The 71,382-nt window shown below is 44.0% G+C and overlaps 3 protein-coding genes across 6 annotated transcripts; all 3 read left to right on the top strand.

The window, feature by feature from the left end:
• The first annotated feature begins 10,724 nt into the window (after nucleotides 1-10,724).
• On the top strand, nucleotides 10,725-20,615 carry LOC147105096 (pepsin A-like). Of its 2 annotated transcripts, none has more exons than XM_086011175.1 (8): nucleotides 10,725-10,879; nucleotides 12,097-12,214; nucleotides 13,837-13,955; nucleotides 15,598-15,797; nucleotides 16,307-16,426; nucleotides 17,277-17,421; nucleotides 18,498-18,596; nucleotides 19,537-20,615. In XM_086011175.1, the coding sequence occupies exons 2-8, from the start codon at nucleotides 12,097-12,099 to the stop codon at nucleotides 19,684-19,686; spliced, it is 951 nt and encodes a 316-aa protein (XP_085867301.1). In that variant the 5' UTR covers nucleotides 10,725-10,879; the 3' UTR covers nucleotides 19,687-20,615. The 2 variants fall into 2 exon arrangements, with proteins under 2 accessions (XP_085867301.1, XP_085867300.1); XM_086011174.1 differs by having other exon boundaries at nucleotides 10,725-10,875.
• Nucleotides 20,616-33,424: 12,809 nt separating this feature from the next.
• LOC147105097 (pepsin A-like) lies at nucleotides 33,425-43,033 on the top strand. Of its 2 annotated transcripts, none has more exons than XM_086011180.1 (8): nucleotides 33,425-33,577; nucleotides 34,795-34,912; nucleotides 36,535-36,653; nucleotides 38,296-38,495; nucleotides 39,005-39,124; nucleotides 39,977-40,121; nucleotides 41,181-41,279; nucleotides 42,220-43,033. In XM_086011180.1, exons 2-8 carry the CDS (start codon nucleotides 34,795-34,797, stop codon nucleotides 42,367-42,369), a joined length of 951 nt encoding a protein of 316 aa, XP_085867306.1. In that variant the 5' UTR covers nucleotides 33,425-33,577; the 3' UTR covers nucleotides 42,370-43,033. The 2 variants fall into 2 exon arrangements, with proteins under 2 accessions (XP_085867306.1, XP_085867304.1); XM_086011178.1 differs by having other exon boundaries at nucleotides 33,425-33,573.
• Nucleotides 43,034-56,007: 12,974 nt separating this feature from the next.
• LOC147105098 (pepsin A-like) lies at nucleotides 56,008-65,970 on the top strand. Of its 2 annotated transcripts, none has more exons than XM_086011182.1 (8): nucleotides 56,008-56,240; nucleotides 57,458-57,575; nucleotides 59,198-59,316; nucleotides 60,957-61,156; nucleotides 61,666-61,785; nucleotides 62,633-62,777; nucleotides 63,854-63,952; nucleotides 64,893-65,970. In XM_086011182.1, the coding sequence occupies exons 2-8, from the start codon at nucleotides 57,458-57,460 to the stop codon at nucleotides 65,040-65,042; spliced, it is 951 nt and encodes a 316-aa protein (XP_085867308.1). In that variant the 5' UTR covers nucleotides 56,008-56,240; the 3' UTR covers nucleotides 65,043-65,970. The 2 variants fall into 2 exon arrangements, with proteins under 2 accessions (XP_085867308.1, XP_085867307.1); XM_086011181.1 differs by having other exon boundaries at nucleotides 56,009-56,236.
• Nucleotides 65,971-71,382: the final 5,412 nt, after the last annotated feature.

The following is a 71,382-nucleotide window of genomic DNA, read 5'->3' on the forward strand; positions in this document are numbered from 1 at the left end:
GGACAGAGCCCCGTCCCGTGTCCCACACACTGGGCAAGTTGCCCCCTCCACTCCTCCAATCTTACACAAGACCGTCATGGTAAAAATCTGGTTGTGAGCCAATTTGAAATCCAGTTCAATCCACTCTGGACATTTAAAATTTGCCCACACTCCCTTCCAAATCCTGTTGAAGTCCAGCTGTGGGTATATACTCTGCCAAAACTCCTCACCAGCAGGTGTCTTGAATCTCCATTCACTAAATTCCGCATAGTATTACAGTTGTCAGATTGGACCAGCTCTCCCCCTTTTTCCAGCAGAAAGCTTGGAAAAGCCGGATACATTTTATTTCCTTTGGAGATTTCCACATTTATTTCTTCCATCCAATCCTATGGCATTGCACTCACAATCTTCTCATACATGATCCCTATTGCTTTTTCCTCTACCTGCTGATCCTCCTCCCACACCACGTCCCTCACTATCGCTTCCCGCAACCAACCTGGAATTACCTCGTATAATACATCTTTCACATATATAATACCAGCTTTTATAAAAGCTTGATTAAATAATACCTCTCCTTCGATGTTGACCCACCTATTCATAAATAAGGGCTGTTCAAAAAATTCCTCAGCCCCCTTGGGCATAAACTGCACACTTTTTAAAAATTGGGCCCAAATCTCTACAACCCCCTTATAAAACCGAGGGAGAGGTTTAATCGATTTCAAAAACATATTATTGTATTCCACTTTTTCCAGTTCTGATGAAGGGTCCCAGACCTGAAACGTTAACTCTGTTTCTCTCTCCACGGATGCTGCCGGGCCTGCTGAATATTTCCAGCATTTTCTGTTGCTATTACAATATCCCCTGCCCTCCTATCCCACTTCATTTTAAAAAATGCTCGAAACAACTCTTCCAAAAACTTGTATTTGACTTCTGAAGAAATCTCCTCACCCATTTGCTTCTAAAGGATTTTTTCTTCAAATCAATATCTGGGAAATTGAGTCTTCCCTGATTTCTTCATCCAATAATGGTATTGTAAGCAACCAAGGCTGGTTTCCCTTCCCGTAAAAACCTCACACAAGCCTCTCGGATGGACTTTTCCACCCACTCAGGAATATCCTCCACCGTCAATAAGTACCATAGCTTAGATAGCAGGTGAGCGGACACCACTGTCGCTCTTCCTTGCACTTTCAACCACCTTCTTTCCCATCTTCCCAAAATCTTTTAAATTTTCATAACCTTTGGTTCCCAATTTAATCGATCCACTTCATCCCTGTCTTTCTTGCACCTGATATGCACCCCAGAACTTCAAAAAACCTCCACCACCTTAAAGGGACTTTCCTTCAACCATTCCTCCCTACCCCTTCCTGCAACCAGGCATTGGGACTTACTATAATTCACTCTGGCTCCTGAAGCTCTACAATACTCCTCCATTACGTCCATAGCTTTCTTCACTGACTCCCCATTTCTCAATGTTAAGGTTGTGTCATCTGCATTTTGGTGTATCACCAACACCAGCCCGGAACTGGGAACCGCAATCCCAACTACACCTTGTTTCTTTCGCATCATGTGACCTAATAGTTCTGCTACCAATGTGTATAGCAAAGGGGACAGGGGACAACCCTGTCTCACTGATCTCTGTATCGAAAAATACTTGGATAAAAAAACCATTACATTTAACACAGCTAAATATGTTTGAATAAAAAATCCTTATCCACTCAATGAAATTTTCCCAAAACCAAATGCTTTCAAAACCTTCATTGAAAACTCATGAGAAAAGGCCCTATCAAAGACTTTCTCTTGATCTATCTTTAATACATAAGCCTCCCTCTCACTCTCTTCCATGAGCTCTATCTGCCGGGACCTTTGCTGAGTCCAGTGAGTTTTGGAAAATTATTACCAATGCATCCACAATCCCTACCGCTACTTCCCTCAAGACCCTAGGATGCAAGCCATCAGGTCCAGGGGATTTATCCGCCTTGAGTCCCATTATTTTACCAAGTACCACTTCCTTAGTGATTTTAATCATATTTAGTTCCTCCCCCCCTAGAGCCCCCTGTTTGTCCAGTGTTGGGATATTCTTAGTGTCCTCTACTGTAAAGACTGATACAAAATAATTGTTCAGTGTTTTTGCCATCTCCATGCTTCCCACCATTAATTTCCCGGTCTCATCCTCTAAGGGACCAACATTTACTTTAGCCACCCTTTTTCTTTTTATATAACTATAGAAACTTTTACTGTCTGTTTTTATATTTTTTGCTAATTTACTTTTATAATCTATCTTCCCTTTCTTAATCAATCTTTTAGTTATTTTTTGCTGTCTTTTAAAGACTTCCCAATCTTCCATCCTCCCACTAGATTTGGCTACCTTATATGCCCTTGTTTTTAGTCGGATACTATCCTTAATTACTTTACTTAGCCACGGATGGCTATCTTTTCTTTTACACCCTTTTTTCCTCAGTGGAATATATATTTTTTGGAAGTTGTAAAATAACTCCTTAAATGTACACCACTGATCATGTACCGTCTTACCCTTTAATCTATTTTCCCAGTCCACTCTAATCAATTCCGCTCTCATACCTTCATAGTCTCCTTTATTCAATCTCAGCACGCTTGTTTGAGATCCAACCTTCTCACCCTCTAATTGAATATGGAACTCAACCATGTTATGGTCACTCATTCCAAGGGGATCCTTTACTAGGACATTTTTAATTAATCCTGTCTCATTACACAGGACCAAATCTAAGGTTGCTTGCCCCCTGGTCGGTTCAGTTACATACTGCTCAAGAAACCCATCCCTAATACACTCAATGAACTCATCCTCAAGGCTGCTCTGCCCAATTTGATTTGTCCAGTTAATATGATAATTAAAATCCCCCATAATTATAGCTGTTCCCTTATTACAAGCCTCAACTATTTCCTGATTAATACTCCGTCCAACAGAGTTGCAACTGTTCGGAGGCCTATAGACTACACCCACTAGTGTTTTTTTCCCCTTATTATTCCTTATCTCCACCCAAACTGTTTCACTATCCTGCTCCTTTGACCCAATATCATTTCTCTGTATTATAGTGATTCCTTCCTTTATTAACATAGCCACCCCACCTCCTCTCCCTTCCTGCCTGTCCTTCCTGATTGTTAAATAACCTGGTATGTTTAATTCCCAGTCATGGTCACCCTGCAGCCATGTTTCTGTAATGGCCACAAGATCATACCCATATGTCGTTATTTGTGCCGTTAACTCATTCATTTTGTTACGAATGCTACGTGCATTCAGATAAAGAACTTTCAAATATGTTTTGTAACACTTAGTTCCTGTTTTTTCCCTTTTTAGTACTTTACTTTTTACTCCATACCTTCTGTCCCTTCCTGACACATTCTGTTTTTTAATTCCCCCACTGCTACCTAAGTCTATGACCTTCTCTGTTGTCATTTCTATTATTTGCTCTCTAGAAACCTCCCCCCCACTAATTAGTTTAAAGCCCTCTCTACAGCCCTAGTTATATGATTCGCCAGGACTCTAGTCCCAGCACTGGCCAAGTGGAGTCTGTCCCAACAGAATAGCTCCCTCCTGTCCCAGTACTGGTGCCAGTGTCCCAAGAAGCAAAACCCATTTCTCCCACACCAGTCTTTGAGCCACGCATTTAACTCTTTAATTTTATTTATCCTAGCCAAATTCGCTCGTGGCTCAGGTAATAACCCAGAGATTATTACCCTTGAGGTTCTGTTTTTTAATTTGACCCCTAGCTGCTCATACTCCTTTAACAGAACCGTCTTCCTTGTCCTGTCTACGTCGTTTGTCCCAACATGGACCATGACAAATGGATCCTCCCCCTCCCACTCCAAGTTTCTTTCCAGCCCAGAAGAGATGTCCTTAACCCTGGCACCGGGCAGGCAACACAGCCTTCGGGACTCCCGCTCTTGACTGCAGAGAACCCTATCTATCCCCCTAATGATACTATCCCCTACCACTACAACATTTCTTTTTACTCCCTCCACTTGAATGGCCCCCTGTACCACGGTGCTGTGGCCAGGTTGCTCATCCTCCCTGCAGTCCCCGCTCCCGCCCTCACAGGGAGTAAGAACCTCGATCCTGCTGGACAAGAACAAGGGCTGCGTCTCCTTCAACACTACATCCTGGATCCCTGTACCTTCCTCACTCGTAGTCACACTGTCCTGTCCCTGACCACGGACTACATCTGCAGTAATTTACTTCATAGGTGTGACCATCTCCTGAAACATAGAGTCCAGGAACTTCTCCCCCTCCCTGATGTGTCGCACAAATAACACTGAGATAAGTGACCAGATAATCTATTTCAGTGATGTTGGTCGAGGAATAAATGCTGACCAGAACACTGGGAGAACTCCCAAGTTCTTCTTCTGAATCATGCCATGGGATCTTTTATGTCTACCCAATGCCCGTATCAGTGCAAGGCTCCCTTGATATTTCACTGATGTGTCAGCCTAGATTATATGTTCAAGTTTCTCTTGAACCCAAGAACTTCTGACGGTGAGGCGAGAGTGCTACCACTGAGCAAAGTCTAACACTTATAGCATGGAAAGAGAATGTACTGCCTCATTGTTAAAGCAATACAAAGTAATCCCATTTCCCCTGCTCTCTCCCCATAGCCCTGTATCTTCCTCTGCTTTCCTTAAGAGATGCAATGGTGTCTGTTGCAACTACTCCCTGATTTATGCTGGAGGGAAGGTCATTGAAGAAGCAACTGAAGATGGTTGGGCCTAGGACACTAGCCTGAGGAATTCCTACAGCGATGTCCTGGGACTATTGGCATCCAACAACCACAACCATCTTCCTTTGTGCTAGCTACGGCTCTAGCCAGTGGAGAGTATGCCCCCTGATTCCCATTGACTTCAGTTTTACTAGGGCTCGATGCCACACTCGGCCAAATGCTGCCTTGATGTCAAGGGCAGTCACTCTCACCTCACCTCTGGAATTCAGCTCTTTTGTCCATGTTTGGACCAAGGCTGTAATGGGTTCTGGAGCCAAGTGGTCCTGGCGGAACCCAAACTCAGCATCAATGAGCAGGTTATTGGTGAGTAAGTGCCGCTTGATAGCACTGTCGACGACACCTTCCATCACTTTGCTGATGATTGAGAGTAGACTGATGGGGCGGTAATTGATCGGATTGGATTTGTCCTGCTTTTGGCAGAATACAATCGATATTTCCTTTCTGGGCTCCATTTACTTTAATTCACACAAATTAGTGAATAGAAAGTGAAGTTAAAATGAACAGAATCGATTAGAATGGCACATGTAAAAGAGAATTGCAAATTACTCTTAAAGATAAGTCATACATATATCGAGGTGCAGGCATAATATTAGTGAATAACTGGCAGAATAACTTTGTTAAAGGACAATTTTGGTAGTGAGCAATCTGCCCACATCGCCATGAAAAGTCATTTTTTGCAGTTGTTCCTCTAGGGGAACTCTAGAATTGGAAATAACTTCTGCCAGATGTCTCGAGACTGCCCCTCCCTGCATCACCTCACCAAGAAAGGTTCCACAATTGCAAAATCCTCCATCAAAACTGGGAATAAATTTGCTTTCAATTGTTTAACATTGTAATCAATAACCATTTATTAGGCAACTCCCTCTTCAAGCAGTTGACTCTGACCAGTTGTTTCAGAATTAAACTAAATCAATACGAAAAGAACAAAAATATTATTAGAGGTAATCCTCAGGCAGATAGTAAATTGACAATGGTGAGAGAACCCCACTTCACAGTAAGTGGGTATCTGTGTAGGAATTGCATTATCTAAAGTACTTATAAAGGACGTGCTAATTACATCCTGGGTTCTACTCTGTGTGGGATGCCTCTCCGCACTTTCTGAGACCATTATACACCTGCCGCACAGCTGATCTCACCTGAACCTGTGAAGTTCTGCATGTGATTTGCTATTGATTCAATAGAGTAGATTAGTGCAAGTAACAGGCAACAAGTAGGTGCAACTGATCAGAAAAAAGGCTGGAGACATTTAGATCAGATTTATCACCATTTTCCAGTCAGATTTTCTACAGGCATCTGTCAGTTCTCAGTGAATCATATTAAAATTAACTCAAAGAGGATTATTGAAATGTCCTCAGAATTTCTCAGCGCTTACGCTGGTATAACACTCAGTCATATATCTGCTCATGTAAAATGGGTGGCCAGGACTGCTAAGGTGTCCTGCTTGCAGATGTGCATTTAATAAGCTGCATTTTGAGGCTATTGCTGAACCCTTCTCTCACTTTCTTTAACTTGTTTTATCGTTTCCACTTAGTTAGTCAGGAAATTTTGTGCCAAGACTTCCGGCACTGCCATTGCTTTGGTGCATCCCCCAATATTGGGGCAGTGGGTTTCCCAATGGGAATTCTCCTTTATTAATGGTTTTGGAGGAAGAAGAGATGGAGCAATGGGGAGATGCCGGGCAGAATGTGCCCGCCTGCTGATATCCTCCGACCAACATTTGGAGACAGAGGAGTGCTGACCTTACCTTGCTGAATCAGCTCCACAGACTCTGGGTCAGCAGAGAGCCTGGTGCAGAACTAAAATGCAGCAGTGTTCATGGCAGTAATGGTCAGCTGGACCCTTCTTCCATGGATGCTGCAATGCTGTCCTATCGGGGTGGTGACCTAGACAGAAAATCGGGCACCAACCTCACTAACACTTCATTTTGCACCATCCCACTTCGCCAGCCATCAAATGAGGGGTTGGAGTGTTGTGCTGTTCCATCACTTGAACATAGACTTGGATTCTTGCCTTCAAATATATTTTGCTGCCACTGGGATTTTCCAGGCACTTTTGTTACCAAAAGACTGAAATAGGCATTGAAAATTTTACCAGGCCCTGTAGAGTTTACCAACATTTTTACCACAATATGTGGCCAGTTACCTTTAAGTAGCCACATCCCTTTAAATTTACCCCTCCTACACAGCTTTTTTGCGAGCTCCCAATGCCAGGCCCAATATGGGCTGTAATCCTGCCCCACATTAAGCAAATGTGACTGACTCCACAAACTCAAATGGGGTCAGTGCATGTGTTAATAATGCATTACTCAAGTAGCATGCAATCAGAGACCTGATCGGAAAATCCACCAGATTACGTTAACCACGAATGGAAGTAAACCCAAACTGAAACTGAACCCCCTTCCCCAACATACAGAAGACACAGGACAGCTAGCTGTATGCTGTTTATGATGTATGTTGTTTGAGCAATTTAGGAACTATTGTAAAGGATCGAGAGCCTAAAGGATAGAAAAACCTGTTGCGTGATGTTAATCGCATTTACGTTAACGTGGCTCAGGTCAGGAAATCCTGGTGCTCCTGGGACTGGACAGGAGCAGCAAACTTCAAGAGATCCAAGTCCAACTGCTTATCTAAATGGGCATTCCTGGAAGAAGACAGTGACGAACGGTCATTGACCTGAAACGTTAACCCTGTTTCTCTCTCCAAAAGATGTTGCTGAGTATTTCCAGCATTTTCTGTGTTTAGTGCTTATCTAGGTCCTCGTGTAAAGGGTTCTGGCCAAAAGGCATGCTCTCCATGAGGTGGCTTCCCTCTCCAAGGTGCTTAATAACAGATTGGTGTAGGGAAGAGTCCCTTCCTTCTTTTATACCAGAAGTTCATCCCACAACTTGGTCTTGGATCTCAAATATGGGCCAAAGTAAGCAGTCTAAACAGTAAAGGGGAACTGTTTGGATATACATCTTCTCTAGCACTGAGGAACAGCAAGAGCGCCCTTCACCTCTATTCACTATGGTCCCAAAGTGCTGTGTCCAAGCTAATCTCGCCATCCACCAGAATCCCCAGCTAGTAATATGAATCGATAAGTGGGACAGAGTCTCCTTATATCTTTCAATTAGTATCTCCGCAGATTCCCTTTGGAATGGTGCGGACCATAATCACGCACTTGAGCTCGCCACCATACTGCGCTGGTTAGTGAATTGTTCAAGATGGTGCGTGGAGTGCGCTGTCCAGCAACAACACACCAGCTGTGAAAATAAACGCCAACATTCTTTGGCACAGACATTTCCATAACAATGTCATCTAACGCGTCATTGGTTAAGACACTGAACAGAATGTGCGACCGTGGACAACTTTGCCTCGCTCCACTTTTGAGATGGGCTCACTGAGTCTCCCATCTATCCTTAAGTAGATCCTAAGGCTGCTACACAGCCCAGATAAAATCTAGGATATGACCACGTAATCCCTCAGCTTCCAGGTTCCTCATGTGACCTTTGTTTGAAACTTTTAGGTAATTCAGTGAAAACAAAATAAATGAGTTTCCCCTGAGCTTGAGATCTCATATAAAGCAACAATGTGCCACATGCGTTCCTTACCCTTGAAAAATGCTCTAGGTTTCTATAATCATACTGGCTTCAAAGAGCTAAACACTTACATTTGCAAGAACCATATGTTATCTTCTTTAACAAATATGCATGTGGTTCTCTTATCAGCTCTAAGTTCTAAAACTTGACATTTAAAATGTTTGATTGTCAAAAATATCAGCTGATAATTATTAAATAACACCTAGAGTCCGAGTGTGTCCTTCCACAAGGACGATACAACCGCAAATTTTTTTGATGACCTACATCATTTGACTTTATGGACAATAGAACTGGTTGGTACAGACCTGTATAAAAGTAGCCAGACATTTCACAAACCTCGCCAACGTCCTGAGAAGTGCCGGACAAGATGAAGTGGCTACTCATTGCACTCGCTTGCATTCAGCTCTCTGAGTGTTTAATCAGGTAGGAAATTATTATTTTATCTGTATCTATGTATCTAAATTTCCATTCTTGTGCAGTGTTTCTTTGTACTGCAGTTTCTATCTAACAGGATCAGTAGGAGATAGTTTTAAGTTCTCTTTCCTTTTAAACATTTGCACATGAAATATTTCTTCCATCGTAGTCATGTTCTATGAGATAATTCAATGTACATTTATTAACATACCTCTATCTACTAATTATTTACCTGCTTCTGATGATCTCCTTCCAAGCATATTACAGAGAACAATATAGCATCTGCGCTAAAGTATCAGTGATTCTTGCCGGGTTTGAGTGGCAGTCCGAGTCTGAATATGGAAATGAGCCCAAGAGTTAAAATCTCTCCAGGCCTCGGCATGCGGGTTTGTCGTGCTCCCCGGATTCCCCCAGCCCAATTCACCGATCCCTCCCCAAGTTAAAATCGAGGCCCCAAGTTCCTTTTCTTTTTTCTTTCTACACCTATTTCAATTAACGCTCAAGCAACTGCTGTTTTGAAGTAGGTTTTTGTATCTCTGATTGACCTAATTTTGAACCATTGTTACAATGCTAGTCCCGCAATCTGCAGAGTTTAATTAAAAGACTAGGGCATGTTGCTCACAACTTTGATTCACCCCCTACTGTGTGTCATGTTTATCTTCACAGAGTTCCCTTGATAAAAGGTAAATCTACCCGTAAGGCTCTTGAAGAACGTGGGTTACTTGGGGAATTTCTGAAGAATCACCCACACAATCCATACTCCAAATATGCAGGACTCTTCAACAGCCAGTCCCTGGCTTCAGGCGAGCCACTTAGAAACTATTTGGACGTAAGTAATCGCTGTCATTTTTGCTGAGGAAATTTAAGGGCAACTTCACTGATCCCGGTGGAGAGTTGAGATTGAAGGAAACTTAGAGATCCAATGCTGCAAAGTAGCAGCCCTATCTTCCGAGCATAGTTCTCCACTGGGAGTGCAGCATTGGTGAATTTGCCCTCAAGTTCCATGTCAGTTGTATTTATTGCAGTAGACCTCCATAGCTTTGCACCGGTTATTGGGCGCATGGGGTTAATTTCGACATTTGGAGGTAGTGTAAAACAGGCGTTATCAGACTGGCCACCCATTATACACCTCTCCCGATTTTGGCTTCCACTGAAGTCAATGGAAATTAAAATCAGGGCAGCTGCACAATGGGCGGCTGATCCGATTTCGCCCATTTTACATTATTGCCCAATGTTATCATTAGCCCCCCACCCCCCGCCCTTGTGTTATTCAAGGAATGTGTTAGTAAAGAGTAGATCTCCAGGATCACAGAGTTTAGGTTATGTGACTTGATGGAGAATATACTGCATTAATATAATTAGAAATTATATTTAGCATTGAAAAATTCCTAAAGAAAATAAGAGTAGGTAAACTGTTTTTAATTTTAGCAGCAAGGCATTCTGGCCTAGAAATTCGGTGGGCTTTGCGCCCAGTTACAGCCCAAAGAGGGCTTCTGCGCCAGTAGGGGTGGTAGTGCTGATTTTGAGGGCCGCGGTAATGGCGGCGGTAGCCGGTAGCGCTGCGCCGGCACCGATGACGTCATCGGTGTGCGCAGTGCCCCGGTTCCGCCCCGCTACCGCCCCGACCCCCATCTTCAGTAGCGGCCGCCTCTTCCGTGGTGACCGCTAACAACATCGGGAGACCGGGTCCTTACTGCAGCCTTAGCGGGGCGCTTTAAGGTGGAGGTGCGGCCGGCCGCTTTTTCGGCGGCCGCCTGCCCGCACCTCCTTCCCTGGCCTCCTCCACTGCCCCCCCGCGGCATTGCCGGCTGGTTTCCGTGGAGCCCGGCACTTCTCCGTTGTGCCGGGCTCTTTTGCCGGCACTCGCGATCGCGGCTCCGGCCGTTGCAGGCACCTCCTCCTTAAGAGAAGGAGGAGGCCTGCAGTACAGCAGCCTGCCGCACCGCATCGGGTGGCGCAGCGGCACCGGGAGCGCTGAAATTCACTTTCAGCGCCCCAAGCGGGGCCGGGCACACTCTGGAACAGCGCCCGGTTCCGCCTTGGGGCGCTAAAAGTGAATATGGGACGGGCGCAACTGGCTCCGTGGCCAGCGCAAAATTTTCGGCACAAACGAGCTGGCGGGGCTATACCCAATTTCTAGGCCTCTGTTTCTACGAGGTAGGTGAGCATTAATCTAGATCTGTAAAATTTTCTTGAGGAATGGAAAATCAATGCAATTACAACAATTTGCATTTACATAGCACCCCTGATGTAGAAGAACATCTATGAATAATTTAGGGAGGGGGAGAAACAGCAAAGATTAAGCAGGGGTTCAAAAAACACAATGGAAGAGCTAGGCTTTTAGGTAGTCTTTGAATGGGGGGAGAGGGGTAGTGAGGTGAAGTAGTTTGTGGAGAGAACGTCAGAAAACAGGAGCAAAGTGAGTGAAAGAAGAGTTTTCAAGGCTGATTGTAACTCTTGGCAAGAAGCCGGTGGGAACAGGCGGTGTTCCCGCCTGGGTGGTTTGAGTCGGAGGCCGGATGGATTTGAACTCTAAAGTAGAGCTGGTTCTTCACTCTCTCCAGGAGTGGAGTTTGTGGGCTGGTATCTACGACTGGAGAAGATCACTCGGATAAAGTGCAGTGTGACTGAAGGGATTTGAAAATGAGGATGAGGGAGCCAACAAGCTGGGAGGCAGGGTAACTGTGACAAGGACAGGAGTGATGAGCACTCAGGAACTTGGGAGAAAAAACTCGACCACAGAGCGGGGAAATAACTGAAGCTTGTGAAGATTGGGGGAGGGGATGCATTTGAGAAATCGATACTTGAGGTGATGAAGGCATGGATTATGGATTTTGTACTGATGAGAGAGAGGTAGGGTGAAGTGAGCAACATGAGCAGTCTTGGTGATAACCATTCTGGATAAGAAAGTCAGGTCAAAGCCGACCACAACCCAAATCCAAGACTTGATGGTGCTGCGAGCAGTCACACAAGACAGCAACAGCCTGAAGATGAGAGTGGTGCCAGAGAGATACGTGTTGTTGGTGTACAAGTGAAAACTGATGCTGTGCTTGTAACAACATCTAGGGTTAGGGTTAGGGTTAGGGTTAGTCCAAAACACCCTTTGTTCTCAATCATACAGGTCTTTCTGTTCCTGTGACGAGGTGCACTGGTTTGCAGGGGTGCAGTGTGGGGAGGAAAATCGGGCAAACTCCTATACAGGCACATGCTCCTTCCAACCTAATTTGCTTCTATGAGCTGTGCCTAGACAGTCCAATACACCTGAGCACAGGAACTTGAACATCTGCCTCAGTGTGTGTCTATATGCACTGAAATTTAATACAGCAACTCTTGGTAAATTATAACATACCTTGTTTCATCTATAAAATATTCTGACAGATGTCTTATTTTGGAGCAATCACCATTGGAACCCCACCACAGAGCTTCACCGTCATCTTTGATACTGGCTCCTCCAACCTTTGGATCACATCAGTTTACTGTAACAGCCAAGTATGCAGTAAGTATACGTAAACAGTTAGACTTCCCAAGATTTCGTTGGCATTTTCCGCTGAGTGATCTGGGCATTGATTGGGAAAGTGTTCCAAGGGCACAATCAATTAATCACCAATTAAAGGACACATAAACTTACAGAAGGTGGCTAAGAGCGTTAAGGGTAAAAGTATTTGGTGGATCCAGACCTTCTGAAAATACAGCCAATTGATTCAACGTGTCAATGTTTATTTAAATACATTTGTTAGAGTTGTGAGGCCTGGTGCTTTGTTTCTTCAAAGATTTGACTTACAGAAGCCCACTTTTGTCGACATGGACGGTGGCAGTCGATGTTCAAGTGCCACCAGCACAAAACATACTCCTAAAAGTTGATCCAATTTAGCGATGTAAAGCCAACTAGGTCAAACTTTTAATTTACATAGTAATCATCAATGCTGTAAATTAAAGCTATATATCCAACTGACTACTTATTCTAATTATAACACACACGTTTATGATTTCTGTTCGATGAGTTTGTGAAATAATTGGATAATGGAATTTAATCACATTACTGCAGTGTCATACCAGTTAGGAAGGATGCTTAATAAAAGAAAATAATGCTAGAAAAATGTGCTCTGGGACTATGTAGTGCACTGGCCTTTCACTCAGAGAACTGGGTTTAAATCCAGCCCATACTGGGTCAGCACTGGCTTAGTTGGTAGCACACTCGCCTTCTGAGTCAGAAGGTTGTCAGTTCAAGTCCCAATCCAGAAACTTGAACACCAAAATCTAGGATGACAGTCCAGTGCTGTACTGAGGGAGTGCTACACTGTCAGAGTGTGCCATCTTTCAGGTGTGATGTTAAATCGAGGGCACATCTGCTCTCTCAGGTAGACGCAAAAGATCCCATGGCACTATTTCAAAGAAGAGCTGGGGAGTTCACCCCGCTGTCCCAGCCAATATTTAACCATTAATCAATAGCACTAAAACAGATTATCTGGTCATTATCACGTTGCTGTTTGTGGGAGCTTGCTGTGCGCAAATTGGCTGCCGTGTCTCCTACATTACAACAGTGACTACACTTCAAAAGTACTTCATTGGCTGTAGAGCACTTTGGGATGTCCTGAGGCTGTGAAAGGTGCTATAGAAATGCAAGTCTTTCTTTTTTTTCTTTCCGCGTTAATGGGCCAAAGGTCTCTTACATAAAATCAACTTGGGCCGTCATAACCTAGTTCCTCATGATCATGGGCCCACAGGACAACACTGTCCTGCTGTGACACGAATTGGCAATCTGACTCAGAGAAGCCATACGATGGTTGTACGGAGAAACGGAAAATATTACATTGGTGAGTTACAGCAGAGGCCCATTGTTTGGACAGCACAAAGGTAGCTTTCCTCTAAATCTAACCCATGCTGTACTTGACCCTGTGAACTCTTGATGCTACTGCTGGTTGGCTGATATGTAAAGTGGTTCAATAGCCAGCACCAACACCCCTCACCTAAATGAGCGCAAAATTCAACAGAAAGAAATGGTGGTACAAATGAAGAATTAGAAAGAATATTTTTGGTAAGATCTATCCTTAACTCAGTAGTGGAATAAAACAACCAAACCATTAAATTGAGTGTAATGAAACGTGTACTATTTTGCAGTGAACCACAACAGATATTCACCAAGCAAGTCCTCAACATTTCAGACAGATGACCAAACGCTCTCCATTCAGTATGGTTCAGGCAGTATGACTGGGATCCTGGGCTATGACACAGTCACTGTAAGTATAATGTAACTTTTACTAACAAAGTTATGACAAAACAATGTCAAAATTCTTAAATTGCCCATTCAAGTCAGAGTTCCCTGAATATTAATATCTCCTACTATCAGATCCAATACATTCTTCAAATGCAGGCATAGAGTATTGGTTAGTTGAATAGATCATGTTGCAACAAGCCAATAGGGAGTTTTGTAATGTTAGAGGCCTCTTCTGCATCACCGATTTCCTTCACCCCACCATTGGTGGCCATGCTTTCTGTTGCCTAGGCCCTAAGCTCAGGAATTCCCTCCCTAAACCTCTCCGCCTCTCTACCTCTCTCTCCCCCTTTAATATGCTCCTTAAAACCTACCTCTTTGACCAAGCTTTTGGCCATCTGTCCGAATATCTCCTTATATGGCTCGGTGTCAAATTTTGTCTGATAATGTTCCTGTGAAGCCCCTTGGGACGTTTTACTGCAGTAAAGGCGCTATATAAATGCGAGTTGCTGTTGTTGTTGGGTGAAGGGCTTCAGCATGGTAACAGGAGTCAATATGTCAATGGGACTTATACTTTTTAGGCTAATTTATAGGTTCATAACAATGGATAGAATTCAATCAAAGATATTTAGAAATGTAGTGTTCCTATTATCTCATTTTGTAAATTAAAGTCAAGCATTATGACAATTCCTTATCGTTCAGCAGTAGCATGTCCTACAACAAAGAACTAAAAATCATTGGCCGTTCACTTTTAATATTTCTGAAATTGCCAATGATACAAAGCTAACGAAGGTGGTAGACTCCAAAGCTGAACAGGAAAAACTACAAGAGGATTTCAATATACTTGGAAGTTGCTATCAACAGTTAAAAAAAACAATATTTTCAAATCTTCAGGGGTCCTGGTCACAACCTCACCCTGGACCCCAAATGGGGCCCACACGCACTGTTGCTGACCTCTGACCAGGTAAGTGAAACCACAGCCAATGATACGCCAGGTTCCTGTGAGGTCAGGATTGCTCAGGAACAGCTGTGGATTTTCACAACCCTGTATCAATAAAGCTAGATTGATTCCTGGGATGAGAGGATTGTCCTATGAGGAGAGATTGATTAGATTGGGCCTATACTCTCTGGAGTTTAGAAGAATGAGAGGTAATCTCATCGAAACATATAAGATTCTGAGGGGGATTGACAGAGGTTGTTTTCACTGGTGGGAGAGTCTAGAACTAGGGGGCATAGTCTCAAGATAAGGGGTTGGCCATTTAAGACTGAGATGAGGAGGAATTTTTTCACTCAGAGGTTGTGAATCTTTGAAATTCTCTACCTCAAAGGGCTGTGGATGCTGAATTGTTGAGTATATTGAAGGCGCAGTCAGATAGATTTTTGGACTCTAGAGGAATCAAGAGATATGGGGATCTTATTGAATGGTGGAGTGGGCCCGAGGGGCCGTATGGCCTACTCCTGCTCCTAATTCTTATGTTATGTTCTAAACTGTTGCCCAGTCAATACTGAATTTTGTTATTTGGTAAAGTATCAGCCCGAGGAACAACAAGCATTTTGTCGTAACATGTAAGTAATGTGTGACCTGGATAACAATGCGCTAATGTGTTTGTTGATGACTCTCAGTAAAATAATTCTTCAGAACAAGTTAGCTTTTTCCTTTTGTCTAGGTATCGAACATAGCTATCAGTCAGCAGGAATTTGGTTTAAGTGAGACTGAACCTGGGAGTTCATTCTCCTACGCTTCGTTTGATGGGATTCTCGGATTGGCCTATCCAAGCATTGCATCATCAGGGGCCACACCTGTGTTTGATAACATGATGTCTGATGACCTGGTGCAACAGGACCTGTTTGCTTTTTACCTGAGCAGGTTGGTTTTCTTACCTTCTTGTACTTCCATCTCCGATGCTCCCTGCTGATAATAGGGTATTTACTTAAGGTCACCACAGAACCTTCTTTCTATAAAGCTGATGGGCCTTTGCTCGCCCTTCCTTGTGTTTGTTCTCTCACCTGGATGAACTGTTTTCATGTCAGGTGACCTCTTCACCTTCTAGCAAAGGTCGAAGCACATCCAACTGGATCCCAATGGACAAATTCAACTCCTTTAGATGTTTTAATTGACTTATAGATCCAAGATGGGAAATTGGATAATTGCAATCTCTTTCAGGGATTATGGAAAGAACAATGTTTCATTCCAACCAGCACAGTGACGATCAAGTTCTCTTTTCTTATTTATTTCGCAAAATATTGACTTTGGTCTAATTTCCACTGGTTAATGATGCCACATTGGGCCAGCCAATAAAACATATTGTTGATCAGGAATTTTTGTATCTCTGTTTATGCTCATTTTAATAACATTCTGGTTAAATTGTTTTTCAGAGAGGCTGGTCAGTCCGGAAGTGAAGTTGTATTTGGTGGAATTGATCAAAACCACTACACAGGTCAAATTAACTGGGTGCCCGTCACTCACGAAGCTTACTGGCAAATCAGCTTGGACAGGTAAATGACTGACCCATTTCACAATTGGCACGCATTCTGTAACAATCAAGTTGCACTCAACATTGCAAGTGGAAATATTAAGTACAATGGGGTAGCAGTTGAGTTAGTGTGATGATATTGCAACACCTTTCAATGATCAGGAATAAACACAGGGAACGAGCTAACTCAACGATAGCTTCCAGGCCACAATTGGACTATTGTTTAAGTCCAGCCTGAGCAAACAGAGGCTCAATCCATCTAAGGGTAAAGTTATTGCAGGCCATTGCTCGCCGAGAGCACACACTGAGTACTTGGAGCATCATGTGCCAAGAATCCATCCTGCATGATTTGCTGTTCATTAAAACTGATTGATTGATTAAAATTAATGAACGAGAAATAGGGCCGACTGCTCATTAGACGTGCGAGAGTACAAATTGGACCTCGTTGCACCTATTTTAACGGAGGTAAAAGGGGCACAACAGGCTATTCTCAGGGGCCAACGTCCCATGCCCATAGGATGCCTGGAAGATGTCTGACCCAATATTGGAATATTTAAATTTAGATTCACCTCTTTGGTTCAGCTCTGCTTGTGTTTTTCACAAATATCTTAGTTTGAGGGTTGACAGCAACAACTTGCATTTATATAGTGCCTTTAATGTAGTAATGTGTCCCAAGATGCTTCACAGGAGCTTTATTAAACAGAATTTGACATCAAACCACATGAGGAGGTATTCAGGCAGATGACCAAAGGCTTGGTCAAAAAGGTATGTTTTAAGGAGCGTCTTAAAGAAGGAGAGAGAGAGGTAGAGAGGCGGAGAGGTTTAGGGAGGGAATGCATTCAATCAACTGTAACCACTTTTTCCTCTTTCAGGGTGACAATCAATGGGCAGGTTGTGGCCTGCAGTGAGGGCTGTCAGGCCATCGTTGATACTGGTACTTCTCTGCTCACTGGTCCCACTGGACCCATCAGCAAGATCCAGCAATACATTGGTGCGACTCAAGGATACTATGGCGGGGTAAGGCTCTATGTTACAGATCAGACTTTATAATGAACCAAAGGTGGTTCTAGTGATATATTTTTCATTTTGTAGTATTTATAAGATGATGCTTTACTTAAGAGTTTATTCTGTAGCTAACTCTGCAGTCCCTGATCTGGGAGTGCTTGGATGCTGACAGGTACCTGAAACTCTCATTTCCCAGTGCTAACATCCCTGATCTTGATAAGCATGACCATTAACTTCAAAGACTTACAGTGGTGCCCTTGTTTCTGACTTTTGTAGCTAGCTGCAAGATCCAAAAGGATCTCAAGAATCAAGCTTAGCTCCCATCAAAATGACTAAATTTAAGGCCTGTTAAGCCAGGAGTCTATGGGGCTTCCACTGCCCTCCCACTGTAAGTCAGGTGGTAGAGCGCCTGTAGGGCTACAAATTAGGCTGGTCCCGCCTTTGGGTTAGGGTTTCCCAGGGGTCTTGCGAAGGGTGGAGCTTCCACCAGCTCCAAGCAAGACTACTGATGTTGGAGGGCTGGAGATTCTCAATGCTGGGAGTTCCTGTGTGCCCGGTAAGCCCAGCCTCTCAAAGGCCAACGGATCATCAATGCCGGGACACCTGGTGAAACCAGGCTGCTAAATGGTGGATGTGAGTCCCACCGAGGGAACTGGGTTGCAGCCTGCACCCCCAAAGAAAGGGTATAAATAATTTTTTTAAATTTGACCCCCTTACGAAGGGGGCCAGTGGAGGCATTTTAACCCTCATCCTGGGGGGTTCCCCCAACAGTTCCTCCTCCACAAGCCCAGCAATTAACGGCCATTTTTACAGCCTCTGGGGGCAGGTAGATGGCCTCCATACACTCCTAGGTTGCAGGGAACCTCCCCACAAACCTCAGAATATCCACCGGGATCGATGACGCAGGTTCCTCGCGGGACCATCTTGGCACTTGTGCTGGAATGTCGCCACAGCTGCTTTTAAACGTGACCAACTGTACATCCAATGATTACATCATTGATTTTGCTATTTATACAAGTATTTCCTGCAATGCTTCTCTGAGAACATTCTACTGACGACCATTGTTAAATACTTCACCCTTTTTACAGTACTCCATCAACTGTAACAATCTGTCCAACATGCCTGATGTGGTCTTCACAATCAATGGAATTGACTATCCCCTTTCTCCATCTGAATATACAATCAAGGTATGTTTTTGTTTTAATTCGATAAACCTGACTTTGAATGGTTTGACTATGTTCTCTGACTGCAGTATCCAGTAAGATTGCTTCTCAGTTAACTGTAAGATAAGAAAATGAGCAGAAAATTAATGAAAATGTACAAAGTGGTAAGATTGAGTAACTGTACTACATTTAGTTAAAAAATGAACTTCCATATCAATTAATAAAGCAAGAGAAGATGTTAATATTTTATTTATTCATTCTTTTAATATGGGTGTCACTATCAAGGCCAGCATTTATTGCCTATCCCTAGTTGCTCTTGAGAAGGTGGTGGTGAGTCACCTTCTTGAATCTCTGCACTCCATGTGGTGAATGTACACCCACAATTCTGTTAGGGAAGAAGTTCCAGGATTTTGACCCAGCGACGATGAAGGAACAGTGATATATGTCCATGTCAGGATGGTAAGTGACTTGGAAGGGAACTTGGAGGTGATGGTGTTCCATGGACCTGCTGCTCCTGTCCTTCTAGGTGATGGGGATTCGGGATTGGGAGGTGCTGTTGAAGCAATGTTGGTGAGTTGCTGCAGTGCATCCTGTAGATAGTACACACTGCAGCCCGGGTGTGCCAGTGATGGAGGGAGTGGGTGTTTAAGGTGCTGGATGGCCTGTTGATCATGTGGACTGCTTTGTTCTGGATGCTGTCGAACTTCTTGAGTGTTGTCAGTACTGCACCCATGAATGTGCAATGTAGAATAGTGTCTGTGGCACATCGGTGGACCAATTGAGAGACTGATGGACCAAAGATTTTACATTTCTGTGAATTTTTTGATTTAACATAGCATAGTGATCACTAAAGAAGAAACTGTGGATGTTCTTTTCATTTTTTATTAATATACACACAGAAGAATCAGAATTAGCAACAAAGTAGTTCTAGGGAACTGACTCTCACACTTTGCATTTCTTCCAGGAGCAAGGTGACTGCTTAAGTGGATTTGAAAGCATGTATCTTCCATCCTCTTCTGGAGGGCTCTGGATTCTGGGAGATGTCTTCATTGGGCCATACTATTCCATCTTTGACAGAGGAAACAACCGAATGGGCTTTGCCCAAGCTGCCTAATTTATTCATCCAAGTTTTCATTTATTCATTTAAGGCACATTCAGATCCCATTTTGTGGCCTTTGCTCATTCATCCACAATGATTGAAGCACTGGACCATAGGGTAACAAGAATTCAAATAAAACCCTGGCGAGCCTCTGGTTAAAGAGTACTCAAGCTCATCTGATTTTGCATGAGATGTAGCAAAGAAAAACCCCTAGAATAAAGTCAATGAACTGAAATCTTTTAATTAAATCGGACCAAACTGACCTACAAATCCAATGAATGGCTCATCAAAATGTGCTTTAAATTGATAATTTTGCAAAGTCAACCTTGGATGACAAACCACTTTGTAGCTGCACTCCTATATTTTTTGTCCTTTCTCTTGCCTTGAACCCTAATTGAAGACCTGCCTGAACGTTGGACTGAACCTTTCACTGCTATGTGCAATTGATTGTATGAGTGATGGTCCATTCCAGAGTCAAAAGACATCTCCATTTTAGGTGTTTGCCTCTGTGGTGAATCCAGACTTGTGGGTGGAAAGCACACTGTATGGTGTTAGTAAAACACATGAATGTGTTTGTATGAAATTCCTCTGTCCATTATGAGCAGACGTGTTAATCACTCTTAAAGCAGCAGATAAAGGATCTTCACGCGCACACATGGTGGGGAATTTCCACCTGCACGGCTTGGGCGGTAGATTGGCGTACAGCATTGCCCTTCGCTATAGAACCTGCCCGATTTTCAGAAATGGCGGGCGGGAGTTTACCCGCCCAGAGAGTGAAGGTGACAATTATCCCCATTGTGCTTGTTACTAATATCACGCAGCGTGATTTCACCTTGTTGGTGTATGTCAGGTATTTTCTGTCTTTTTTTGGGGGAACTTTCATTTCTTTATTACAGCATCTCAGCAAAAGCAAAAAGATAATAAACTTAGAAGTATTGCAAACATTTTTTCTGTTGTTTCTGTTTTTGTTAGCTCTGATTGTGGGTGGGGATGTGGGCTGCACCGCACTTCAGTTACAAACTCATTAGCCCTCGGGCCTCATCTGAATAATCTGAGCGAGCTGCCAGCGACTGTCTCGCCCTCACTTATATACGTATGGGGCTTATCGCCTGTTTCAGGCGGACACCAGGGACGACCGCGAAATGGCTTGGCCCAAGTTTGGATGGGACATTTTTTCAGGCATCCTTGGGGCCCAGGACATTGGTCCCCAAAATTGGGCCTCATTGCATCCTCTTTATGGGCGCAAAATAGGCGCAACACGGCCCAATTTCTAACCCCAGAAGTCCCAAGTCACCCAAAGCATGCTAGACTTACCATGTCATGTCTCAAATTAAAAGACAGAAAGGGAAGACTTGCATTTATACAGCACCTTTCACGACCACCAGACATAAAAAAGCGCTTCACAGCCAATGAAGTACTTTTTGAAGTGTAGTCACTGTTGTAATGTAGGAAACATGGCAGCCAATTTGCGAACAGCAAGGTCCCGCAAACAGCAATGTGATAATGACCAGATAATCTGCTTTAGTGATGTTGGTTGAGGGATAAATATTGGCCAGGATACCGGGGAGAACTCCCCTGCTCTTCTTCGAAATAGTGCCATGGGATCTTTTACATCCACCTGAGAGAGCAGACGGGGCCTTGGTTTAATGTCTCATTCGAAAGATGGCACCTCCGGCAGTGTAGCAGAAGTACTGCACTGGAGTGTCAGCCTAGATTTATTGTGCTCAAGTCCTGGAGTGGGACTTGAACCCACAACCCTTCTTGTCTCAGAGGCAAGGGTGCTACCAACTTTTTGGGCTAGAAATTCAGTTAGGCCCCGCCAGCTGGCGTGCGCCCAAAAGTTAGCGCTGCGCGCGGAGCCAGTTGCGCCCGTCAGAAATTCAGTTTTTGCGCCCCAAGTCGGAACCGGGCGCTATTCCAGGGTGTGCCCGCCCCCGCTTGGGGCGCTGAAACTGAATTTCGGCGCGCTAGTTGCCGCAGCGCCACCCGCTGCGGAGCGGCAGGCTGCGGTACTGCAGGCCTTCCTCCCTCTCTTAAGGGGGAGGTGCCTGCAACAGCGAGATCGCCGCTCGCTAGTGCCGGCAAATGAGCCCGGCACCACGGAGAAGTGCTGGGCTCCCGGAAAACAGCCGGCAATACCGCGGGGGGCGGGGGGTGGAGGAGGCCGGGGAAGGAGGTGCGGGCAGGCGGCCGCTGAAAAAGCGGCCGGCCGCTGAAAAAGCGGCCGGCCGCACCTCCACCTTAACTCACCCCACTAAGGCTGCAGTACGGCCCCGGTCTCTGAACGTTGTTTGCGGCCGCTACGGAAGAGGCGGTCGCTACTCAATATGGCGGTCGGGCTGGTATCGGGGCGGTAGCGGGGCACTGCGCACACCGATGACGTCATCGGTGGCGGCGCAGCGCTACTGGCTAATGCCGCCATTACCGCAGCGCTGAATATCGGCGCAACCTCATCAAGTGGCGCAAAAGCCCTCTTTGGGTGAAAACTGGGCGCAAAGCCTACTGAATTTCTAGCCCTTTATGTTTTAAATTTTTTATTGAACATTATGAACATTTACAACATCGTGATCATTCCATTGTATCATACAAATCAATTCCGCCACTCTGCACAGCCATTCCTCCACCACACATTAACATCAAAACCTGAAGTTTAATTTGTCTCCCGTAACATATATTAATTGATTGTACTTTAAAAATTGATTGTAAAATACTATCTTTAAATTCCTGTCTGAATAAAGCATCCACAGAGCCTTATAATGATCTTTTAGCTTATATTTAAAATACACTTTTAGATTGATTCTCCTCCCCTTAACAAACAGAGCATTCCTTCTTTGCACAATCACAAATCTAGCCAAACTGAACATTAAATTAAATGCCGCTGCACTAGACTCGGGCAGACTCTCCTGCAATCCCCATCTCAAAATTGAGTCCCACAGGATTCCCATTCTCGCTCTTCGGTCCATACCCAGCAAAAAAACTTCACACAACTGTCGAACATAGTACTTAAAATCATTTAACTGCGGACATAACACCAGTAAATGGGACAGAGCCCCATCCCGTGTCCCACACACTGGGCAAGTTGCCCCCTCCACTCCTCCAATCTTACACAAGACCGTCATGGTAAAAATCTGGTTATGAGCCAATTTGAAATCCAGTTCAATCCACTCTGGACATTTAAAATTTGCCCACACTCCCTTCCAAATCCTGTTGAAGTCCAGCTGTGGGTATATACTCTGCCAAAACTCCTCACCAGCAGGTGTCTTGAATCTCCATTCACTAAATTCCGCATAGTATTACAGTTGTCAGATTGGACCAGCTCTCCCCCTTTTTCCAGCAGAAAGCTTGGAAAAGCCGGATACATTTTATTTCCTTTGGAGATTTCCACATTTATTTCTTCCATCCAATCCTATGGCATTGCACTCACAATCTTCTCATACATGATCCCTATTGCTTTTTCCTCTACCTGCTGATCCTCCTCCCACACCACGTCCCTCACTATCGCTTCCCGCAACCAACCTGGAATTACCTCGTATAATACATCTTTCACATATATAATACCAGCTTTTATAAAAGCTTGATTAAATAATACCTCTCCTTCGATGTTGACCCACCTGTTCATAAATAAGGGCTGTTCAAAAAATTCCTCAGCCCCCTTGGGCATAAACTGCACACTTTTTAAAAATTGGGCCCAAATCTCTACAACCCCCTTATAAAACCGAGGGAGAGGTTTAATCGATTTCAAAAACATATTATTGTATTCCACTTTTTCCAGTTCTGATGAAGGGTCCCAGACCTGAAACGTTAACTCTGTTTCTCTCTCCACGGATGCTGCCGGGCCTGCTGAATATTTCCAGCATTTTCTGTTGCTATTACAATATCCCCTGCCCTCCTATCCCACTTCGTTTTAAAAAATGCTCGAAACAACTCTTCCAAAAACTTGTATTTGACTTCTGAAGAAATCTCCTCACCCATTTGCTTCTAAAGGATTTTTTCTTCAAATCAATATCTGGGAAATTGAGTCTTCCCTGATTTCTTCGTCCAATAATGGTATTGTAAGCAACCAAGGCTGGTTTCCCTTCCCGTAAAAACCTCACACAAGCCTCTCGGATGGACTTTTCCACCCACTCAGGAATATCCTCCACCGTCAATAAGTACCATAGCTTAGATAGCAGGTGAGCGGACACCACTGTCGCTCTTCCTTGCACTTTCAACCACCTTCTTTCCCATCTTCCCAAAATCTTTAAAATTTTCATAACCTTTGGTTCCCAATTTAATCGATCCACTTCATCCCTGTCTTTCTTGCACCTGATATGCACCCCAGAACTTCAAAAAACCTCCACCACCTTAAAGGGACTTTCCTTCAACCATTCCTCCCTACCCCTTCCTGCAACCAGGCATTGGGACTTACTATAATTCACTCTGGCTCCTGAAGCTCTACAATACTCCTCCATTACGTCCATAGCTTTCTTCACTGACTCCCCATTTCTCAATGTTAAGGTTGTGTCATCTGCATTTTGGTGTATCACCAACACCAGCCCGGAACTGGGAACCGCAATCCCAACTACACCTTGTTTCTTTCGCATCATGTGACCTAATAGTTCTGCTACCAATGTGTATAGCAAAGGGGACAGGGGACAACCCTGTCTCACTGATCTCTGTATCGGAAAATACTTGGATAAAAAACCATTACATTTAACACAGCTAAATATGTTTGAATAAAAAATCCTTATCCACTCAATGAAATTTTCCCAAAACCAAATGCTTTCAAAACCTTCATTGAAAACTCATGAGAAAAGGCCCTATCAAAGACTTTCTCTTGATCTATCTTTAATACATAAGCCTCCCTCTCACTCTCTTCCATGAGCTCTATCTGCCGGGACCTTTGCTGAGTCCAGTGAGTTTTGGAAAATTATTACCAATGCATCCACAATGCCTACTGCTACTTCCCTCAAGACCCTAGGATGCAAGCCATCAGGTCCAGGGGATTTATCCGCCTTGAGTCCCATTATTTTACCAAGTACCACTTCCTTAGTGATTTTAATCATATTTAGTTCCTCCCCCCCTAGAGCCCCCTGTTTGTCCAGTGTTGGGATATTCTTAGTGTCCTCTACTGTAAAGACTGATACAAAATAATTGTTCAGTGTTTTTGCCATCTCCATGTTTCTCACCATTAATTTCCCGGTCTCATCCTCTAAGGGACCAACATTTACTTTAGCCACCCTTTTTCTTTTTATATAACTATAGAAACTTTTACTGTCTGTTTTTATATTTTTTGCTAATTTACTTTTATAATCTATCTTCCCTTTCTTAATCAATCTTTTAGTTATTTTTTGCTGTCTTTTAAAGACTTCCCAATCTTCCATCCTCCCACTAGATTTGGCTACCTTATATGCCCTTGTTTTTAGTCGGATACTATCCTTAATTACTTTACTTAGCCACGGATGGCTATCTTTTCTTTTACACCCTTTTTTCCTCAGTGGAATATATATTTTTTGGAAGTTGTAAAATAACTCCTTAAATGTACACCACTGATCATGTACCGTCTTACCCTTTAATCTATTTTCCCAGTCCACTCTAATCAATTCCGCTCTCATACCTTCATAGTCTCCTTTATTCAATCTCAGCACGCTTGTTTGAGATCCAAACTTCTCACCCTCTAATTGAATATGGAACTCAACCATGTTATGGTCACTCATTCCAAGGGGATCCTTTACTAGGACATTTTTAATTAATCCTGTCTCATTACACAGGACCAAATCTAAGGTTGCTTGCCCCCTGGTCGGTTCAGTTACATACTGCTCAAGAAACCCATCCCTAATACACTCAATGAACTCATCCTCAAGGCTGCTCTGCCCAATTTGATTTGTCCAGTTAATATGATAATTAAAATCCCCCATAATTATAGCTGTTCCCTTATTACAAGCCTCAACTATTTCCTGATTAATACTCCGTCCAACAGAGTTGCAACTGTTCGGAGGCCTATAGACTACACCCACTAGTGTTTTTTTCCCCTTATTATTCCTTATCTCCACCCAAACTGTTTCACTATCCTGCTCCTTTGACCCAATATCATTTCTCTGTATTATAGTGATTCCTTCCTTTATTAACATAGCCACCCCACCTCCTCTCCCTTCCTGCCTGTCCTTCCTGATTGTTAAATAACCTGGTATGTTTAATTCCCAGTCATGGTCACCCTGTAGCCATGTTTCTGTAATGGCCACAAGATCATACCCATATGTCGTTATTTGTGCCGTTAACTCATTCATTTTGTTACGAATGCTACGTGCATTCAGATAAAGAACTTTCAAATATGTTTTGTAACACTTAGTTCCTGTTTTTTCCCTTTTTAGTACTTTACTTTTTACTCCATACCTTCTGTCCCTTCCTGACACATTCTGTTTTTTAATTCCCCCACTGCTACCTAAGTCTATGACCTTCTCTGTTGTCATTTCTATTATTTGCTCTCGAGAAACCTCCCCCCCACTAATTAGTTTAAAGCCCTCTCTACAGCCCTAGTTATATGATTCGCCAGGACTCTAGTCCCAGCACTGGCCAAGTGGAGTCCGTCCCAACAGAATAGCTCCCTCCTGTCCCAATACTGGTGCCAGTGTCCCAAGAAGCAAAACCCATTTCTCCCACACCAGTCTTTGAGCCACGCATTTAACTCTTTAATTTTATTTATCCTAGCCAAATTCGCTCGTGGCTCAGGTAATAACCCAGAGATTATTACCCTTGAGGTTCTGTTTTTTAATTTGACCCCTAGCTGCTCATACTCCTTTAACAGAACCGTCTTCCTTGTCCTGTCTACGTCGTTTGTACCAACATGGACCATGACAAATGGATCCTCCCCCTCCCACTCCAAGTTTCTTCCCAGCCCAGAAGAGATGTCCTTAACCCTGGCACCGGGCAGGCAACACAGCCTTCGGGACTCCCGCTCTTGACTGCAGAGAACCCTATCTATCCCCCTAATGATACTATCCCCTACCACTACAACATTTCTTTTTACTCCCTCCACTTGAATGGCCCCCTGTACCACGGTGCTGTGGCCAGGTTGCTCATCCTCCCTGCAGTCCCCGCTCCCGCCCTCACAGGGAGTAAGAACCTCGATCCTGCTGGACAAGAACAAGGGCTGCGTCTCCTTCAACACTACATCCTGGATCCCTGTACCTTCCTCACTCGTAGTCACACTGTCCTGTCCCCGACCACGGACTACATCTGCAGTAATTAACTTCATAGGTCTGACCATCTCCTGAAACATAGAGTCCAGGAACTTCTCCCCCTCCCTGATGTGTCGCACAAATAACACTGAGATAAGTGACCAGATAATCTATTTCAGTGATGTTGGTCGAGGAATAAATGCTGACCAGAACACTGGGAGAACTCCCAAGTTCTTCTTCTGAATCATGCCATGGGATCTTTTATGTCTACCCAATGCCCGTATCAGTGCAAGGCTCCCTTGATATTTCACTGATGTGTCAGCCTAGATTATATGTTCAAGTTTCTCTTGAACCCAAGAACTTCTGACGGTGAGGCGAGAGTGCTACCACTGAGCAAAGTCTAACACTTATAGCATGGAAAGAGAATGTACTGCCTCATTGTTAAAGCAATACAAAGTAATCCCATTTCCCCTGCTCTCTCCCCATAGCCCTGTATCTTCCTCTGCTTTCCTTAAGAGATGCAATGGTGTCTGTTGCAACTACTGGAGGGAAGGTCATTGAAGAAGCAGCTGAAGATGGTTGGGCCTAGGACACTAGCCTGAGGAATTCCTACAGCGATGTCCTGGGACTATTGGCATCCAACAACCACAACCATCTTCCTTTGTGCTAGCTACGGCTCTAGCCAGTGGAGAGTATGCCCCCTGATTCCCATTGACTTCAGTTTTACTAGGGCTCGATGCCACACTCGGCCAAATGCTGCCTTGATGTCAAGGACAGTCACTCTCACCTCACCTCTGGAATTCAGCTCTTTTGTCCATGTTTGGACCAAGGCTGTAATGAGTTCTGGAGCCAAGTGGTCCTGGCGGAACCCAAACTCAGCATCAATGAGCAGGTTATTGGTGAGTAAGTGCCGCTTGATAGCACTGTCGACGACACCTTCCATCACTTTGCTGATGATTGAGAGTAGACTGATGGGGCGGTAATTGATCGGATTGGATTCGTCCTGCTTTTGGCAGAATACAATCGATATTTCCTTTCTGGGCTCCATTTACTTTAATTCACACAAATTAGTGAATAGAAAGTGAAGTTAAAATGAACAGAATCGATTAGAATGGCACATGTAAAAGAGAATTGCAAATTACTCTTAAAGATAAGTCATACATATATCGAGGTGCAGGCATAATATTAGTGAATAACTGGCAGAATAACTTTGTTAAAGGACAATTTTGGTCGTGAGCAATCTGCCCACATCGCCATGAAAAGTCATTTTTTGCAGTTGTTCCTCTAGGGGAACTCTAGAATTGGAAATAACTTCTGCCAGATGTCTCGAGACTGCCCCTCCCTGCATCACCTCACCAAGAAAGGTTCCACAATTGCAAAATCCTTCATCAAAACTGGGAATAAATTTGCTTTCAATTGTTTAACGTTGTAATCAATAACCATTTATTAGGCAACTCCCTCTTCAAGCAGTTGACTCTGACCAGTTGTTTCAGAATTAAACTAAATCAATACGAAAAGAACAAAAATATTATTAGAGGTAATCCTCAGGCAGATAGTAAATTGACAATGGTGAGAGAACCCCACTTCACAGTAAGTGGGTATCTGTGTAGGAATTGCATTATCTAAAGTACTTATAAAGGACGTGCTAATTACATCCTGGGTTCTACTCTGTGTGGGATGCCTCTCCGCACTTTCTGAGACCATTATACACCTGCCGCACAGCTGATCTCACCTGAACCTGTGAAGTTCTGCATGTGATTTGCTATTGATTCAATAGAGTAGATTAGTGCAAGTAACAGGCAACAAGTAGGTGCAACTGATCAGAAAAAAGGCTGGAGACATTTAGATCAGATTTATCACCATTTTCCAGTCAGATTTTCTACAGGCATCTGTCAGTTCTCAGTGAATCATATTAAAATTAACTCAAAGAGGATTATTGAAATGTCCTCAGAATTTCTCAGCGCTTACGCTGGTATAACACTCAGTCATATATCTGCTCATGTAAAATGGGTGGCCAGGACTGCTAAGGTGTCCTGCTTGCAGATGTGCATTTAATAAGCTGCATTTTGAGGCTATTGCTGAACCCTTCTCTCACTTTCTTTAACTTGTTTTATCGTTTCCACTTAGTTAGTCAGGAAATTTTGTGCCAAGACTTCCGGCACTGCCATTGCTTTGGTGCATCCCCCAATATTGGGGCAGTGGGTTTCCCAATGGGAATTCTCCTTTATTAATGGTTTTGGAGGAAGAAGAGATGGAGCAATGGGGAGATGCCGGGCAGAATGTGCCCGCCTGCTGATATCCTCCGACCAACATTTGGAGACAGAGGAGTGCTGACCTTACCTTGCTGAATCAGCTCCACAGACTCTGGGTCAGCAGAGAGCCTGGTGCAGAACTAAAATGCAGCAGTGTTCATGGCAGTAATGGTCAGCTGGACCCTTCTTCCATGGATGCTGCAATGCTGTCCTATCGGGGTGGTGACCTAGACAGAAAATCGGGCACCAACCTCACTAACACTTCATTTTGCACCATCCCACTTCGCCAGCCATCAAATGAGGGGTTGGAGTGTTGTGCTGTTCCATCACTTGAACATAGACTTGGATTCTTGCCTTCAAATATATTTTGCTGCCACTGGGATTTTCCAGGCACTTTTGTTACCAAAAGACTGAAATAGGCATTGAAAATTTTACCAGGCCCTGTAGAGTTTACCAACATTTTTACCACAATATGTGGCCAGTTACCTTTAAGTAGCCACATCCCTTTAAATTTACCCCTCCTACACAGCTTTTTTGCGAGCTCCCAATGCCAGGCCCAATATGGGCTGTAATCCTGCCCCACATTAAGCAAATGTGACTGACTCCACAAACTCAAATGGGGTCAGTGCATGTGTTAATAATGCATTACTCAAGTAGCATGCAATCAGAGACCTGATCGGAAAATCCACCAGATTACGTTAACCACGAATGGAAGTAAACCCAAACTGAAACTGAACCCCCTTCCCCAACATACAGAAGACACAGGACAGCTAGCTGTATGCTGTTTATGATGTATGTTGTTTGAGCAATTTAGGAACTATTGTAAAGGATCGAGAGCCTAAAGGATAGAAAAACCTGTTGCGTGATGTTAATCGCATTTACGTTAACGTGGCTCAGGTCAGGAAATCCTGGTGCTCCTGGGACTGGACAGGAGCAGCAAACTTCAAGAGATCCAAGTCCAACTGCTTATCTAAATGGGCATTCCTGGAAGAAGACAGTGACGAACGGTCATTGACCTGAAACGTTAACCCTGTTTCTCTCTCCAAAAGATGTTGCTGAGTATTTCCAGCATTTTCTGTGTTTAGTGCTTATCTAGGTCCTCGTGTAAAGGGTTCTGGCCAAAAGGCATGCTCTCCATGAGGTGGCTTCCCTCTCCAAGGTGCTTAATAACAGATTGGTGTAGGGAAGAGTCCCTTCCTTCTTTTATACCAGAAGTTCATCCCACAACTTGGTCTTGGATCTCAAATATGGGCCAAAGTAAGCAGTCTAAACAGTAAAGGGGAACTGTTTGGATATACATCTTCTCTAGCACTGAGGAACAGCAAGAGCGCCCTTCACCTCTATTCACTATGGTCCCAAAGTGCTGTGTCCAAGCTAATCTCGCCATCCACCAGAATCCCCAGCTAGTAATATGAATCGATAAGTGGGACAGAGTCTCCTTATATCTTTCAATTAGTATCTCCGCAGATTCCCTTTGGAATGGTGCGGACCATAATCACGCACTTGAGCTCACCACCATACTGCGCTGGTTAGTGAATTGTTCAAGATGGCGCGTGGAGTGCGCTGTCCAGCAACAACACACCAGCTGTGAAAATAAACGCCAACATTCTTTGGCACAGACATTTCCATAACAATGTCATCTAACGCGTCATTGGTTAAGACACTGAACAGAATTTGCGACCGTGGACAACTTTGCCTCGCTCCACTTTTGAGATGGGCTCACTGAGTCTCCCATCTATCCTTAAGTAGATCCTAAGGCTGCTACACAGCCCAGATAAAATCTAGGATATGACCACGTAATCCCTCAGCTTCCAGGTTCCTCATGTGACCTTTGTTTGAAACTTTTAGGTAATTCAGTGAAAACAAAATAAATGAGCTTCCCCTGAGCTTGAGATCTCATATAAAGCAACAATGTGCCACATGCGTTCCTTACCCTTGAAACATGCTCTAGGTTTCTATAATCATACTGGCTTCAAAGAGCTAAACACTTACATTTGCAAGAACCATATGTTATCTTCTTTAACAAATATGCATGTGGTTCTCTTATCAGCTCTACGTTCTAAAGCTTGACATTTAAAATGTTTGATTGTCAAAAATATCAGCTGATAATTATTAAATAACACCTGGAGTCCGAGTGTGTCCTTCCACAAGGACGATACAACCGCAAATTTTTTTGATGACCTACATCATTTGACTTTATGGACAATAGAACTGGTTGGTACAGACCTGTATAAAAGTAGCCAGACATTTCACAAACCTCGCCAACGTCCTGAGAAGTGCCGGACAAGATGAAGTGGCTACTCATTGCACTCGCTTGCATTCAGCTCTCTGAGTGTTTAATCAGGTAGGAAATTATTATTTTATCTGTATCTATGTATCTAAATTTCCATTCTTGTGCAGTGTTTCTTTGTACTGCAGTTTCTATCTAACAGGATCAGTAGGAGATAGTTTTAAGTTCTCTTTCCTTTTAAACATTTGCACATGAAATATTTCTTCCATCGTAGTCATGTTCCATGAGATAATTCAATGTACATTTATTAACATACCTCTATCTACTAATTATTTACCTGCTTCTGATGATCTCCTTCCAAGCATATTACAGAGAACAATATAGCATCTGCGCTAAAGTATCAGTGATTCTTGCCGGGTTTGAGTGGCAGTCCGAGTCTGAATATGGAAATGAGCCCAAGAGTTAAAATCTCTCCAGGCCTCGGCATGCGGGTTTGTCGTGCTCCCCGGATTCCCCCAGCCCAATTCACCGATCCCTCCCCAAGTTAAAATCGAGGCCCCAAGTTCCTTTTCTTTTTTCTTTCTACACCTATTTCAATTAACGTTCAAGCAACTGCTGTTTTGAAGTAGGTTTTTGTATCTCTGATTGACCTAATTTTGAACCATTGTTACAATGCTAGTCCCGCAATCTGCAGAGTTTAATTAAAAGACTAGGGCATGTTGCTCACAACTTTGATTCACCCCCTACTGTGTGTCATGTTTATCTTCACAGAGTTCCCTTGATAAAAGGTAAATCTACCCGTAAGGCTCTTGAAGAACGTGGGTTACTTGGGGAATTTCTGAAGAATCACCCACACAATCCATACTCCAAATATGCAGGACTCTTCAACAGCCAGTCCCTGGCTTCAGGCGAGCCACTTAGAAACTATTTGGACGTAAGTAATCGCTGTCATTTTTGCTGAGGAAATTTAAGGGCAACTTCACTGATCCCGGTGGAGAGTTGAGATTGAAGGAAACTTAGAGATCCAATGCTGCAAAGTAGCAGCCCTATCTTCCGAGCATAGTTCTCCACTGGGAGTGCAGCATTGGTGAATTTGCCCTCAAGTTCCATGTCAGTTGTATTTATTGCAGTAGACCTCCATAGCTTTGCACCGGTTATTGGGCGCATGGGGTTAATTTCGACATTTGGAGGTAGTGTAAAACAGGCGTTATCAGACTGGCCACCCATTATACACCTCTCCCGATTTTGGCTTCCACTGAAGTCAATGGAAATTAAAATCGGGGCAGCTGTACAATGGGCGGCTGATCCGATTTCGCCCATTTTACATTATTGCCCAATGTTATCATTAGCCCCCCACCCCCCGCCCTTGTGTTATTCAAGGAATGTGTTAGTAAAGAGTAGATCTCCAGGATCACAGAGTTTAGGTTATGTGACTTGATGGAGAATATACTGCATTAATATAATTAGAAATTATATTTAGCATTGAAAAATTCCTAAAGAAAATAAGAGTAGGTAAACTGTTTTTAATTTTAGCAGCAAGGCATTCTGGCCTAGAAATTCGGTGGGCTTTGCGCCCAGTTACAGCCCAAAGAGGGCTTCTGCGCCAGTAGGGGTGGTAGTGCTGATTTTGAGGGCCGCGGTAATGGCGGCGGTAGCCGGTAGCGCTGCGCCGGCACCGATGACGTCATCGGTGTGCGCAGTGCCCCGGTTCCGCCCCGCTACCGCCCCGACCCCCATCTTCAGTAGCGGCCGCCTCTTCCGTGGTGACCGCTAACAACATCGGGAGACCGGGTCCTTACTGCAGCCTTAGCGGGGCGCTTTAAGGTGGAGGTGCGGCCGGCTGCTTTTTCGGCGGCCGCCTGCCCGCACCTCCTTCCCTGGCCTCCTCCACCGCCCCCCCCGCGGCATTGCCAGCTGGTTTCCGTGGAGCCCGGCACTTCTCCGTTGTGCCGGGCTCTTTTGCCGGCACTCGCGATCGCGGCTCCGGCCGTTGCAGGCACCTCCTCCTTAAGAGAAGGAGGAGGCCTGCAGTACAGCAGCCTGTCGCACCGCATCGGGTGGCGCAGCGGCACCGGGAGCGCTGAAATTCACTTTCAGCGCCCCAAGCGGGGGCGGGCACACCCTGGAACAGTGCCCGGTTCCGCCTTGGGGCGCTAAAAGTGAATATGGGACGGGCGCAACTGGCTCCGTGGCCAGCGCAAAATTTTCGGCGCAAACGAGCTGGCGGGGCTATACCCAATTTCTAGGCCTCTGTTTCTACGAGGTAGGTGAGCATTAATCTAGATCTGTAAAATTTTCTTGAGGAATGGAAAATCAATGCAATTACAACAATTTGCATTTACATAGCACCCCTGATGTAGAAGAACATCTATGAATAATTTAGGGAGGGGGAGAAACAGCAAAGATTAAGCAGGGGTTCAAAAAACACAATGGAAGAGCTAGGCTTTTAGGTAGTCTTTGAATGGGGGAAGAGGGGTAGTGAGGTGAAGTAGTTTGTGGAGAGAACGTCAGAAAACAGGAGCAAAGTGAGTGAAAGAAGAGTTTTCAAGGCTGATTGTAACTCTTGGCAAGAAGCCGGTGGGAACAGGCGGCGTTCCCGCCTGGGTGGTTTGAGTCGGAGGCCGGATGGATTTGAACTCTAAAGTAGAGCTGGTTCTTCACTCTCTCCAGGAGTGGAGTTTGTGGGCTGGTATCTACGACTGGAGAAGATCACTCGGATAAAGTGCAGTGTGACTGAAGGGATTTGAAAATGAGGATGAGGGAGCCAACAAGCTGGGAGGCAGGGTAACTGTGACAAGGACAGGAGTGATGAGCACTCAGGAACTTGGGAGAAAAAACTCGACCACAGAGCGGGGAAATAACTGAAGCTTGTGAAGATTGGGGGAGGGGATGCATTTGAGAAATCGATACTTGAGGTGATGAAGGCATGGATTATGGATTTTGTACTGATGAGAGAGAGGTAGGGTGAAGTGAGCAACATGAGCAGTCTTGGTGATAACCATTCTGGATAAGAAAGTCAGGTCAAAGCCGACCACAACCCAAATCCAAGACTTGATGGTGCGGCGAGCAGTCACACAAGACAGCAACAGCCTGAAGATGAGAGTGGTGCCAGAGAGATACGTGTTGTTGGTGTACAAGTGAATACTGATGCTGTGCTTGTAACAACATCTAGGGTTAGGGTTAGGGTTAGGGTTAGTCCAAAACACCCTTTGTTCTCAATCATACAGGTCTTTCTGTTCCTGTGACGAGGTGCACTGGTTTGCAGGGGTGCAGTGTGGGGAGGAAAATCGGGCAAACTCCTATACAGGCACATGCTCCTTCCAACCTAATTTGCTTCTATGAGCTGTGCCTAGACAGTCCAATACACCTGAGCACAGGAACTTGAACATCTGCCTCAGTGTGTGTCTATATGCACTGAAATTTAATACAGCAACTCTTGGTAAATTATAACATACCTTGTTTCATCTATAAAATATTCTGACAGATGTCTTATTTTGGAGCAATCACCATTGGAACCCCACCACAGAGCTTCACCGTCATCTTTGATACTGGCTCCTCCAACCTTTGGATCACATCAGTTTACTGTAACAGCCAAGTATGCAGTAAGTATACGTAAACAGTTAGACTTCCCAAGATTTCGTTGGCATTTTCCGCTGAGTGATCTGGGCATTGATTGGGAAAGTGTTCCAAGGGCACAATCAATTGATCACCAATTAAAGGACACATAAACTTACAGAAGGTGGCTAAGAGCGTTAAGGGTAAAAGTATTTGGTGGATCCAGACCTTCTGAAAATACAGCCAATTGATTCAACGTGTCAATGTTTATGAAAATACATTTGTTAGAGTTGTGAGGCCTGGTGCTTTGTTTCTTCAAAGATTTGACTTACAGAAGCCCACTTTTGTCGACATGGACGGTGGCAGTCGATGTTCAAGTGCCACCAGCACAAAACATACTCCTAAAAGTTGATCCAATTTAGCGATGTAAAACCAACTAGGTCAAACTTTTAATTTACATAGTAATCATCAATGCTGTAAATTAAAGCTATATATCCAACTGACTACTTATTCTAATTATAACACACACGTTTATGATTTCTGTTCGATGAGTTTGTGAAATAATTGGATAATGGAATTTAATCACATTACTGCAGTGTCATACCAGTTAGGAAGGATGCTTAATAAAAGAAAATAATGCTAGAAAAATGTGCTCTGGGACTATGTAGTGCACTGGCCTTTCACTCAGAGAACTGGGTTTAAATCCAGCCCATACTGGGTCAGCACTGGCTTAGTTGGTAGCACACTCGCCTTCTGAGTCAGAAGGTTGTCAGTTCAAGTCCCAATCCAGAAATTTGAACACCAAAATCTAGGATGACAGTCCAGTGCTGTACTGAGGGAGTGCTACACTGTCAGAGTGTGCCATCTTTCAGGTGTGATGTTAAATCGAGGCCACATCTGCTCTCTCAGGTAGACGCAAAAGATCCCATGGCACTATTTCAAAGAAGAGCTGGGGAGTTCACCCCGCTGTCCCAGCCAATATTTAACCATTAATCAATAGCACTAAAACAGATTATCTGGTCATTATCACGTTGCTGTTTGTGGGAGCTTGCTGTGCGCAAGTTGGCTGCCGTGTCTCCTACATTACAACAGTGACTACACTTCAAAAGTACTTCATTGGCTGTAGAGCACTTTGGGATGTCCTGAGGCTGTGAAAGGTGCTATAGAAATGCAAGTCTTTCTTTTTTTTCTTTCCGCGTTAATGGGCCAAAGGTCTCTTACATAAAATCAACTTGGGCCGTCATAACCTAGTTCCTCATGATCATGGGCCCACAGGACAACACTGTCCTGCTGTGACACGAATTGGCAATCTGACTCAGAGAAGCCATACGATGGTTGTACGGAGAAACGGAAAATATTACATTGGTGAGTTACAGCAGAGGCCCATTGTTTGGACAGCACAAAGGTAGCTTTCCTCTAAATCTAACCCATGCTGTACTTGACCCTGTGAACTCTTGATGCTACTGCTGGTTGGCTGATATGTAAAGTGGTTCAATAGCCAGCACCAACACCCCTCACCTAAATGAGTGCAAAATTCAACAGAAAGAAATGGTGGTACAAATGAAGAATTAGAAAGAATATTTTTGGTAAGATCTATCCTTAACTCAGTAGTGGAATAAAACAACCAAACCATTAAATTGAGTGTAATGAAACGTGTACTATTTTGCAGTGAACCACAACAGATATTCACCAAGCAAGTCCTCAACATTTCAGACAGATGACCAAACGCTCTCCATTCAGTATGGTTCAGGCAGTATGACTGGGATCCTGGGCTATGACACAGTCACTGTAAGTATAATGTAACTTTTACTAACAAAGTTATGACAAAACAATGTCAAAATTCTTAAATTGCCCATTCAAGTCAGAGTTCCCTGAATATTAATATCTCCTACTATCAGATCCAATACATTCTTCAAATGCAGGCATAGAGTATTGGTTAGTTGAATAGATCATGTTGCAACAAGCCAATAGGGAGCTTTGTAATGTTAGAGGCCTCTTCTGCATCACCGATTTCCTTCACCCCACCATTGGTGGCCATGCTTTCTGTTGCCTAGGCCCTAAGCTCAGGAATTCCCTCCCTAAACCTCTCCGCCTCTCTACCTCTCTCTCCCCCTTTAATATGCTCCTTAAAACCTACCTCTTTGACCAAGCTTTTGGCCATCTGTCCGAATATCTCCTTATATGGCTCGGTGTCAAATTTTGTCTGATAATGTTCCTGTGAAGCCCCTTGGGACGTTTTACTGCAGTAAAGGCGCTATATAAATGCGAGTTGCTGTTGTTGTTGGGTGAAGGGCTTCAGCATGGTAACAGGAGTCAATATGTCAATGGGACTTATACTTTTTAGGCTAATTTATAGGTTCATAACAATGGATAGAATTCAATCAAAGATATTTAGAAATGTAGTGTTCCTATTATCTCATTTAAAAAATTAAAGTCAAGCATTATGACAATTCCTTATCGTTCAGCAGTAACATGTCCTACAACAAAGAACTAAAAATCATTGGCCGTTCACTTTTAATATTTCTGAAATTGCCAATGATACAAAGCTAACGAAGGTGGTAGACTCCAAAGCTGAACAGGAAAAACTACAAGAGGATTTCAATATACTTGGAAGTTGCTATCAACAGTTAAAAAAAACAATATTTTCAAATCTTCAGGGGTCCTGGTCACAACCTCACCCTGGACCCCAAATGGGGCCCACACGCACTGTTGCTGACCTCTGACCAGGTAAGTGAAACCACAGCCAATGATACGCCAGGTTCCTGTGAGGTCAGGATTGCTCAGGAACAGCTGTGGATTTTCACAACCCTGTATCAATAAAGCTAGATTGATTCCTGGGATGAGAGGATTGTCCTATGAGGAGAGATTGATTAGATTGGGCCTATACTCTCTGGAGTTTAGAAGAATGAGAGGTAATCTCATCGAAACATATAAGATTCTGAGGGGGATTGACAGAGGTTGTTTTCACTGGTGGGAGAGTCTAGAACTAGGGGGCATAGTCTCAAGATAAGGGGTTGGCCATTTAAGACTGAGATGAGGAGGAATTTTTTCACTCAGAGGTTGTGGATCTTTGAAATTCTCTACCTCAAAGGGCTGTGGATGCTGAATTGTTGAGTATATTGAAGGCGCAGTCAGATAGATTTTTGGACTCTAGAGGAATCAAGAGATATGGGGATCTTATTGAATGGTGGAGTGGGCCCGAGGGGCTGTATGGCCTACTCCTGCTCCTAATTCTTATGTTATGTTCTAAACTGTTGCCCAGTCAATACTGAATTTTGTTATTTGGTAAAGTATCAGCCCGAGGAACAACAAGCATTTTGTCGTAACATGTAAGTAATGTGTGACCTGGATAACAATGCGCTAATGTGTTTGTTGATGACTCTCAGTAAAATAATTCTTCAGAACAAGTTAGCTTTTTCCTTTTGTCTAGGTATCGAACATAGCTATCAGTCAGCAGGAATTTGGTTTAAGTGAGACTGAACCTGGGAGTTCATTCTCCTACGCTTCGTTTGATGGGATTCTCGGATTGGCCTATCCAAGCATTGCATCATCAGGGGCCACACCTGTGTTTGATAACATGATGTCTGATGACCTGGTGCAACAGGACCTGTTTGCTTTTTACCTGAGCAGGTTGGTTTTCTTACCTTCTTGTACTTCCATCTCCGATGCTCCCTGCTGATAATAGGGTATTTACTTAAGGTCACCACAGAACCTTCTTTCTATAAAGCCGATGGGCCTTTGCTCGCCCTTCCTTGTGTTTGTTCTCTCACCTGGATGAACTGTTTTCATGTCAGGTGACCTCTTCACCTTCTAGCAAAGGTCGAAGCACATCCAACTGGATCCCAATGGACAAATTCAACTCCTTTAGATGTTTTAATTGACTTATAGATCCAAGATGGGAAATTGGATAATTGCAATCTCTTTCAGGGATTATGGAAAGAACAATGTTTCATTCCAACCAGCACAGTGACGATCAAGTTCTCTTTTCTTATTTATTTCGCAAAATATTGACTTTGGTCTAATTTCCACTGGTTAATGATGCCACATTGGGCCAGCCAATAAAACATATTGTTGATCAGGAATTTTTGTATCTCTGTTTATGCTCATTTCAATAACATTCTGGTTAAATTGTTTTTCAGAGAGGCTGGTCAGTCCGGAAGTGAAGTTGTATTTGGTGGAATTGATCCAAACCACTACACAGGTCAAATTAACTGGGTGCCCGTCACTCACCAAACTTACTGGCAAATCAGCTTGGACAGGTAAATGACTGACCCATTTCACAATTGGCACGCATTCTGTAACAATCAAGTTGCACTCAACATTGCAAGTGGAAATATTAAGTACAATGGGGTAGCAGTTGAGTTAGTGTGATGATATTGCAACACCTTTCAATGATCAGGAATAAACACAGGGAACGAGCTAACTCAACGATAGCTTCCAGGCCACAATTGGACTATTGTTTAAGTCCAGCCTGAGCAAACAGAGGCTCAATCCATCTAAGGGTAAAGTTATTGCAGGCCATTGCTCGCCGAGAGCACACACTCGGAGTACTTGGAGAATCATGTGCCAAGAATCCATCCTGCATGATTTGCTGTTCATTAAAACTGATTGATTGATTAAAATTAATGAACGAGAAATAGGGCCGACTGCTCATTAGACGTGCGAGAGTACAAATTGGACCTCGTTGCACCTATTTTAACGGAGGTAAAAGGGGCACAACAGGCTATTCTCAGGGGCCAATGTCCCATGCCCATAGGATGCCTGGAAGATGTCTGACCCAATATTGGAATATTTAAATTTAGATTCACCTCTTTGGTTCAGCTCTGCTTGTGTTTTTCACAAATATCTTAGTTTGAGGGTTGACAGCAACAACTTGCATTTATATAGTGCCTTTAATGTAGTAATGTGTCCCAAGATGCTTCACAGGAGCTTTATTAAACAGAATTTGACATCAAACCACATGAGGAGGTATTCAGGCAGATGACCAAAGGCTTGGTCAAAAAGGTATGTTTTAAGGAGCATCTTAAAGAAGGAGAGAGAGAGGTAGAGAGGCGGAGAGGTTTAGGGAGGGAATGCATTCAATCAACTGTAACCACCTTTTCCTCTTTCAGGGTGACAATCAATGGGCAGGTTGTGGGCTGCAGTGAGGGCTGTCAGGCCATCGTTGATACTGGTACTTCTCTGCTCACTGGTCCCACTGGACCCATCAGCAAGATCCAGCAATACATTGGTGCAACTCAAGGATACTATGGCGGGGTAAGGCTCTATGTTACAGATCAGACTTTATAATGAACCAAAGGTGGTTCTAGTGATATATTTTTCATTTTGTAGTATTTATAAGATGATGCTTTACTTAAGAGTTTATTCTGTAGCTAACTCTGCAGTCCCTGATCTGGGAGTGCTTGGATGCTGACAGGTACCTGAAACTCTCATTTCCCAGTGCTAACATCCCTGATCTTGATAAGCATGACCATTAACTTCAAAGACTTACAGTGGTGCCCTTGTTTCTGACTTTTGTAGCTAGCTGCAAGATCCAAAAGGATCTCAAGAATCAAGCTTAGCTCCCATCAAAATGACTAAATTTAAGGCCTGTTAAGCCAGGAATCTATGGGGCTTCCACTGCCCTCCCACTGTAAGTCAGGTGGTAGAGCGCCTGTAGGGCTACAAATTAGGCTGGTCCCGCCTTTGGGTTAGGGTTTCCCGGGCATCTTGTGAAGGGTGGAGCTTCCACCAACTCCAAGCAAGACTACTGATGTTGGAGGGCTGGAGATTCTCAATGCTGGGAGTTCCTGTGTGCCTGGTAAGCCCAGCCTCTCAAAGGCCAACGGATCATCAATGCCGGGACACCTGGTGAAACCAGGCTGCTAAATGGTGGATGTGAGTCCCACCGAGGGAACTGGGTTGCAGCCTGCACCCCCAAAGACAGGGTAAAAATATATTTTTTAAATTTGACCCCCTTACGAAGGGGGCCAGTGGAGGCATTTTAACTCTCATCCTGGGGGGTTCCCCCAACAGTTCCTCCTCCACAAGCCCAGCAATTAACGGCCATTTTTACAGCCTCTGGGGGCAGGTAGATGGCCTCCATACACTCTTAGATTGCAGGGAACCTCCCCACAAACCTCAGAATATCCACCGGGATCGATGACGCAGGTTCCTCGCGGGACCATCTTGGCACTTTTGCTGCTTTTAAACGTGACCAACTGTACATCCAATGATTACATCATTGATTTTGCTATTTATACAAGTATTTCCTGCAATGCTTCTCTGAGAACATTCTACTGACGACCATTGTTAAATACTTCACCCTTTTTACAGTACTCCATCAACTGTAACAATCTGTCCAACATGCCCGATGTGGTCTTCACAATCAATGGAATTGACTATCCCCTTTCTCCATCTGAATACACAATCATGGTATGTTTTTGTTTTAATTCGATAAACCTGACTTTGAATGGTTTGACTATGTTCTCTGACTTCAGTATCCAGTAAGATTGCTTCTCAGTTAACTGTAAGATAAGAAAATGAGCAGAAAATTAATGAAAATGTACAAAGTGGTAAGATTGAGTAACTGTACTACATTTAGTTAAAAAATGAACTTCCATATCAATTAATAAAGCAAGAGAAGATGTTAATATTTTATTTATTCATTCTTTTAATATGGGCGTCACTATCAAGGCCAGCATTTATTGCCTATCCCTAGTTGCTCTTGAGAAGGTGGTGGTGAGTCACCTTCTTGAATCTCTGCACTCCATGTGGTGAACGTACACCCACAATTCTGTTAGGGAAGAAGTTCCAGGATTTTGACCCAGCGACGATGAAGGAACAGTGATATATGTCCATGTCAGGATGGTAAGTGACTTGGAAGGGAACTTGGAGGTGATGGTGTTCCATGGACCTGCTGCTCCTGTCCTTCTAGGTGATGGGGATTCGGGATTGGGAGGTGCTGTTGAAGCAATGTTGGCGAGTTGCTGCAGTGCATCCTGTAGATAGTACACACTGCAGCCCGGGTGTGCCAGTGATGGAGGGAGTGGGTGTTTAAGGTGCTGGATGGCCTGTCGATCATGTGGACTGCTTTGTTCTGGATGCTGTCGAACTTCTTGAGTGTTGTCAGTACTGCACCCATGAATGTGTAATGTAGAATAGTGTCTGTGGCACATCGGTGGACCAATTGAGAGACTGATGGACCAAAGAATTTACATTTCTGTGAATTTTTTGATTTAACATAGCATAGTGATCACTAAAGAAGAAACTGTGGATGTTCTTTTCATTTTTTATTAATATACACACAGAAGAATCAGAATTAGCAACAAAGTAGTTCTAGGGAACTGACTCTCACACTTTGCATTTCTTCCAGGAGCAAGGTGACTGCTTAAGTGGATTTGAAAGCATGTATCTTCCATCCTCTTCTGGAGGGCTCTGGATTCTGGGAGATGTCTTCATTGGGCCATACTATTCCATCTTTGACAGAGGAAACAACCGAATGGGCTTTGCCCAAGCTGCCTAATTTATTCATCCAAGTTTTCATTTATTCATTTAAGGCACATTCAGATCCCATTTTGTGGCCTTTGCTCATTCATCCACAATGATTGAAGCACTGGACCATAGGGTAACAAGAATTCAAATAAAACCCTGGCGAGCCTCTGGTTAAAGAGTACTCAAGCTCATCTGATTTTGCATGAGATGTAGCAAAGAAAAACCCCTAGAATAAAGTCAATGAACTGAAATCTTTTAATTAAATCGGACCAAACTGACCTACAAATCCAATGAATGGCTCATCAAAATGTGCTTTAAATTGATAATTTTGCAAAGTCAACCTTGGATGACAAACCACTTTGTAGATGCACTCCTATATTTTTTGTCCTTTCTCTTGCCTTGAACCCTAATTGAAGACCTGCCTGAACGTTGGACTGAACCTTTCACTGCTATGTGCAATTGATTGTATGAGTGATGGTCCATTCCAGAGTCAAAAGACATCTCCATTTGAGGTGTTTGCCTCTGTGGTGAATCCAGACTTGTGGGTGGAAAGCACACTGTATGGTGTTAGTAAAACACATGAATGTGTTTGTATGAAATTCCTCTGTCCATTATGAGCAGACGTGTTAATCACTCTTAAAGCAGCAGATAAAGGATCTTCACGCGCACACATGGTGGGGAATTTCCACCTGCACGGCTTGGGCGGTAGATTGGCGTACAGCATTGCCCTTCGCTATAGAACCTGCCCGATTTTCAGAAATGGCGGGCGGGAGTTTACCCGCCCAGAGAGTGAAGGTGACAATTATCCCCATTGTGCTTGTTACTAATATCACGCAGCGTGATTTCACCTTGTTGGTGTATGTCAGGTATTTTCTGTCTTTTTTGGGGGGAACTTTCATTTCTTTATTACAGCATCTCAGCAAAAGCAAAAAGATAATAAACTTAGAAGTATTGCAAACATTTTTTCTGTTGTTTCTGTTTTTGTTAGCTCTGATTGTGGGTGGGGATGTGGGCTGCACCGCACTTCAGTTACAAACTCATTAGCCCTCGGGCCTCATCTGAATAATCTGAGCGAGCTGCCAGCGACTGTCTCGCCCTCACTTATATACGTATGGGGCTTATCGCCTGTTTCAGGCGGACACCAGGGACGACCGCGAAATGGCTTGGCCCAAGTTTGGATGGGACATTTTTTCAGGCATCCTTGGGGCCCAGGACATTGGTCCCCAAAATTGGGCCTCGTTGCATCCTCTTTATGGGCGCAAAATAGGCGCAACACGGCCCAATTTCTAACCCCAGAAGTTCCAAGTCACCCAAAGCATGCTAGACTTACCATGTCATGTCTCAAATTAAAAGACAGAAAGGGAAGACTTGCATTTATACAGCACCTTTCACGACCACCAGACATAAAAAAGCGCTTCACAGCCAATGAAGTACTTTTTGAAGTGTAGTCACTGTTGTAATGTAGGAAACATGGCAGCCAATTTGCGAACAGCAAGGTCCCGCAAACAGCAATGTGATAATGACCAGATAATCTGCTTTAGTGATGTTGGTTGAGGGATAAATATTGGCCAGGATACCGGGGAGAACTCCCCTGCTCTTCTTCGAAATAGTGCCATGGGATCTTTTACATCCACCTGAGAGAGCAGACGGGGCCTTGGTTTAATGTCTCATTCGAAAGATGGCACCTCCGGCAGTGTAGCAGAAGTACTGCACTGGAGTGTCAGCCTAGATTTATTGTGCTCAAGTCCTGGAGTGGGACTTGAACCCACAACCCTTCTTGTCTCAGAGGCAAGGGTGCTACCAACTTTTTGGGCTAGAAATTCAGTTAGGCCCCGCCAGCTGGCGTGCGCCCAAAAGTTAGCGCTGCGCGCGGAGCCAGTTGCGCCCGTCAGAAATTCAGTTTTTGCGCCCCAAGTCGGAACCGGGCGCTATTCCAGGGTGTGCCCGCCCCCGCTTGGGGCGCTGAAACTGAATTTCGGCGCGCTAGTTGCCGCAGCGCCACCCGCTGCGGAGCGGCAGGCTGCGGTACTGCAGGCCTTCCTCCCTCTCTTAAGGGGGAGGTGCCTGCAACAGCGAGATCGCCGCTCGCTAGTGCCGGCAAATGAGCCCGGCACCACGGAGAAGTGCTGGGCTCCCGGAAAACAGCCGGCAATACCGCGGGGGGCGGGGGGTGGAGGAGGCCGGGGAAGGAGGTGCGGGCAGGCGGCCGCTGAAAAAGCGGCCGGCCGCACCTCCACCTTAACTCACCCCACTAAGGCTGCAGTACGGCCCCGGTCTCTGAACGTTGTTTGCGGCCGCTACGGAAGAGGCGGTCGCTACTCAATATGGCGGTCGGGCTGGTATCGGGGCGGTAGCGGGGCACTGCGCACACCGATGACGTCATCGGTGGCGGCGCAGCGCTACTGGCTAATGCCGCCATTACCGCAGCGCTGAATATCGGCGCAACCTCATCAAGTGGCGCAAAAGCCCTCTTTGGGTGAAAACTGGGCGCAAAGCCTACTGAATTTCTAGCCCTTTATGTTTTAAATTTTTTATTGAACATTATGAACATTTACAACATCGTGATCATTCCATTGTATCATACAAATCAATTCCGCCACTCTGCACAGCCATTCCTCCACCACACATTAACATCAAAACCTGAAGTTTAATTTGTCTCCCGTAACATATATTAATTGATTGTACTTTAAAAATTGATTGTAAAATACTATCTTTAAATTCCTGTCTGAATAAAGCATCCACAGAGCCTTATAATGATCTTTTAGCTTATATTTAAAATACACTTTTAGATTGATTCTCCTCCCCTTAACAAACAGAGCATTCCTTCTTTGCACAATCACAAATCTAGCCAAACTGAACATTAAATTAAATGCCGCTGCACTAGACTCGGGCAGACTCTCCTGCAATCCCCATCTCAAAATTGAGTCCCACAGGATTCCCATTCTCGCTCTTCGGTCCATACCCAGCAAAAAAACTTCACACAACTGTCGAACATAGTACTTAAAATCATTTAACTGCGGACATAACACCAGTAAATGGGACAGAGCCCCATCCCGTGTCCCACACACTGGGCAAGTTGCCCCCTCCACTCCTCCAATCTTACACAAGACCGTCATGGTAAAAATCTGGTTATGAGCCAATTTGAAATCCAGTTCAATCCACTCTGGACATTTAAAATTTGCCCACACTCCCTTCCAAATCCTGTTGAAGTCCAGCTGTGGGTATATACTCTGCCAAAACTCCTCACCAGCAGGTGTCTTGAATCTCCATTCACTAAATTCCGCATAGTATTACAGTTGTCAGATTGGACCAGCTCTCCCCCTTTTTCCAGCAGAAAGCTTGGAAAAGCCGGATACATTTTATTTCCTTTGGAGATTTCCACATTTATTTCTTCCATCCAATCCTATGGCATTGCACTCACAATCTTCTCATACATGATCCCTATTGCTTTTTCCTCTACCTGCTGATCCTCCTCCCACACCACGTCCCTCACTATCGCTTCCCGCAACCAACCTGGAATTACCTCGTATAATACATCTTTCACATATATAATACCAGCTTTTATAAAAGCTTGATTAAATAATACCTCTCCTTCGATGTTGACCCACCTGTTCATAAATAAGGGCTGTTCAAAAAATTCCTCAGCCCCCTTGGGCATAAACTGCACACTTTTTAAAAATTGGGCCCAAATCTCTACAACCCCCTTATAAAACCGAGGGAGAGGTTTAATCGATTTCAAAAACATATTATTGTATTCCACTTTTTCCAGTTCTGATGAAGGGTCCCAGACCTGAAACGTTAACTCTGTTTCTCTCTCCACGGATGCTGCCGGGCCTGCTGAATATTTCCAGCATTTTCTGTTGCTATTACAATATCCCCTGCCCTCCTATCCCACTTCGTTTTAAAAAATGCTCGAAACAACTCTTCCAAAAACTTGTATTTGACTTCTGAAGAAATCTCCTCACCCATTTGCTTCTAAAGGATTTTTTCTTCAAATCAATATCTGGGAAATTGAGTCTTCCCTGATTTCTTCGTCCAATAATGGTATTGTAAGCAACCAAGGCTGGTTTCCCTTCCCGTAAAAACCTCACACAAGCCTCTCGGATGGACTTTTCCACCCACTCAGGAATATCCTCCACCGTCAATAAGTACCATAGCTTAGATAGCAGGTGAGCGGACACCACTGTCGCTCTTCCTTGCACTTTCAACCACCTTCTTTCCCATCTTCCCAAAATCTTTAAAATTTTCATAACCTTTGGTTCCCAATTTAATCGATCCACTTCATCTCTGTCTTTCTTGCACCTGATATGCACCCCAGAACTTCAAAAAACCTCCACCACCTTAAAGGGACTTTCCTTCAACCATTCCTCCCTACCCCTTCCTGCAACCAGGCATTGGGACTTACTATAATTCACTCTGGCTCCTGAAGCTCTACAATACTCCTCCATTACGTCCATAGCTTTCTTCACTGACTCCCCATTTCTCAATGTTAAGGTTGTGTCATCTGCATTTTGGTGTATCACCAACACCAGCCCGGAACTGGGAACCGCAATCCCAACTACACCTTGTTTCTTTCGCATCATGTGACCTAATAGTTCTGCTACCAATGTGTATAGCAAAGGGGACAGGGGACAACCCTGTCTCACTGATCTCTGTATCGGAAAATACTTGGATAAAAAACCATTACATTTAACACAGCTAAATATGTTTGAATAAAAAATCCTTATCCACTCAATGAAATTTTCCCAAAACCAAATGCTTTCAAAACCTTCATTGAAAACTCATGAGAAAAGGCCCTATCAAAGACTTTCTCTTGATCTATCTTTAATACATAAGCCTCCCTCTCACTCTCTTCCATGAGCTCTATCTGCCGGGACCTTTGCTGAGTCCAGTGAGTTTTGGAAAATTATTACCAATGCATCCACAATCCCTACTGCTACTTCCCTCAAGACCCTAGGATGCAAGCCATCAGGTCCAGGGGATTTATCCGCCTTGAGTCCCATTATTTTACCAAGTACCACTTCCTTAGTGATTTTAATCATATTTAGTTCCTCCCCCCCTAGAGCCCCCTGTTTGTCCAGTGTTGGGATATTCTTAGTGTCCTCTACTGTAAAGACTGATACAAAATAATTGTTCAGTGTTTTTGCCATCTCCATGTTTCCCACCATTAATTTCCCGGTCTCATCCTCTAAGGGACCAACATTTACTTTAGCCACCCTTTTTCTTTTTATATAACTATAGAAACTTTTACTGTCTGTTTTTATATTTTTTGCTAATTTACTTTTATAATCTATCTTCCCTTTCTTAATCAATCTTTTAGTTATTTTTTGCTGTCTTTTAAAGACTTCCCAATCTTCCATCCTCCCACTAGATTTGGCTACCTTATATGCCCTTGTTTTTAGTCGGATACTATCCTTAATTACTTTACTTAGCCACGGATGGCTATCTTTTCTTTTACACCCTTTTTTCCTCAGTGGAATATATATTTTTTGGAAGTTGTAAAATAACTCCTTAAATGTACACCACTGATCATGTACCGTCTTACCCTTTAATCTATTTTCCCAGTCCACTCTAATCAATTCCGCTCTCATACCTTCATAGTCTCCTTTATTCAATCTCAGCACGCTTGTTTGAGATCCAACCTTCTCACCCTCTAATTGAATATGGAACTCAACCATGTTATGGTCACTCATTCCAAGGGGATCCTTTACTAGGACATTTTTAATTAATCCTGTCTCATTACACAGGACCAAATCTAAGGTTGCTTGCCCCCTGGTCGGTTCAGTTACATACTGCTCAAGAAACCCATCCCTAATACACTCAATTAACTCATCCTCAAGGCTGCTCTGCCCAATTTGATTTGTCCAGTTAATATGATAATTAAAATCCCCCATAATTATAGCTGTTCCCTTATTACAAGCCTCAACTATTTCCTGATTAATACTCCGTCCAACAGAGTTGCAACTGTTCGGAGGCCTATAGACTACACCCACTAGTGTTTTTTTCCCCTTATTATTCCTTATCTCCACCCAAACTGTTTCACTATCCTGCTCCTTTGACCCAATATCATTTCTCTGTATTATAGTGATTCCTCCTTTATTAACATAGCCACCCCACCTCCTCTCCCTTCCTGCCTGTCCTTCCTGATTGTTAAATAACCTGGTATGTTTAATTCCCAGTCATGGTCACCCTGCAGCCATGTTTCTGTAATGGCCACAAGATCATACCCATATGTCGTTATTTGTGCCGTTAACTCATTCATTTTGTTACGAATGCTACGTGCATTCAGATAAAGAACTTTCAAATATGTTTTGTAACACTTAGTTCCTGTTTTTTCCCTTTTTAGTACTTTACTTTTTACTCCATACCTTCTGTCCCTTCCTGACACATTCTGTTTTTTAATTCCCCCACTGCTACCTAAGTCTATGACCTTCTCTGTTGTCATTTCTATTATTTGCTCTCGAGAAACCTCCCCCCCACTAATTAGTTTAAAGCCCTCTCTACAGCCCTAGTTATATGATTCGCCAGGACTCTAGTCCCAGCACTGGCCAAGTGGAGTCTGTCCCAACAGAATAGCTCCCTCCTGTCCCAATACTGGTGCCAGTGTCCCAAGAAGCAAAACCCATTTCTCCCACACCAGTCTTTGAGCCACGCATTTAACTCTTTAATTTTATTTATCCTAGCCAAATTCGCTCGTGGCTCAGGTAATAACCCAGAGATTATTACCCTTGAGGTTCTGTTTTTTAATTTGACCCCTAGCTGCTCATACTCCTTTAACAGAACCGTCTTCCTTGTCCTGTCTACGTCGTTTGTACCAACATGGACCATGACAAATGGATCCTCCCCCTCCCACTCCAAGTTTCTTTCCAGCCCAGAAGAGATGTCCTTAACCCTGGCACCGGGCAGGCAACACAGCCTTCGGGACTCCCGCTCTTGACTGCAGAGAACCCTATCTATCCCCCTAATGATACTATCCCCTACCACTACAACATTTCTTTTTACTCCCTCCACTTGAATGGCCCCCTGTACCACGGTGCTGTGGCCAGGTTGCTCATCCTCCCTGCAGTCCCCGCTCCCGCCCTCACAGGGAGTAAGAACCTCGATCCTGCTGGACAAGAACAAGGGCTGCGTCTCCTTCAACACTACATCCTGGATCCCTGTACCTTCCTCACTCGTAGTCACACTGTCCTGTCCCCGACCACGGACTACATCTGCAGTAATTAACTTCATAGGTCTGACCATCTCCTGAAACATAGAGTCCAGGAACTTCTCCCCCTCCCTGATGTGTCGCACAAATAACACTGAGATAAGTGACCAGATAATCTATTTCAGTGATGTTGGTCGAGGAATAAATGCTGACCAGAACACTGGGAGAACTCCCAAGTTCTTCTTCTGAATCATGCCATGGGATCTTTTATGTCTACCCAATGCCCGTATCAGTGCAAGGCTCCCTTGATATTTCACTGATGTGTCAGCCTAGATTATATGTTCAAGTTTCTCTTGAACCCAAGAACTTCTGACGGTGAGGCGAGAGTGCTACCACTGAGCAAAGTCTAACACTTATAGCATGGAAAGAGAATGTACTGCCTCATTGTTAAAGCAATACAAAGTAATCCCATTTCCCCTGCTCTCTCCCCATAGCCCTGTATCTTCCTCTGCTTTCCTTAAGAGATGCAATGGTGTCTGTTGCAACTACTGGAGGGAAGGTCATTGAAGAAGCAGCTGAAGATGGTTGGGCCTAGGACACTAGCCTGAGGAATTCCTACAGCGATGTCCTGGGACTATTGGCATCCAACAACCACAACCATCTTCCTTTGTGCTAGCTACGGCTCTAGCCAGTGGAGAGTATGCCCCCTGATTCCCATTGACTTCAGTTTTACTAGGGCTCGATGCCACACTCGGCCAAATGCTGCCTTGATGTCAAGGACAGTCACTCTCACCTCACCTCTGGAATTCAGCTCTTTTGTCCATGTTTGGACCAAGGCTGTAATGAGTTCTGGAGCCAAGTGGTCCTGGCGGAACCCAAACTCAGCATCAATGAGCAGGTTATTGGTGAGTAAGTGCCGCTTGATAGCACTGTCGACGACGCCTTCCATCACTTTGCTGATGATTGAGAGTAGACTGATGGGGCGGTAATTGATCGGATTGGATTCGTCCTGCTTTTGGCAGAATACAATCGATATTTCCTTTCTGGGCTCCATTTACTTTAATTCACACAAATTAGTGAATAGAAAGTGAAGTTAAAATGAACAGAATCGATTAGAATGGCACATGTAAAAGAGAATTGCAAATTACTCTTAAAGATAAGTCATACATATATCGAGGTGCAGGCATAATATTAGTGAATAACTGGCAGAATAACTTTGTTAAAGGACAATTTTGGTCGTGAGCAATCTGCCCACATCGCCATGAAAAGTCATTTTTTGCAGTTGTTCCTCTAGGGGAACTCTAGAATTGGAAATAACTTCTGCCAGATGTCTCGAGACTGCCCCTCCCTGCATCACCTCACCAAGAAAGGTTCCACAATTGCAAAATCCTTCATCAAAACTGGGAATAAATTTGCTTTCAATTGTTTAACGTTGTAATCAATAACCATTTATTAGGCAACTCCCTCTTCAAGCAGTTGACTCTGACCAGTTGTTTCAGAATTAAACTAAATCAATACGAAAAGAACAAAAATATTATTAGAGGTAATCCTCAGGCAGATAGTAAATTGACAATGGTGAGAGAACCCCACTTCACAGTAAGTGGGTATCTGTGTAGGAATTGCATTATCTAAAGTACTTATAAAGGACGTGCTAATTACATCCTGGGTTCTACTCTGTGTGGGATGCCTCTCCGCACTTTCTGAGACCATTATACACCTGCCGCACAGCTGATCTCACCTGAACCTGTGAAGTTCTGCATGTGATTTGCTATTGATTCAATAGAGTAGATTAGTGCAAGTAACAGGCAACAAGTAGGTGCAACTGATCAGAAAAAAGGCTGGAGACATTTAGATCAGATTTATCACCATTTTCCAGTCAGATTTTCTACAGGCATCTGTCAGTTCTCAGTGAATCATATTAAAATTAACTCAAAGAGGATTATTGAAATGTCCTCAGAATTTCTCAGCGCTTACGCTGGTATAACACTCAGTCATATATCTGCTCATGTAAAATGGGTGGCCAGGACTGCTAAGGTGTCCTGCTTGCAGATGTGCATTTAATAAGCTGCATTTTGAGGCTATTGCTGAACCCTTCTCTCACTTTCTTTAACTTGTTTTATCGTTTCCACTTAGTTAGTCAGGAAATTTTGTGCCAAGACTTCCGGCACTGCCATTGCTTTGGTGCATCCCCCAATATTGGGGCAGTGGGTTTCCCAATGGGAATTCTCCTTTATTAATGGTTTTGGAGGAAGAAGAGATGGAGCAATGGGGAGATGCCGGGCAGAATGTGCCCGCCTGCTGATATCCTCCGACCAACATTTGGAGACAGAGGAGTGCTGACCTTACCTTGCTGAATCAGCTCCACAGACTCTGGGTCAGCAGAGAGCCTGGTGCAGAACTAAAATGCAGCAGTGTTCATGGCAGTAATGGTCAGCTGGACCCTTCTTCCATGGATGCTGCAATGCTGTCCTATCGGGGTGGTGACCTAGACAGAAAATCGGGCACCAACCTCACTAACACTTCATTTTGCACCATCCCACTTCGCCAGCCATCAAATGAGGGGTTGGAGTGTTGTGCTGTTCCATCACTTGAACATAGACTTGGATTCTTGCCTTCAAATATATTTTGCTGCCACTGGGATTTTCCAGGCACTTTTGTTACCAAAAGACTGAAATAGGCATTGAAAATTTTACCAGGCCCTGTAGAGTTTACCAACATTTTTACCACAATATGTGGCCAGTTACCTTTAAGTAGCCACATCCCTTTAAATTTACCCCTCCTACACAGCTTTTTTGCGAGCTCCCAATGCCAGGCCCAATATGGGCTGTAATCCTGCCCCACATTAAGCAAATGTGACTGACTCCACAAACTCAAATGGGGTCAGTGCATGTGTTAATAATGCATTACTCAAGTAGCATGCAATCAGAGACCTGATCGGAAAATCCACCAGATTACGTTAACCACGAATGGAAGTAAACCCAAACTGAAACTGAACCCCCTTCCCCAACATACAGAAGACACAGGACAGCTAGCTGTATGCTGTTTATGATGTATGTTGTTTGAGCAATTTAGGAACTATTGTAAAGGATCGAGAGCCTAAAGGATAGAAAAACCTGTTGCGTGATGTTAATCGCATTTACGTTAACGTGGCTCAGGTCAGGAAATCCTGGTGCTCCTGGGACTGGACAGGAGCAGCAAACTTCAAGAGATCCAAGTCCAACTGCTTATCTAAATGGGCATTCCTGGAAGAAGACAGTGACGAACGGTCATTGACCTGAAACGTTAACCCTGTTTCTCTCTCCAAAAGATGTTGCTGAGTATTTCCAGCATTTTCTGTGTTTAGTGCTTATCTAGGTCCTCGTGTAAAGGGTTCTGGCCAAAAGGCATGCTCTCCATGAGGTGGCTTCCCTCTCCAAGGTGCTTAATAACAGATTGGTGTAGGGAAGAGTCCCTTCCTTCTTTTATACCAGAAGTTCATCCCACAACTTGGTCTTGGATCTCAAATATGGGCCAAAGTAAGCAGTCTAAACAGTAAAGGGGAACTGTTTGGATATACATCTTCTCTAGCACTGAGGAACAGCAAGAGCGCCCTTCACCTCTATTCACTATGGTCCCAAAGTGCTGTGTCCAAGCTAATCTCGCCATCCACCAGAATCCCCAGCTAGTAATATGAATCGATAAGTGGGACAGAGTCTCCTTATATCTTTCAATTAGTATCTCCGCAGATTCCCTTTGGAATGGTGCGGACCATAATCACGCACTTGAGCTCACCACCATACTGCGCTGGTTAGTGAATTGTTCAAGATGGTGCGTGGAGTGCGCTGTCCAGCAACAACACACCAGCTGTGAAAATAAACGCCAACATTCTTTGGCACAGACATTTCCATAACAATGTCATCTAACGCGTCATTGGTTAAGACACTGAACAGAATTTGCGACCGTGGACAACTTTGCCTCGCTCCACTTTTGAGATGGGCTCACTGAGTCTCCCATCTATCCTTAAGTAGATCCTAAGGCTGCTACACAGCCCAGATAAAATCTAGGATATGACCACGTAATCCTTCAGCTTCCAGGTTCCTCATGTGACCTTTGTTTGAAACTTTTAGGTAATTCAGTGAAAACAAAATAAATGAGCTTCCCCTGAGCTTGAGATCTCATATAAAGCAACAATGTGCCACATGCGTTCCTTACCCTTGAAACATGCTCTAGGTTTCTATAATCATACTGGCTTCAAAGAGCTAAACACTTACATTTGCAAGAACCATATGTTATCTTCTTTAACAAATATGCATGTGGTTCTCTTATCAGCTCTACGTTCTAAAGCTTGACATTTAAAATGTTTGATTGTCAAAAATATCAGCTGATAATTATTAAATAACACCTGGAGTCCGAGTGTGTCCTTCCACAAGGACGATACAACCGCAAATTTTTTTGATGACCTACATCATTTGACTTTATGGACAATAGAACTGGTTGGTACAGACCTGTATAAAAGTAGCCAGACATTTCACAAACCTCGCCAACGTCCTGAGAAGTGCCGGACAAGATGAAGTGGCTACTCATTGCACTCGCTTGCATTCAGCTCTCTGAGTGTTTAATCAGGTAGGAAATTATTATTTTATCTGTATCTATGTATCTAAATTTCCATTCTTGTGCAGTGTTTCTTTGTACTGCAGTTTCTATCTAACAGGATCAGTAGGAGATAGTTTTAAGTTCTCTTTCCTTTTAAACATTTGCACATGAAATATTTCTTCCATCGTAGTCATGTTCCATGAGATAATTCAATGTACATTTATTAACATACCTCTATCTACTAATTATTTACCTGCTTCTGATGATCTCCTTCCAAGCATATTACAGAGAACAATATAGCATCTGCGCTAAAGTATCAGTGATTCTTGCCGGGTTTGAGTGGCAGTCCGAGTCTGAATATGGAAATGAGCCCAAGAGTTAAAATCTCTCCAGGCCTCGGCATGCGGGTTTGTCGTGCTCCCCGGATTCCCCCAGCCCAATTCACCGATCCCTCCCCAAGTTAAAATCGAGGCCCCAAGTTCCTTTTCTTTTTTCTTTCTACACCTATTTCAATTAACGTTCAAGCAACTGCTGTTTTGAAGTAGGTTTTTGTATCTCTGATTGACCTAATTTTGAACCATTGTTACAATACTAGTCCCGCAATCTGCAGAGTTTAATTAAAAGACTAGGGCATGTTGCTCACAACTTTGATTCACCCCCTACTGTGTGTCATGTTTATCTTCACAGAGTTCCCTTGATAAAAGGTAAATCTACCCGTAAGGCTCTTGAAGAACGTGGGTTACTTGGGGAATTTCTGAAGAATCACCCACACAATCCATACTCCAAATATGCAGGACTCTTCAACAGCCAGTCCCTGGCTTCAGGCGAGCCACTTAGAAACTATTTGGACGTAAGTAATCGCTGTCATTTTTGCTGAGGAAATTTAAGGGCAACTTCACTGATCCCGGTGGAGAGTTGAGATTGAAGGAAACTTAGAGATCCAATGCTGCAAAGTAGCAGCCCTATCTTCCGAGCATAGTTCTCCACTGGGAGTGCAGCATTGGTGAATTTGCCCTCAAGTTCCATGTCAGTTGTATTTATTGCAGTAGACCTCCATAGCTTTGCACCGGTTATTGGGCGCATGGGGTTAATTTCGACATTTGGAGGTAGTGTAAAACAGGCGTTATCAGACTGGCCACCCATTATACACCTCTCCCGATTTTGGCTTCCACTGAAGTCAATGGAAATTAAAATCGGGGCAGCTGTACAATGGGCGGCTGATCCGATTTCGCCCATTTTACATTATTGCCCAATGTTATCATTAGCCCCCCACCCCCCGCCCTTGTGTTATTCAAGGAATGTGTTAGTAAAGAGTAGATCTCCAGGATCACAGAGTTTAGGTTATGTGACTTGATGGAGAATATACTGCATTAATATAATTAGAAATTATATTTAGCATTGAAAAATTCCTAAAGAAAATAAGAGTAGGTAAACTGTTTTTAATTTTAGCAGCAAGGCATTCTGGCCTAGAAATTCGGTGGGCTTTGCGCCCAGTTACAGCCCAAAGAGGGCTTCTGCGCCAGTAGGGGTGGTAGTGCTGATTTTGAGGGCCGCGGTAATGGCGGCGGTAGCCGGTAGCGCTGCGCCGGCACCGATGACGTCATCGGTGTGCGCAGTGCCCCGGTTCCGCCCCGCTACCGCCCCGACCCCCATCTTCAGTAGCGGCCGCCTCTTCCGTGGTGACCGCTAACAACATCGGGAGACCGGGTCCTTACTGCAGCCTTAGCGGGGCGCTTTAAGGTGGAGGTGCGGCCGGCTGCTTTTTCGGCGGCCGCCTGCCCGCACCTCCTTCCCTGGCCTCCTCCACCGCCCCCCCCGCGGCATTGCCAGCTGGTTTCCGTGGAGCCCGGCACTTCTCCGTTGTGCCGGGCTCTTTTGCCGGCACTCGCGATCGCGGCTCCGGCCGTTGCAGGCACCTCCTCCTTAAGAGAAGGAGGAGGCCTGCAGTACAGCAGCCTGTCGCACCGCATCGGGTGGCGCAGCGGCACCGGGAGCGCTGAAATTCACTTTCAGCGCCCCAAGCGGGGGCGGGCACACCCTGGAACAGCGCCCGGTTCCGCCTTGGGGCGCTAAAAGTGAATATGGGACGGGCGCAACTGGCTCCGTGGCCAGCGCAAAATTTTCGGCACAAACGAGCTGGCGGGGCTATACCCAATTTCTAGGCCTCTGTTTCTACGAGGTAGGTGAGCATTAATCTAGATCTGTAAAATTTTCTTGAGGAATGGAAAATCAATGCAATTACAACAATTTGCATTTACATAGCACCCCTGATGTAGAAGAACATCTATGAATAATTTAGGGAGGGGGAGAAACAGCAAAGATTAAGCAGGGGTTCAAAAAACACAATGGAAGAGCTAGGCTTTTAGGTAGTCTTTGAATGGGGGAAGAGGGGTAGTGAGGTGAAGTAGTTTGTGGAGAGAACGTCAGAAAACAGGAGCAAAGTGAGTGAAAGAAGAGTTTTCAAGGCTGATTGTAACTCTTGGCAAGAAGCCGGTGGGAACAGGCGGCGTTCCCGCCTGGGTGGTTTGAGTCGGAGGCCGGATGGATTTGAACTCTAAAGTAGAGCTGGTTCTTCACTCTCTCCAGGAGTGGAGTTTGTGGGCTGGTATCTACGACTGGCGAAGATCACTCGGATAAAGTGCAGTGTGACTGAAGGGATTTGAAAATGAGGATGAGGGAGCCAACAAGCTGGGAGGCAGGGTAACTGTGACAAGGACAGGAGTGATGAGCACTCAGGAACTTGGGAGAAAAAACTCGACCACAGAGCGGGGAAATAACTGAAGCTTGTGAAGATTGGGGGAGGGGATGCATTTGAGAAATCGATACTTGAGGTGATGAAGGCATGGATTATGGATTTTGTACTGATGAGAGAGAGGTAGGGTGAAGTGAGCAACATGAGCAGTCTTGGTGATAACCATTCTGGATAAGAAAGTCAGGTCAAAGCCGACCACAACCCAAATCCAAGACTTGATGGTGCGGCGAGCAGTCACACAAGACAGCAACAGCCTGAAGATGAGAGTGGTGCCAGAGAGATACGTGTTGTTGGTGTACAAGTGAATACTGATGCTGTGCTTGTAACAACATCTAGGGTTAGGGTTAGGGTTAGGGTTAGTCCAAAACACCCTTTGTTCTCAATCATACAGGTCTTTCTGTTCCTGTGACGAGGTGCACTGGTTTGCAGGGGTGCAGTGTGGGGAGGAAAATCGGGCAAACTCCTATACAGGCACATGCTCCTTCCAACCTAATTTGCTTCTATGAGCTGTGCCTAGACAGTCCAATACACCTGAGCACAGGAACTTGAACATCTGCCTCAGTGTGTGTCTATATGCACTGAAATTTAATACAGCAACTCTTGGTAAATTATAACATACCTTGTTTCATCTATAAAATATTCTGACAGATGTCTTATTTTGGAGCAATCACCATTGGAACCCCACCACAGAGCTTCACCGTCATCTTTGATACTGGCTCCTCCAACCTTTGGATCACATCAGTTTACTGTAACAGCCAAGTATGCAGTAAGTATACGTAAACAGTTAGACTTCCCAAGATTTCGTTGGCATTTTCCGCTGAGTGATCTGGGCATTGATTGGGAAAGTGTTCCAAGGGCACAATCAATTGATCACCAATTAAAGGACACATAAACTTACAGAAGGTGGCTAAGAGCGTTAAGGGTAAAAGTATTTGGTGGATCCAGACCTTCTGAAAATACAGCCAATTGATTCAACGTGTCAATGTTTATGAAAATACATTTGTTAGAGTTGTGAGGCCTGGTGCTTTGTTTCTTCAAAGATTTGACTTACAGAAGCCCACTTTTGTCGACATGGACGGTGGCAGTCGATGTTCAAGTGCCACCAGCACAAAACATACTCCTAAAAGTTGATCCAATTTAGCGATGTAAAACCAACTAGGTCAAACTTTTAATTTACATAGTAATCATCAATGCTGTAAATTAAAGCTATATATCCAACTGACTACTTATTCTAATTATAACACACACGTTTATGATTTCTGTTCGATGAGTTTGTGAAATAATTGGATAATGGAATTTAATCACATTACTGCAGTGTCATACCAGTTAGGAAGGATGCTTAATAAAAGAAAATAATGCTAGAAAAATGTGCTCTGGGACTATGTAGTGCACTGGCCTTTCACTCAGAGAACTGGGTTTAAATCCAGCCCATACTGGGTCAGCACTGGCTTAGTTGGTAGCACACTCGCCTTCTGAGTCAGAAGGTTGTCAGTTCAAGTCCCAATCCAGAAATTTGAACACCAAAATCTAGGATGACAGTCCAGTGCTGTACTGAGGGAGTGCTACACTGTCAGAGTGTGCCATCTTTCAGGTGTGATGTTAAATCGAGGCCACATCTGCTCTCTCAGGTAGACGCAAAAGATCCCATGGCACTATTTCAAAGAAGAGCTGGGGAGTTCACCCCGCTGTCCCAGCCAATATTTAACCATTAATCAATAGCACTAAAACAGATTATCTGGTCATTATCACGTTGCTGTTTGTGGGAGCTTGCTGTGCGCAAGTTGGCTGCCGTGTCTCCTACATTACAACAGTGACTACACTTCAAAAGTACTTCATTGGCTGTAGAGCACTTTGGGATGTCCTGAGGCTGTGAAAGGTGCTATAGAAATGCAAGTCTTTCTTTTTTTTCTTTCCGCGTTAATGGGCCAAAGGTCTCTTACATAAAATCAACTTGGGCCGTCATAACCTAGTTCCTCATGATCATGGGCCCACAGGACAACACTGTCCTGCTGTGACACGAATTGGCAATCTGACTCAGAGAAGCCATACGATGGTTGTACGGAGAAATGGAAAATATTACATTGGTGGGTGACAGCAGAGGCCCATTGTTTGGACAGCACAAAGGTAGCTTTCCTCTAAATCTAACCCATGCTGTACTTGACCCTGTGAACTCTTGATGCTACTGCTGGTTGGCTGATATGTAAAGTGGTTCAATAGCCAGCACCAACACCCCTCACCTAAATGAGCGCAAAATTCAACAGAAAGAAATGGTGGTACAAATGAAGAATTAGAAAGAATATTTTTGGTAAGATCTATCCTTAACTCAGTAGTGGAATAAAACAACCAAACCATTAAATTGAGTGTAATGAAACGTGTACTATTTTGCAGTGAACCACAACAGATATTCACCAAGCAAGTCCTCAACATTCAAGACAGATGACCAAACGCTCTCCATTCAGTATGGTTCAGGCAGTATGACTGGGATCCTGGGCTATGACACAGTCACTGTAAGTATAATGTAACTTTTACTAACAAAGTTATGACAAAACAATGTCAAAATTCTTAAATTGCCCATTCAAGTCAGAGTTCCCTGAATATTAATATCTCCTACTATCAGATCCAATACATTCTTCAAATGCAGGCATAGAGTATTGGTTAGTTGAATAGATCATGTTGCAACAAGCCAATAGGGAGCTTTGTAATGTTAGAGGCCTCTTCTGCATCACCGATTTCCTTCACCCCACCATTGGTGGCCATGTTTTCTGTTGCCTAGGCCCTAAGCTCAGGAATTCCCTCCCTAAACCTCCGCCTCTCTACCTCTCTCTCCCCCTTTAATATGCTCCTTAAAACCTACCTCTTTGACCAAGCTTTTGGCCATCTGTCCGAATATCTCCTTGTATGGCTCGGTGTCAAATTTTGTCTGATAATGTTCCTGTGAAGCCCCTTGGGACGTTTTACTGCAGTAAAGGCGCTATATAAATGCGAGTTGCTGTTGTTGTTGGGTGAAGGGCTTCAGCATGGTAACAGGAGTCAATATGTCAATGGGACTTATACTTTTTAGGCTAATTTATAGGTTCATAACAATGGATAGAATTCAATCAAAGATATTTAGAAATGTAGTGTTCCTATTATCTCATTTAAAAAATTAAAGTCAAGCATTATGACAATTCCTTATCGTTCAGCAGTAACATGTCCTACAACAAAGAACTAAAAATCATTGGCCGTTCACTTTTAATATTTCTGAAATTGCCAATGATACAAAGCTAACGAAGGTGGTAGACTCCAAAGCTGAACAGGAAAAACTACAAGAGGATTTCAATATACTTGGAAGTTGCTATCAACAGTTAAAAAAAACAATATTTTCAAATCTTCAGGGGTCCTGGTCACAACCTCACCCTGGACCCCAAATGGGGCCCACACGCACTGTTGCTGACCTCTGACCAGGTAAGTGAAACCACAGCCAATGATACACCAGGTTCCTGTGAGGTCAGGATTGCTCAGGAACAGCTGTGGATTTTCACAACCCTGTATCAATAAAGCTAGATTGATTCCTGGGATGAGAGGATTGTCCTATGAGGAGAGATTGATTAGATTGGGCCTATACTCTCTGGAGTTTAGAAGAATGAGAGGTAATCTCATCGAAACATATAAGATTCTGAGGGGGATTGACAGAGGTTGTTTTCACTGGTGGGAGAGTCTAGAACTAGGGGGCATAGTCTCAAGATAAGGGGTTGGCCATTTAAGACTGAGATGAGGAGGAATTTTTTCACTCAGAGGTTGTGAATCTTTGAAATTCTCTACCTCAAAGGGCTGTGGATGCTGAATTGTTGAGTATATTGAAGGCGCAGTCAGATAGATTTTTGGACTCTAGAGGAATCAAGAGATATGGGGATCTTATTGAATGGCGGAGTGGGCCCGAGGGGCCGTATGGCCTACTCCTGCTCCTAATTCTTATGTTATGTTCTAAACTGTTGCCCAGTCAATACTGAATTTTGTTATTTGGTAAAGTATCAGCCCGAGGAACAACAAGCATTTTGTCGTAACATGTAAGTAATGTGTGACCTGGATAACAATGCGCTAATGTGTTTGTTGATGACTCTCAGTAAAATAATTCTTCAGAACAAGTTAGCTTTTTCCTTTTGTCTAGGTATCGAACATAGCTATCAGTCAGCAGGAATTTGGTTTAAGTAAGACTGAACCTGGGAGTTCATTCTCCTACGCTTCGTTTGATGGGATTCTCGGATTGGCCTATCCAAGCATTGCATCATCAGGGGCCACACCTGTGTTTGATAACATGATGTCTGATGACCTGGTGCAACAGGACCTGTTTGCTTTTTACCTGAGCAGGTTGGTTTTCTTACCTTCTTGTACTTCCATCTCCGATGCTCCCTGCTGATAATAGGGTATTTACTTAAGGTCACCACAGAACCTTCTTTCTATAAAGCCGATGGGCCTTTGCTCGCCCTTCCTTGTGTTTGTTCTCTCACCTGGATGAACTGTTTTCATGTCAGGTGACCTCTTCACCTTCTAGCAAAGGTCGAAGCACATCCAACTGGATCCCAATGGACAAATTCAACTCCTTTAGATGTTTTAATTGACTTATAGATCCAAGATGGGAAATTGGATAATTGCAATCTCTTTCAGGGATTATGGAAAGAACAATGTTTCATTCCAACCAGCACAGTGACGATCAAGTTCTCTTTTCTTATTTATTTCGCAAAATATTGACTTTGGTCTAATTTCCACTGGTTAATGATGCCACATTGGGCCAGCCAATAAAACATATTGTTGATCAGGAATTTTTGTATCTCTGTTTATGCTCATTTTAATAACATTCTGGTTAAATTGTTTTTCAGAGAGGCTGGTCAGTCCGGAAGTGAAGTTGTATTTGGTGGAATTGATCAAAACCACTACACAGGTCAAATTAACTGGGTGCCCGTCACTCACGAAGCTTACTGGCAAATCAGCTTGGACAGGTAAATGACTGACCCATTTCACAATTGGCACGCATTCTGTAACAATCAAGTTGCACTCAACATTGCAAGTGGAAATATTAAGTACAATGGGGTAGCAGTTGAGTTAGTGTGATGATATTGCAACACCTTTCAATGATCAGGAATAAACACAGGGAACGAGCTAACTCAACGATAGCTTCCAGGCCACAATTGGACTATTGTTTAAGTCCAGCCTGAGCAAACAGAGGCTCAATCCATCTAAGGGTAAAGTTATTGCAGGCCATTGCTCGCCGAGAGCACACACTGAGTACTTGGAGCATCATGTGCCAAGAATCCATCCTGCATGATTTGCTGTTCATTAAAACTGATTGATTGATTAAAATTAATGAACGAGAAATAGGGCCGACTGCTCATTAGACGTGCGAGAGTACAAATTGGACCTCGTTGCACCTATTTTAACGGAGGTAAAAGGGGCACAACAGGCTATTCTCAGGGGCCAACGTCCCATGCCCATAGGATGCCTGGAAGATGTCTGACCCAATATTGGAATATTTAAATTTAGATTCACCTCTTTGGTTCAGCTCTGCTTGTATTTTTCACAAATATCTTAGTTTCAGGGTTAACAACAACAACTTGCATTTATATAGTGCCTTTAATGTAGTAATGTGTCCCAAGATGCTTCACAGGAGCTTTATTAAACAGAATTTGACATCAAACCACATGAGGTATTCAGGCAGATGACCAAAGGCTTGGTCAAAAAGGTATGTTTTAAGGAGCGTCTTAAAGAAGGAGAGAGAGAGGTAGAGAGGCGGAGAGGTTTAGGGAGGGAATGCATTCAATCAACTGTAACCACCTTTTCCTCTTTCAGGGTGACAATCAATGGGCAGGTTGTGGCCTGCAGTGAGGGCTGTCAGGCCATCGTTGATACTGGTACTTCTCTGCTCACTGGTCCCCGTGGACCCATCAGCAAGATCCAGCAATACATTGGTGCAACTCAAGGATACTATGGCGGGGTAAGGCTCTATGTTACAGATCAGACTTTATAATGAACCAAAGGTGGTTCTAGTGATATATTTTTCATTTTGTAGTATTTATAAGATGATGCTTTACTTAAGAGTTTATTCTGTAGCTAACTCTGCAGTCCCTGATCTGGGAGTGCTTGGATGCTGACAGGTACCTGAAACTCTCATTTCCCAGTGCTAACATCCCTGATCTTGATAAGCATGACCATTAACTTCAAAGACTTACAGTGGTGCCCTTGTTTCTGACTTTTGTAGCTAGCTGCAAGATCCAAAAGGATCTCAAGAATCAAGCTTAGCTCCCATCAAAATGACTAAATTTAAGGCCTGTTAAGCCAGGAGTCTATGGGGCTTCCACTGCCCTCCCACTGTAAGTCAGGTGGTAGAGCGCCTGTAGGGCTACAAATTAGGCTGGTCCCGCCTTTGGGTTAGGGTTTCCCAGGGGTCTTGCGAAGGGTGGAGATTCCACCAGCTCCAAGCAAGACTACTGATGTTGGAGGGCTGGAGATTCTCAATGCTGGGAGTTCCTGTGTGCCCGGTAAGCCCAGCCTCTCAAAGGCCAACGGATCATCAATGCCGGGACACCTGGTGAAACCAGGCTGCTAAATGGTGGATGTGAGTCCCACCGAGGGAACTGGGTTGCAGCCTGCACCCCCAAAGAAAGGGTATAAATAATTTTTTTAAATTTGACCCCCTTACGAAGGGGGCCAGTGGAGGCATTTTAACCCTCATCCTGGGGGGTTCCCCCAACAGTTCCTCCTCCACAAGCCCAGCAATTAACGGCCATTTTTACAGCCTCTGGGGGCAGGTAGATGGCCTCCATACACTCCTAGGTTGCAGGGAACCTCCCCACAAACCTCAGAATATCCACCGGGATCGATGACGCAGGTTCCTCGCGGGACCATCTTGGCACTTGTGCTGGAATGTAGCCACAGCTGCTTTTAAACGTGACCAACTGTACATCCAATGATTACATCATTGATTTTGCTATTTATACAAGTATTTCCTGCAATGCTTCTCTGAGAACATTCTACTGACGACCATTGTTAAATACTTCACCCTTTTTACAGTACTCCATCAACTGTAACAATCTGTCCAACATGCCTGATGTGGTCTTCACAATCAATGGAATTGACTATCCCCTTTCTCCATCTGAATACACAATCAAGGTATGTTTTTGTTTTAATTCGATAAACCTGACTTTGAATGGTTTGACTATGTTCTCTGACTTCAGTATCCAGTAAGATTGCTTCTCAGTTAACTGTAAGATAAGAAAATGAGCAGAAAATTAATGAAAATGTACAAAGTGGTAAGATTGAGTAACTGTACTACATTTAGTTAAAAAATGAACTTCCATATCAATTAATAAAGCAAGAGAAGATGTTAATATTTTATTTATTCATTCTTTTAATATGGGCGTCACTATCAAGGCCAGCATTTATTGCCTATCCCTAGTTGCTCTTGAGAAGGTGGTGGTGAGTCACCTTCTTGAATCTCTGCACTCCATGTGGTGAACGTACACCCACAATTCTGTTAGGGAAGAAGTTCCAGGATTTTGACCCAGCGACGATGAAGGAACAGTGATATATGTCCATGTCAGGATGGTAAGTGACTTGGAAGGGAACTTGGAGGTGATGGTGTTCCATGGACCTGCTGCTCCTGTCCTTCTAGGTGATGGAGATTCGGGATTGGGAGGTGCTGTTGAAGCAATGTTGGCGAGTTGCTGCAGTGCATCCTGTAGATAGTACACACTGCAGCCCGGGTGTGCCAGTGATGGAGGGAGTGGGTGTTTAAGGTGCTGGATGGCCTGTTGATCATGTGGACTGCTTTGTTCTGGATGCTGTCGAACTTCTTGAGTGTTGTCAGTACTGCACCCATGAATGTGTAATGTAGAATAGTGTCTGTGGCACATCGGTGGACCAATTGAGAGACTGATGGACCAAAGAATTTACATTTCTGTGAATTTTTTGATTTAACATAGCATAGTGATCACTAAAGAAGAAACTGTGGATGTTCTTTTCATTTTTTATTAATATACACACAGAAGAATCAGAATTAGCAACAAAGTAGTTCTAGGGAACTGACTCTCACACTTTGCATTTCTTCCAGGAGCAAGGTGACTGCTTAAGTGGATTTGAAAGCATGTATCTTCCATCCTCTTCTGGAGGGCTCTGGATTCTGGGAGATGTCTTCATTGGGCCATACTATTCCATCTTTGACAGAGGAAACAACCGAATGGGCTTTGCCCAAGCTGCCTAATTTGATCATCCAAGTTTTCATTTATTCATTTAAGGCACATTCAGATCCCATTTTGTGGCCTTTGCTCATTCATCCACAATGATTGAAGCACTGGACCATAAGGTAACAAGAATTCAAATAAAACCCTGGCGAGCCTCTGGTTAAAGAGTACTCAAGCTCATCTGATTTTGCATGAGATGTAGCAAAGAAAAACCCCTAGAATAAAGTCAATGAACTGAAATCTTTTAATTAAATCGGACCAAACTGACCTACAAATCCAATGAATGGCTCATCAAAATGTGCTTTAAATTGATAATTTTGCAAAGTCAACCTTGGATGACAAACCACTTTGTAGATGCACTCCTATATTTTTTGTCCTTTCTCTTGCCTTGAACCCTAATTGAAGACCTGCCTGAACGTTGGACTGAACCTTTCACTGCTATGTGCAATTGATTGTATGAGCGATGGTCCATTCCAGAGTCAAAAGACATCTCCATTTTAGGTGTTTGCCTCTGTGGTGAATCCAGACTTGTGGGTGGAAAGCACACTGTATGGTGTTAGTAAAACACATGAATGTGTTTGTATGAAGTTCCTCTGTCCATTATGAGCAGACGTGTTAATCACTCTTAAAGCAGCAGATAAAGGATCTTCACGCGCACACATGGTGGGGAATTTCCACCTGCACGGCTTGGGCGGTAGATTGGCGTACAGCATTGCCCTTCGCTATAGAACCTGCCCGATTTTCAGAAATGGCGGGCGGGACTTTACCCGCCCAGAGAGTGAAGGTGACAATTATCCCCATTGTGCTTGTTACTAATATCACGCAGCGTGATTTCACCTTGTTGGTGTATGCCAGGTATTTTCTGTCTTTTTTGGGGGAACTTTCATTTCTTTATTACAGCATCTCAGCAAAAGCAAAAAGATAATAAACTTAGAAGTATTGCAAACATTTTTTCTGTTGTTTCTGTTTTTGTTAGCTCTGATTGTGGGTGGGGATGTGGGCTGCACCGCACTTCAGTTACAAACTCATTAGCCCTCGGGCCTCATCTGAATAATCTGAGCGAGCTGCCAGCGACTGTCTCGCCCTCACTTATATACGTATGGGGCTTATCGCCTGTTTCAGGCGGACACCAGGGACGACCGCGAAATGGCTTGGCCCAAGTTTGGATGGGACATTTTTTCAGACATCCTTGGGGCCCAGGACATTGGTCCCCAAAATTGGGCCTCGTTGCATCCTCTTTATGGGCGCAAAATAGGCGCAACACGGCCCAATTTCTAACCCCAGAAGTCCCAAGTCACCCAAAGCATGCTAGACTTACCATGTCATGTCTCAAATTAAAAGACAGAAAGGGAAGACTTGCATTTATACAGCACCTTTCACGACCACCAGACATAAAAAAGCGCTTCACAGCCAATGAAGTACTTTTTGAAGTGTAGTCACTGTTGTAATGTAGGAAACATGGCAGCCAATTTGCGAACAGCAAGGTCCCGCAAACAGCAATGTGATAATGACCAGATAATCTGCTTTAGTGATGTTGGTTGAGGGATAAATATTGGCCAGGATACCGGGGAGAGCTCCCCTGCTCTTCTTCGAAATAGTGCCATGGGATCTTTTACACCCACCTGAGAGAGCAGACGGGGCCTTGGTTTAATGTCTCATTCGAAAGATGGCACCTCCGGCAGTGTAGCAGAAGTACTGCACTGGAGTGTCAGCCTAGATTTATTGTGCTCAAGTCCTGGAGTGGGACTTGAACCCACAACCCTTCTTGTCTCAGAGGCAAGGGTGCTACCAACTTTTTGGGCTAGAAATTCAGTTAGGCCCCGCCAGCTGGCGTGCGCCCAAAAGTTAGCGCTGCGCGCGGAGCCAGTTGCGCCCGTCAGAAATTCAGTTTTTGCGCCCCAAGTCGGAACCGGGCGCTATTCCAGGGTGTGCCCGCCCCCGCTTGGGGCGCTGAAACTGAATTTCGGCGCGCTAGTTGCCGCAGCGCCACCCGCTGCGGAGCGGCAGGCTGCGGTACTGCAGGCCTTCCTCCCTCTCTTAAGGGGGAGGTGCCTGCAACAGCGAGATCGCCGCTCGCTAGTGCCGGCAAATGAGCCCGGCACCACGGAGAAGTGCCGGGCTCCCGGAAAACAGCCGGCAATGCCGCGGGGGGGGGTGGGGGTGGAGGAGGCCGGGGAAGGAGGTGCGGGCAGGCGGCCGCCGAAAAAGCGGCCGGCCGCACCTCCACCTTAACTCACCCCACTAAGGCTGCAGTACGGCCCCGGTCTCTGAACGTTGTTTGCGGCCGCTACGGAAGAGGCGGTCGCTACTCAATATGGCGGTCGGGCTGGTATCGGGGCGGTAGCGGGGCACTGCGCACACCGATGACGTCATCGGTGGCGGCGCAGCGCTACTGGCTAATGCCGCCATTACCGCAGCGCTGAATATCGGCGCAACCTCATCAAGTGGCGCAAAAGCCCTCTTTGGGTGAAAACTGGGCGCAAAGCCTACTGAATTTCTAGCCCTTTATGTTTTAAATTTTTTATTGAACATTATGAACATTTACAACATCGTGATCATTCCATTGTATCATACAAATCAATTCCGCCACTCTGCACAGCCATTCCTCCACCACACATTAACATCAAAACCTGAAGTTTAATTTGTCTCCTGTAACATATATTAATTGATTGTACTTTAAAAATTGATTGTAAAATACTATCTTTAAATTCCTGTCTGAATAAAGCATCCACAGAGCCTTATAATGATCTTTTAGCTTATATTTAAAATACACTTTTAGATTGATTCTCCTCCCCTTAACAAACAGAGCATTCCTTCTTTGCACAATCACAAATCTAGCCAAACTGAACATTAAATTAAATGCCGCTGCACTAGACTCGGGCAGACTCTCCTGCAATCCCCATCTCAAAATTGAGTCCCACAGGATTCCCATTCTCGCTCTTCGGTCCATACCCAGCAAAAAAACTTCACACAACTGTCGAACATAGTACTTAAAATCATTTAACTGCGGACATAACACCAGTAAATGGGACAGAGCCCCGTCCCGTGTCCCACACACTGGGCAAGTTGCCCCCTCCACTCCTCCAATCTTACACAAGACCGTCATGGTAAAAATCTGGTTATGAGCCAATTTGAAATCCAGTTCAATCCACTCTGGACATTTAAAATTTGCCCACACTCCCTTCCAAATCCTGTTGAAGTCCAGCTGTGGGTATATACTCTGCCAAAACTCCTCACCAGCAGGTGTCTTGAATCTCCATTCACTAAATTCCGCATAGTATTACAGTTGTCAGATTGGACCAGCTCTCCCCCTTTTTCCAGCAGAAAGCTTGGAAAAGCCGGATACATTTTATTTCCTTTGGAGATTTCCACATTTATTTCTTCCATCCAATCCTATGGCATTGCACTCACAATCTTCTCATACATGATCCCTATTGCTTTTTCCTCTACCTGCTGATCCTCCTCCCACACCACGTCCCTCACTACCGCTTCCCGCAACCAACCTGGAATTACCTCGTATAATACATCTTTCACATATATAATACCAGCTTTTTATAAAAGCTTGATTAAATAATACCTCTCCTTCGATGTTGACCCACCTGTTCATAAATAAGGGCTGTTCAAAAAATTCCTCAGCCCCCTTGGGCATAAACTGCACACTTTTTAAAAATTGGGCCCAAATCTCTACAACCCCCTTATAAAACCGAGGGAGAGGTTTAATCGATTTCAAAAACATATTATTGTATTCCACTTTTTCCAGTTCTGATGAAGGGTCCCAGACCTGAAACGTTAACTCTGTTTCTCTCTCCACGGATGCTGCCGGGCCTGCTGAATATTTCCAGCATTTTCTGTTGCTATTACAATATCCCCTGCCCTCCTATCCCACTTCGTTTTAAAAAATGCTCGAAACAACTCTTCCAAAAACTTGTATTTGACTTCTGAAGAAATCTCCTCACCCATTTGCTTCTAAAGGATTTTTTCTTCAAATCAATATCTGGGAAATTGAGTCTTCCCTGATTTCTTCGTCCAATAATGGTATTGTAAGCAACCAAGGCTGGTTTCCCTTCCCATAAAAACCTCACACAAGCCTCTCGGATGGACTTTTCCACCCACTCAGGAATATCCTCCACCGTCAATAAGTACCATAGCTTAGATAGCAGGTGAGCGGACACCACTGTCGCTCTTCCTTGCACTTTCAACCACCTTCTTTCCCATCTTCCCAAAATCTTTTAAATTTTCATAACCTTTGGTTCCCAATTTAATCGATCCACTTCATCCCTGTCTTTCTTGCACCTGATATGCACCCCAGAACTTCAAAAAACCTCCACCACCTTAAAGGGACTTTCCTTCAACCATTCCTCCCTACCCCTTCCTGCAACCAGGCATTGGGACTTACTATAATTCACTCTGGCTCCTGAAGCTCTACAATACTCCTCCATTACGTCCATAGCTTTCTTCACTGACTCCCCATTTCTCAATGTTAAGGTTGTGTCATCTGCATTTTGGTGTATCACCAACACCAGCCCGGAACTGGGAACCGCAATCCCAACTACACCTTGTTTCTTTCGCATCATGTAACCTAATAGTTCTGCTACCAATGTGTATAGCAAAGGGGACAGGGGACAACCCTGTCTCACTGATCTCTGTATCGGAAAATACTTGGATAAAAAACCATTACATTTAACACAGCTAAATATGTTTGAATAAAAAATCCTTATCCACTCAATGAAATTTTCCCAAAACCAAATGCTTTCAAAACCTTTATTGAAAACTCATGAGAAAAGGCCCTATCAAAGACTTTCTCTTGATCTATCTTTAATACATAAGCCTCCCTCTCACTCTCTTCCATGAGCTCTATCGCATCTCGGATTGAGACAACAGAGTCTGCGATGTCCCGGCCTATGACTCCATAGGACTGAGAGGGCAAAACTATGTGCGGCAACACCTCCTTCCTCGCCAAGATCTTATAATCCCCATTTAATAATGTGATGGGCCTCCAATTCTTCAGATCCCTTCTACCCCTTTTATTTTTATAAGCTAAGCTTATGACACCTCTCCTCATAGATGGGACCAGGCTTCCCTCAGTTTTAATTTCCTTAAAAGCTCCTAAGAGCAATGGACTTCAAATCTCGAAAAAATTTTTGTAAAATTCTGCACTTAGTCCATCGGACACTGGGCTTCCCCCCCCCCTTCATTCCACTTATTGCTACTTTTATTTCCGCTAATCCTACTTCTTTGTCACACATGCTTCTCTCATCCTCCTTTAAACCCTCTTCAATAAAAGCACTAACCTTCTCCATCGCCAAATTGGAAATGTCTTCTTTTGTATATAACTCTTGATAAAAGCTGCTAGCCGCCTCTAAAATCTCCCCACTTTCATGAGTGATCTTCTCCCCAACCTTCAACTCTCCAATTAATGATAATCTCTGTCGCAGCTTCTCTTGCTCTAGAAAATATCTGGTGCATCTTTCGCCCTCCAATGTATCTTTAGCCTTTGCATGGAGAATGGCTCCCTTGCATTTTTCAACTTGCAATAATTCCCACTCTTCCTTTACCACCCGGATCTTAGTCTCAGCTCCCTTATTCCCTCCGTCAACCACTTTACAGACATCTGTAAACCTTTTGTTTATATTCTCTTCTCGACCCCGGTTAGCTGCCGCTCTCTTTTTCCCATAACGTACCGAAAAAACTTTTACCTCATATTTGAAATTGTCCCACCAAACTCTTCTTTCTTTCAAGAACAAAGGTTCCTTCTGAGCATTCTTCATTATATTTAAAATCCCTTCTTTATAAGCCATTTCTTTCAGGTATTAATTGTTTAAAATCCACACCCCGGAACCGATCTTAACTCTGCTGTTCCTAATTCTAAGAACCAAAGCCGAGTGGTCACTAAAAAATACCTTTTTATAATAAACCTCCATCACGTCAGAACTTAACCCTTCCCGCATTAACACAAAATCTATTCGGCTCTGTTTTAAAACATCACCCACCCAACCTCTTCTGGAGAACTCCCTTTTTATGGGGTTCCGGTCTCAAAATTAAATTTGCCATCATATTTACAATCATCCCTCTGGAGTTATCATCCTTAAAGGTCATCTGGGCTGAAATGTCCATCCGAGATAAAAATACATTAAAATCCCCCACTATACAAGGATTTTCCACCTCTGCCACTTCAGTGTACAACTCCTGAAAAAACTCGCAATGCTTGCAAGGGACGTTCGGTACATAGATATTAAAGAGATCGCAATTAATTTCTTCCGTTTTTACCCTTAGCCGTAAAAATGTCTGTAATGTATATACCTTTAAGGGGGGAACTACTTTTTACAGCTCATGTATACTGTAGTACCGGCAGTGACCACA

This window comes from Somniosus microcephalus, chromosome 18 (genome assembly GCF_052327205.1).
Source record: "Somniosus microcephalus isolate GS21.2 chromosome 18, FLI_Smic_1.0, whole genome shotgun sequence".
In the NCBI taxonomy this organism is placed as follows: domain Eukaryota; kingdom Metazoa; phylum Chordata; class Chondrichthyes; order Squaliformes; family Somniosidae; genus Somniosus; species Somniosus microcephalus.

What these genes read in the sequence shown, in the direction of transcription:
- LOC147105096 (XM_086011175.1), top strand. Translation starts at nt 12,097, where the DNA reads ATGTCTTATTTTGGAGCAATCACCATTGGAACCCCACCACAGAGCTTC. An exon ending in TTTGCTTTTTACCTGAGCAG is followed by an intron (nt 15,798 to 16,306) that starts GTTGGTTTTCTT and finishes ATTGTTTTTCAG; the next exon opens with AGAGGCTGGTCAGTCCGGAA. An exon ending in CATCTGAATATACAATCAAG is followed by an intron (nt 18,597 to 19,536) that starts GTATGTTTTTGT and finishes CATTTCTTCCAG; the next exon opens with GAGCAAGGTGACTGCTTAAG.
- LOC147105097 (XM_086011180.1), top strand. Translation starts at nt 34,795, where the DNA reads ATGTCTTATTTTGGAGCAATCACCATTGGAACCCCACCACAGAGCTTC. An exon ending in CTGTAACAGCCAAGTATGCA is followed by an intron (nt 34,913 to 36,534) that starts GTAAGTATACGT and finishes ACTATTTTGCAG; the next exon opens with TGAACCACAACAGATATTCA. An exon ending in CATCTGAATACACAATCATG is followed by an intron (nt 41,280 to 42,219) that starts GTATGTTTTTGT and finishes CATTTCTTCCAG; the next exon opens with GAGCAAGGTGACTGCTTAAG.
- LOC147105098 (XM_086011182.1), top strand. Translation starts at nt 57,458, where the DNA reads ATGTCTTATTTTGGAGCAATCACCATTGGAACCCCACCACAGAGCTTC. An exon ending in CTGTAACAGCCAAGTATGCA is followed by an intron (nt 57,576 to 59,197) that starts GTAAGTATACGT and finishes ACTATTTTGCAG; the next exon opens with TGAACCACAACAGATATTCA. An exon ending in CATCTGAATACACAATCAAG is followed by an intron (nt 63,953 to 64,892) that starts GTATGTTTTTGT and finishes CATTTCTTCCAG; the next exon opens with GAGCAAGGTGACTGCTTAAG.